General features: G+C 50.4%; 1 protein-coding gene across 1 annotated transcript; it reads left to right on the top strand.

Annotated features, from left to right (window-relative positions):
• Positions 1 to 11,805: 11,805 nt before the first annotated feature.
• STARD8 (StAR related lipid transfer domain containing 8) lies at positions 11,806 to 45,361 on the top strand. The gene is made up of 14 exons (XM_022561032.2): positions 11,806 to 12,119; positions 30,722 to 30,793; positions 33,257 to 33,338; positions 34,308 to 34,371; positions 35,603 to 36,993; positions 37,685 to 37,858; positions 38,850 to 39,009; positions 39,488 to 39,686; positions 40,087 to 40,297; positions 40,566 to 40,680; positions 40,964 to 41,188; positions 42,181 to 42,398; positions 42,500 to 42,676; positions 42,819 to 45,361. Exons 4-14 carry the CDS (start codon positions 34,315 to 34,317, stop codon positions 42,934 to 42,936), a joined length of 3,045 nt encoding a protein of 1,014 aa, XP_022416740.1. The 5' UTR covers positions 11,806 to 12,119; positions 30,722 to 30,793; positions 33,257 to 33,338; positions 34,308 to 34,314; the 3' UTR covers positions 42,937 to 45,361.
• The last annotated feature ends 25,615 nt before the right edge of the window (positions 45,362 to 70,976 follow it).

Raw genomic sequence — 70,976 nt, 5'->3', positions numbered from 1 at the left:
AAGGGCACGAAAGGGTGGAAGGGCCTTCTCTCTCTTCCCCTCTCACCAAATGTGGTTGCATTTCATGCTTGGTCACCGAGCCATCTTGACATTCCTCTACCCCAGTGATGTTGGGGAAAGAAGACCCCAAATCTTTCTGCCACCATTGAGTTTGGGCAAGGCTGCTTCTGGGTCATTCGTTCAGTCCTTGAACAAATATTCCCTAAGTGCCAACTCCGTGCCAAGCTCCTTCCTGATCAATGGATATGCCATAAATAATAAAACTCAGTCCCTGGTCTCAGAGGATCCAAACTCTTTTTTTTTTTTTTTCCAAACTCTTATTGGACAGGAAGACATACAGATAACTCAACTCAATGTAGAATTATTGCTGATGAAACTGAGCTGAAGGAGCAATTGGAAAGGGAACGGCTTATGCTATTCATAGGAGTGGCTACAAGGATCTGTGGGACCTTGCCAGGTGCAGGAGATAGGGCAAATACCTTAATCTCTTTGTACCTCAGTTTCCTCATCTGTAAAATGGGATAATAATAGTACCTACATGGTTTCTGTGATGAGTCCATGAGTTAAAATGTGCAAAAAGTTTAGAATAGTGCCAGGTACATTGAAAGCACCACGTAAGCGTTTGTGAAATGAGTCAAGGAAATAAGGATAAGCATTCTTTGTGTGTGTGTGAGAGAAGAGCACATGTAACACATTGGGAGGGTTAATGACGTTCAGTGTGTTCTGGGAAGGCCAGCTGCTTTGGCTGGGTGAGCTTGTGTGGAATTATGAATGTCAACCTTAGAAGTGTGAACTTGTCCCTGTAGATGACGGGCAGCCCTTTCTGAAGTTGGATCTTTGCTATGGAGGGTGGCAGAGGACTCCTGTGTGAAATGCTAGTGCTCTTTCACCAGCCCAACAGGTGCTGGGTCCAAGAGACTGCCACCAGCCAAGAAGCAGTCAGCTGCCACACGTGAACGGAGAGCCAGCCCTTTGCACAGCCCAGCTCCTGGCTTAGCATCCATCTAAGGAAGGCTGAGTTGGGGGGAGAGACCCTACATCTTTGCCCTCAAGGAGCTGCTCATCTCATTGGAATAAGGTCTGCTTCTGCTAAGAATCAACTGAATTTTCCTGGTTTGAAGTTGTGGAGATGTGTGGGTGAGAAGCTCTGTTGTGGCTGGAGAGGCAGTATGTATAGTGATTACTAGCCAAAGCTGACAGGCTTGTCTGGGTTTAAAGCCCAGTGGTCACTTCCCAACTGCGCTGCCTCGGGCAAATTACTTAATCTCTCTGTGCTGCAGTTTTCCCGCCAAAAATGAGGGCAACGATAATAACTTGACCTCCTCACAGAGTTGTCACGAGGATTAAAGCACAATCGTAAGTGGAAAGTGCTTAGAACTTTGACTCACATAACAAGTGCCTCATAAGTGTTGTTAGCTATTCTCAGTGACTGAGCACCTACCATGTGTCAGGTGTCTGGAACCCCTGGGGTCAAAGGCAGTGGCCTAGAGGCATATGGATGCACAGGGCCAATGGGGCTCATCTTCCTGGAGTGTCAACTTTCCTTAAAGGCTTAAAGGAGAAAAACACCCAGTTTTATATGAAAACAACATGGATGCACACTGGAGTTAACTGGAAAATTCAAGTAGATGTTTCAGAGCAGGGATTTTTAAAGACATTCCCTGCTTGGAGACAAAGCTTCAGGTTACATCTTCAGCCCCCAGGGTTTCTACACATTCTTCCCCCTCAGCCTTAAGGGTCCTTGGGTACAAAAGTTCCAGCCACACAAACACATGTGAGCTCACAGGACCTTTATGATGCATCATTCCCCGGGGTAAGGATGACCACTGCATCATATGGGTGAAAACTGAGGTTCAGGGTTCAGATTCTGCCATAGCCACTTACTAGCTATGTGAACTTAGCAAGTTACATTATCTTTGTCGTCCTCAGCTTCTTCATCTGTAAAATGGGTGTGATGATGATGAAGATTACCTGCTTTATCTGGTTGTAGTAAGAATTAAATAGATTAGTATGCAAAAAGCACTTAGAACAATGGCAGGCATATAGTTAGTGCTCAATACACGTTAGCTTTTATTAAATCCATTCTCACATTTCCTCCCACAACAACATTGCCAGGTGGGTGTCATCCTGTCCATGTGATGAGGCATGAAGTTGAAGCTGTAAGAGATTAAGTCAGATGCCCCCTCCTCTTTATTAACAGAGGGCATACTGCAGTGGGGAGGAGGTGGGAATAAATGACCTCTGGGGTCCTTCCCAGTTCCCAGGTCCTATGATTCAAGTTAAACTTTGGAGACTTTTCATATTACTGTTCTGGCTGGAACCCAAGAAGCGGAACTCAGGAAATAGGGGAGGGACTGGCCAGGGAGGAAGATGCCTTAGCAGGGTAGGAAATGGCTGCTGCCACCCTTCCTTCTAGGCTGCTGCTGCAAGGGGCTGTATCCTGCACTCCCGCCCCACCAGAGAGCAAAAGGGAAACTCCTGTGCTTGGAAGGAGCCGACCAGGGCCTCCATTTCCTCAGAAGGGAAATTGCCCCTGTGGCAGGCGCTGTGTAGTGGCTGCTGGAAACTCAAAAGTCAAAGGCTTGGAAGCACTAAGCTGGGCACCGAGAGGGGCCTCCTGATGGCTGTTTATCCTGGCTGAGCTAATCCAGGATGGGGACTCCTGATAGGCCAGAGGGTGCTAGGAGAGACGAATGGGCTCCCCACTGATTTGTGATCATATGAGAGAAAAACAAAAAGAATTCCATGAGACAGAATGGCCTAGTGGAAGGAGTAGACAGGAGATCTGTCTCGATTCTGAAATGAATTCACTGTGGGACCTTGGGCAAGTTCTCTTCCCCATCTGAAGAACACATTCATTCAATAAATATTTTGTAAACACCTACTGTGTGCCAGCACTGCCTTGGGAAAGGGCAAATGACATGGAGATCATCAACATGTTAATCTCGCATTCTCTTCCAGCTCTGCCACTGAGTCTATAAAAAGTGGGTGCGAATTTCAGACAAATAAGAACAAATCAATTCACAAACCTCTCTCCCTTCTCCCAGCCTGTCCCTCACGTATGGGTTTGCTAAGCCCTTGTCTTGTGGCACAAGGGAAGGAGACAGTAGAGGGAGGGGCTGTGAACTTCACCTGTGTATCCCCTTATCCTTATTCTCATGTGTCATGGGATTGTTATCCTCATGTTGCAGGTGAGGAAATTGAGGCTCAGAGAGGAAATGGGCCCAGGTTATGCTGCGGTTAGTGTAGAGCCACTGTTAGACTCTCCACGCCCTTACTAGCCACCACCACAAGTGGAGTGGAAATGGCCAAGTCTGAGAGCTGGCATCTTACTGCCTTCCCTCCATTGTCAGCAAAGCGGGATAGGACTCCCCACCATTCCCGAGTTAGGTAATGTAAGTTTGCTTACATAGATGGAGGTTAGGGGTAAGGGAATGGGTTATGCAATTTAGGGTCCTGGGTCCAGGCTTTTTTTGGTGGTGGATGCCCAGTGCTGATTTGAGAATAAAAGCAAACCTTTCTTTATGGAGACTGTACTCTGTGCCAGGTACCATGATCAGTCCCTTTACATCCTCATAACTGTCCTGCAACAGAGAGATAATTGTCCCCTGCTTAGATGATGGCCAAGTCATTTGTATTCTTGGGCCTCAGTTTTGGGTTTGTAACACAAGAAAGTCTTTAAGGAATGCTTCTGCTCATAAGGTCCAGGATATTCTTGGCACTGGAAGGGTTTCAAGGGGTCCTTGTTGGAACCCAGGGTCCGTTGCTCTTGTCAGACAGACAGAAAACGGGGTTGGGGGGTAATGAGAACTATGGGGGTGGAGGAGGCCCAGGAGTGAGTCAGTCGGCCAAGATGGCCAAGATGGCAAGAGCCATTGTTTCCTTCTGCATCTGGATGTCGCACAAGGTCTGCCGTTATTTCACGTGGTTGGTGAGATGTCCAGTAGACAGGAGGTGGAGGGGCTGACCTGGTGATAGAAAGACCCTCACTATCTCGAACTGGGGTGGGAGAAGTGGTATGGGTTGTGAGACACCTCTCAAATAGGGGGCCCGGGTGGAGAAGGCCGGAGGGACACTCCAACCCCAGAGAGGAGGCCCGATGGCGATGGGGAGGCTGAGTAGTGGAGCTAAATGACTTGAGGCTGGTGTAGGACAGAGAAGGGGGAGTTTCTGCTCAAGGTGGGGGCGGGGAACTTTCTAGTCGCCCCTGGGGGCGGGGCTAGCTCGGCCCCTCCCTCCCTTCCTCGGCGCTGCCCGGCCGCGGGCTCAGTCCTGGGGCCTCCACCCGAGGCGCCGGAGCCGCCGCGGACTCATGGCCCAGGCGCAGGGCTGGGGACAGGCCTTGCGGCTCCCAAAGCTCCGGACGTGGACGCCGCGGGGTGTGAAGGACACCCGCTGGGACCCGCCGAGCTGGAAACCAGGGGATCAGAGCCGGGCGGACCCTGCGGGAGGTCGGGGCTCGGCTGCACTGAGCCCAGAGTCCCCGTGCTGCCACCCGCCGGCTCTGCACTCCCGGCCCCCTCGCCGCCTCGTCTGTTGTTCCAGTCCCGTTTTCGTGGATTTCATCTGTCCGTTTGCCTAAACCCCGCCCCTGGCTGGCAGCCCCCTTTTTCAGACGTTCCACCCCCGCAGCCTGCTTGCTTCTAATTCTTAGCCAGCTCTCTCAGTCCCTGGGTGCACCATCCTTTGATCCCTATGGTCTGACTGGCTTCGTCCCTACCCACCTCTCTCCCTGTGTGGGCATCCTCCTCTCAGAAAGAACAAAAACAGGCTACTATGGTTATTAACACATAGTAGGCAGTTTTAATAAACAGTGTGTTCCTGGCCCCTTATTCCTCCAGCACTTTCTTTGTCGCTGCCTCTGGCGTGGCGCTTGCACCCTCCTCTATGTTTTCCTGTTCCACTATATGTCTGACCCTCGGTCTGTATTTTTACCTCTTCGTTCGAATATCTGTCCGTCCTTCTATCCCACGTTTTGTCTCCATGTCTTACTACCTAGCCGGTAGCTCCCTACACTCCCCATCACCCCAAGGGCCCCTCCCTGCCCCACTTTGTCCCCTAGCTGTGTGACACAGCCCAGCCACCCTGGCAGCACACTTTAGTCAGCTGGTAAAGCCTAAAAGCTCCATCCCAGGGCCTGTTAACACTCCAACAGGCCTCCAAGAGTCCCTGTCACTTTGTCTTTTTTTAAATGGAAAAAATAGGGTTTCCCTGGTGGCGCAGTGGTTGAGAGTCCGCCTGCCGATGCAGGGGACACGGGTTCGTGCCCCGGTCCGGGAAGATCCCACATGCCACCGAGCGGCTGGGCCCGTGAGCCATGGCCCTTGAGCCATGGCCCTGGAGCCTGCGCGTCCGGAGCCTGCGCTCCGCAACGGGAGAGGCCACAACAGTAAGAGGCCCGCGTGCTGCAAAAAAAAAAAAAAAAAAAAAAAAAATTAAAAAAAAATAAAATAAAATGGAAAAAAATATATGTTTCTTTGAGCATGGAAAAAAACCTTCCAGGCTCTGCCTGTTCCTTTTCCCTGGTAATTTTCCCCTTGCTCCCACTCAAAAGGCATATAGGGAATAGCAAACCAGGTTTAGATTTGTCATGGAACTTCAATGCATTGAAGGATGGGGGCTGTGGAGATCCTCAGATCATACCCTCTGATTGTATATATGTGGACACTGAAGCCCAGAGAGGGCAAGACTCTCAGTCCAGTCACACAGCGTCTCTGTGGTAGAGGCAGGGTAGAAGCCAGAGTTGCAGTGTCCTGTCCCCTGATCCAGGAGCCTTCATGAGAGTGGGACACAGAAGCTGCTTTCCTGGTGTTTCTTGGGGATCAGTTGATCAAGAGACATCAGATATGCAACCTGGGAGCCTTGCTGTCCTCTCCTGTCTCCTTGTCCTCTGGGACCTAACCTGGCTGCCCATCTGCCTGGGTTGGGCATTCTCCATCTGGGGCTGCTATTGCCTCCTACACTGGCATGGGAGTTCCAGGAAGGTAGGGACCCTTGTTGGGCCTATCTACCCTGTTCCCCACGCAAGCCCCTGTCAGTGCCTGGATGTCCATGTTGACTGACAGGTTGATGTGTATGCGTAGGGGAGCCCTGGTGCTGGCTCAGGGTCAGATCAGAACTTTTATTTGGGTGTGTGTGTGTGTGTGTGTGTGTGTGTGTGTGTGCGCGCGTGTGTGTGTGTAGGGATATTGAGGAGGGGGAGAGCTGTGCTTGCCGAAGGGCCCACTGAGATGAGACAGGGACTCCAAGGCCAAGGAGAACCCACACCCTTTGCTGAGTGGCCCTGGAGCCACATCACACATCCCATGCCCTCTCTGATGTCATCCTGGGGCCTCTAAGGGCTATCCTTCGGGGGAAGGAGGCAGGGTGGATGGGTGGCCAGGGGACAGGCACTGTCTGTCTGAATTGAGATTGCCAAGCCCCAGAGACCCACAATCACAGGGTTGGTCTGGGCCAGGCTGTGGGCAGGACCTGTAAAAGCTACTCTCCGCCCCCATCCTCCCCCTCACCCCAGCAGCCCTCCAACTTTGTGGGCTGCAGCATGAGGTCAGGCTGTGGTGGGCTGGTGGTGGAGCCTGTGGGTGGGAAGGAAGAGTCCCCTCTTTCCTCCTCCTTCATCTCCTCTTCACCCTCCCAGAGTTTGTCTTGGGAGCTGCTTCCTGGGAGGGACATGTGGAAGGGTCCCAGGCAAGGGGGCACGATCCTGAGCTCTGTTCAGGGTTTCTGGGTGTCTGCTGCAGGGTGAGCTGAGGACAGCACTGGAGGCAGAGGACGGGTCTCCAGCCATCTGGACCAGCTTGGCCTCAGCCCCCTCGCTTTCTCCTCAGCCCTACCCCTTCCTTTATTGCACTTTCTTCTGCTCTTTCTCACCTGGCTGCCTGCTAACCCCCACCCTCAGAGGACCCTCACACCCCACCACCCCTTCCTTTACAGAAGCCCCATGCATGTAGGGTTTCTGGAAGCCCCACCCCTTGGGGACACGCAGAGAAGCTCACAGGAGCAGAGAATTATCTGGAAAGAAGGGACCGTAGAAACCCGGACCCAGCCCTCTTTTTCCAGATGAGGAAACTGAGCCTAGACAGGAAGGAGCAAGTTGAGGGCTGAAACTAGATCAGGCAGAGGGAGCTGTTGGGGAGGTTAGAGGGACTTTCCTCTGACCTCAGCTGCTTGTATGTGTGCATGGGGAGGGTGCGAGGCAAGGTGAGGGGTTCGAGCTGGAAGTGGGCTTGCCTTTGCTCATTTCCCTTCAGCACACTGTGACCTTCCTCTGAAGGACAGGATGGCATGGGGTGTGGGGGCTGGGGGTGGACATCCTGCTCCGGGTGTCCGTGCCCAGTGTGACCCCACCTATTTCGTTTGGCCCAAGGCAGGCCGACTTCCCCAAGGGAATGGGGTGGGGGGTGGGGAGAGTACTGTGGGGTGGTGCACCATCTGCTTGCAGCAGAAAACCTCTAGCTCCTTTGAGATAGGCCAGTAAAGCCAGGCAGGGGTCCTATCCTGGGTGTGAAAGGGGCCCATCGCTGGGTCTGTTGTGTGGATGCTGCAGGATGCCATCAAGCTGACACTATATCTGGTGTTTGTTAGGAACAGGGAGACAGGCTCTTGGATGTCTGAGGAAGAGCCCCGGACAGGGACTGAGTAGGCCTGGGTTTTCTGCCTGCAGCTGCCTAGTCCAAATGTCTGGAGCCAGTCATGAGCTGCCCCAACACTCTCCTCTTGATGGCTGCAGAAGGCAGGTGGGAGGGAATGAGTGCCTCTGTGTCCTAGCTCAAGGAGGGAGAGCCCAGAGAGGGCAAAAGTGACGCTTGAAACTCCCCTGGCCTGTGCCTGGCTTGGCCAGTGCTCCAACTCCCCTCACAGCCAGCCCAGGGCTCCCAGCCCAACACAGAGCTCCCCGCTGCAGAATGCTCTGGGGTGTGGGGTGAGCACAGCCATGGCAGTCCCCTGGGTCGTGAGCTGACAGGGGGTCTTTGTGCTCCTCCCAGGACATAGCTCTCTGTCCCCCACCCCCACTTGGCAGTGCTCAGTGGGGTGTCTGTGTGCCCCTCACCTTTGCAAGCCCCTCCCACCACTACATTTTCCCCTCCCCACATCTGGCCCTACTCCAGCTGCCCCCTTAGAGCACACCCCCCTGACATGGCCACAGCTCCTCAGGAATTTTTTTTTTTACCACCTGTCACAATCCCACGTTGTGGCAGCCTGATCAATAGCCCCTTTTCATGAGGCTGGGTGGGGGCCCTAAACCACCAGGGAGCGGTCCTTTACCCTCCCAGGCCTGATGGGTGGGCTTTCCATGAGGCCTGCAGGAATATGTGTGCAAGTGTGAGTGCGTGTGTCAGGGCACCCATGGTCTTGTGCTGGGCAGGGCTGGTCTGAGTGCAATTGATTTTCCCCTCGCAGCTCCTACTCCTCTTTTTTTCTTCCCAGCTGAGTTCCCTGGAATTATTTGCTGCTGCACCTTTAGCTGCATGGAAAAGAGTAGTGGAAGAGTCTGTTGGGTTCCTACCTGATGTTACCCTGGGCCATTCTGGAGTGGGGCTATGGGTCTACCTGCAACAGCCTGAGGAACCCCCATCCTGGGCAGGGAGGGGTGTAGGGACTGTTTTAAGTCCTCAGATAGGTGCTTATTGGGACGCAAGTGTCTCAGAGTGAGGCTCAGGGCAAGGGCATATAGAGTTTCGCTCTGCCACTGCCTAGAAGGAAAGAGCTGATTGGCCCTGGCAAAAAGCTCAGCTCTGCAACACCTTCAGTGCCATCCTGTCACCTGTCACCCTTTACAGTACAGCCTCACATCCATTGTCTCAACTTTGCCCACTAGGGATTGTACTCTCCCCTCATTTTACAGAAGAAGAAACTGATGGTTGGAGCGGCACAATGACTTTCCCTGGGTGACACAGCCAGAAAGCTGTAGAACTGGGACTAGCACCCAACTCTCCTACTTCCTGATCCAGGGCTCACTCTACCATTGCTCAGTGCCTCTGTCACCATATCTAACACTTAGAAGCGCTGTCTAGGTGCCAGCCGCTGTTCTAAGTGTCACTCAGTCCAGTGGGTCTGCTTAGCAGCAGAATAAGGTCAGGACTATGATTATCGTCCACACATTACAGATGAGGAGGCTGAGGCACAGAAAGTTGGAAAGTAATTTGCCCAAGGTCACACAGCTAGTAAGTAGCAGAGTTGCACTTTGTACCCGGGTTGTCTGGCTCCAGAATCCATTGTACTGCCTTTTGTATGACACAGTCGGGCTGTGGTAGCGGTAGAATGAGGGAAGCGCTGTGCCTCAGGCATAGAAACACACGCATTCACACTGAGGCTTTTTCACCTGCCCTCAGCCTACCCCCATGAAGACTCTACATTTCTCTGCCTGATGGTTGAGCTGACATCCAGGGCAGCAGCAGCACTATAGGACACACAGGAAATAGGGGGGGGTTATGGGAAAAGGGATGGCAAAGACCTGGAGGCTCCAGTTATCTCTAGAGTCATTCAAGTTGCAGCCCAGAAAGGAACCTGTGAAAAGGTACCATGTTCTCATCTTCCAGGCACCATTACCGAATATCTGTTCTATGCAAGACTCTGGCTTAGGTTGGGGGTGGGGGGCTTGGGGAACAAGGGCTGCTGGTGGTTGAAGGAGATGAACTATCTTTGTTTTCCTGACGAGGCTGAGCTCTCCTTGCTTTTCTGAAGCTCATGGGATACGGGAAAGATCAAAAAACACCTAGAGAAATAGCCTAGACATTGCTTGGGCCATTTCAGAATGTCACAGTGTGCGTGGCAAATATTAGGATTGTAGCTTTCGCTGACTATTGTGTTCACTCATTACCAGATTTTTTTTTTTTTTTTTTTTTGTCGGTACGCGGGCCTCTCACTGTTGTGGCCTCTCCCACTGTGGAGCACAGTTTCCGGACGCGCAGGCTCAGCGGCCATGGCTCACGGGCCCAGCCGCTCGGCGGCATGTGGGATCTTCCCAGGCCGGGGCACGAACCCGTGTCCCCTGCATCGGCAGGCGGACTCTCAACCACTGCGCCACCAGGGAAGCCCCAGATGGTTTTATTGAGTGCCTAGTCTATGCCAGGCACTGTGAAGCTCTTGTTCTCATTATTTATAGCAATTGCTCCTTTTGTAGGTTTTGTACTCTTTGTACTTCCTGCAGTTTTCCCTTTTGCAGTTTTCAGGTTTGATTGCATTTTTTTTTTTTTTTTTAGAGAATTGGGTATCTCAGAACCCATCATATCTGATTCAGTTAAATGTATATACCAAAAGGTAAATTGGGTTTTTTGCTCATCATTCGTTTGATTGTATTTATTCGTGGTTGTCCCTTGAGTATCTTTTAACATACATTCACCCATTAGCAAACATTATTGAGAAGCTACTGTAGGCACTGTGCTTGGTGTCATGCGGTGGATGGAATCTGCTCTGACATGGTTTCCTGCCCTTAGGGAAGCTCTAGGATCATTGCAGGACCCACACTCTTATATTGTTCTAGCCTTTTCCAGAAGCAAGATAAGTTTGGCTCCAACTCAGAGCCTTAGGGATACTTACAAATATAGCAACCCAGTCTCAGGAAGGTCATCTTGAGTGACCCATCATAAAGGTTTCTTCCCACCCATCATAAAAGTTTTGGCCTCTGGGTAGGATTTTGTTTCCGGGAGTGAGTTCTGGCATACAGGCCTCATCCACATCCAAGACCCAAGGGGACATGGCTCATCTGGAGCAAAGAGCCAGCTGTGTGCGGTTATGCCATTGAGAGGAAAAGAGGCGTACACACTGGAGGTAGCCTTGCTTCACCATTTCTCCTCTGATTCTCATCAGGGCTGGCAGGGAAGGAAGGTGGAAGAATTCCAATTTGGCCTAGTGTACTGAAGGCCAGACAAGAGGGGTCACCTGGGGCTAGGTCTGGCTCTGCCATTGCCTCGGACGACCTTAAGAAAGTTGTAGTCCTAAGAAACATCAATTTTTGCTCTCCTCAGTGTTGGGTACTCTAGGCAACAAGTTGGATGCAGTCCCTGCTTTCTAGGAATCTCAGCTTCATTTCTCCCATCTGTTAGGTATGAAATCTCCCATCTGTTAGAACACCGGTGTGCAGGTATTGTTACTGACATGGATTTGCTGGGGAAACTTGAGTGAGTCATCTCTTCTTAGTTTCTGTATTTGTAAATGTGGAGGATGGTGATTGGATGGCATGGGGTCTTGGGTATTTCCATCCCTGGCTAATAGGAGTCCCCAAGTCAACAATGAAATCAAAGTGTGAACTTGTGTTGGACCCTTGTGAGGAAAGGCAAGAGAGAAATCAAATCTTAACACTCGGTTTCTTACTGAATTTAAACAGGCTTTCTGGTGGTACTTGCTGTCACAACTCTTGGGAGCCCTCTCCTACTATGATTAATGCAAATGCCCCAAGTTTTCCGTGCATTTCTCTGCAGAGGTAGAGTCTGGACACGGGGCAGAGAGTGGGGGAGTTGCAGAATGCTGAGGCCTGAACAAGGTGGGAATGGCAACTTCCTTCTCAAATATCTAATGTTCTCTTGGTTGCCCCAACTAATCGGAGATCTCACCAAAGTTGTGTCTTCTGAACTCCCTGTAAATTATCCTCAGCAAGCCACTGAACCTTCCCGTGCACATGGCGTAAGTATTTAAATCCCCCCCCCCCACCCGCCACGGTGCCAGTCACTTACAGAGCTCAATAGATATTAGTCTGCGTGCCCGGCCACCCGGTTCCTTCACCCTTAGTTGCTGGCCCTGGGCCTGTGCCTTGTCCCAGCCCCCCCCGCATTGGTGTGACCGGAGGAAGTGGCAGCAGCGCGGGGATTGGAAGAACTGGAAGGCAGAGCCCCGCCCACCACAATTTGGGACGCTTTCTGGGGAGTTCGGTGGGCCGGACTGCGCCCTCGTTGGTCGAAGGTCCCGTAGGTGGGCGGGGCGTCCCCGCCACCCGACTCGCCGCTGCTCCCTCCCCATCTGCGCAGAGAGTGGCAGCGGCTTGACAACAGCTAAGCAGCCGCGGCAGCTGCTCCTCTGGCTGGCACCGTTACCCCCGCCCAACCCCAGGCTCCGCGCGTGCCTCCCGCCCGCTGGCAGCTGCGTCGGGGTCTCGAACCCAAAGCGACGGACGCGGCCTCCAGGTAGGAGTTGGGGCGACGGCCAGGGGAGGTCGGGGCCGGCGGGGGACCGGGGCTCTCTCGCCTCGCCTCTCCTCGCCTCTCCTCGCCTCTCCTCGCCTCGCCTCACCTCACCTCTCCGGCGCGCTCCGGCCCCCGCTCTTAGCGGTTCGGCTGCGCGGCGTCCACGGGAGACGCGGAGGGAGCGAGCCGAGCCATTTGTGTCCCCAGGATTTGAGGCCGGTGTCGCCGAAATTGGGGGAACCCCGGAGCGCGCCAGCCGCGCTTCTCCCTAGGAAGCCTCGGGAGTGGGGTGGTGGAAGGCGGCTGTCCGCCCATTACCCCCGGGCCTGACTGGAGCCCGGAGCCGTAGCTCAGGGGCTTCGGAGACGGGCTGGAACTGGGCGAGGTGGCGGGGCTTGGGCTTTGCGGTCGGGTCACGCCGCTTTCCCTTTCCTCTCCTCCTTCCTCTGCTTTGAGCGCATTTCCAGGAAGCCCCTGGTTGGGCGGCATGGGCTTTCCCCTCGGCCACTGCCTTCCTTCTGAGAAACGCCCGGACTTTCCTGGTATTGAGGTGGCAGCGGGGATCAAGCGAAAACCTTTGGATAAAGTCGCTTCTTCCAGGGCTCAGTTTCCCCATGAAGTCCAAAATGGGTTTAGATTAGAGAACCTCTGAGCAAAGGCCTTTTAGTGGAAGTTTTTGGGATTTCCCAATTAGATAGTCTGAGGTTCTCTCCATTTCTCTTCTCCCAAACTCTTTAAAGTACTGAGTTACGACTCAGGGAACCAGGGCTCAGCCACTAATTCATGTGACCTTAGGCGAGTCATGCTACTTCTGTGGGCCACAGTGTTTTCAACTGCACCTTGGGTGGTGGGCTGGAATTCGGTATCTAAAGGGCCAGTCTCTTCCACCCTGACATCTGGTGACTTGTCCAGGCTCCTAAACTGGCAGGTAAAGGGTTGTTTCTGAGATGCTTGGGGCGACAGGAGCTTTGCAGATGGAGAGCCTTGTGATTATGCAGCTAAGCCAGCTGGAAAACTAGTGGTGTTGGGAAGGGCAAGCAGGACAGCAGCCAGACTGGTGGGGAGTTGTGGGGCCAATGCAGAGCCCTGGGCCCCAGAGGTTGGGCTGGAGGGCCCTGGCATGTCTCCATCTCACTCAGAGCACCCACGTCTGCCGACCCCGAAGGAGACGGTGATGAATCACACCCAGGGCTATTTTCAAACCCTGACTCCTACTGTGGACCTGTTCCCGCTCCCACTCTAGGGGTTGATGTCCCCACCCACCGTCTGTCTTACTGCTCTCTGAATTTTCCCTTCACTTTCATCCTCCTGGAGTAGAAGAGAGACAGTTCTTGTCGGGGGAATGAGAGGGCAGGCAGCCCAAGGGCGTAGAGAAGGTGGTGACTGCAGGTGGTTTCTGAGTGGTTGATGGAGTGAACCAAAAGAATGTGATGGGAATGATGGTTTTAGGGGTGGGGGATTCTTTCACCCTAAAGCTACAGCTACCATACCGCTGGACATTCTGGGCTGGTCCTCATTTCCAGGATTTGGCCTTTGTCCAACTATGTTCTGGATTTGGGATTTGAAATTTCTATTCCCTGGACCTCTGTAGTTAGAAAACACCACATGGATAGAGTCTGGTTTCCCCTATTTGCTTGCCTTTTCTCCACTCCGTAAGCAGTTCTTGGAGAAGTATGCTAAACCTCTCTGTGCATCTGCAGCTCCTCTCCCTGATCTGGAGAGGAGAGGGAGATGATATCTGGAGGTGTTTAGGGCAAGAAGAGGCTGAAGTTGCACTGAAGGGCTGTGTACCCTGTGTGAGTCCTGGGGGGGGGCGGGTGGCATGAGTCTTGCGGGGAAGACAGAAGACAACACTTCCTGAGTTTGTACAGAGGAGTGAAGGAAGTGACACAGAGAAGTCCAAACTTTGACACTCTCTGTCTTCTTGAGGTTTAAAAATTCCATTCTTTTTTTTTTTAACATCTTTATTGGGGTATAATTGCTTTACCATGGTGTGTTAGTTTCTGCTTTATAACAAAGTGACTCAGTTATACATATGCATATGTTCCCATATCTCTTCCCTCTTGTGTCTCCCTCCCTCCCACCCTCCCTATCCCACCCCCCCAGGTGGTCACAAAGCACCGGGCCGATGTCCCTGTGCCATGCGGCTGCTTCCCACTAGCTATCTACCTTACGTTTGTTAGTGTGTATATGTCCATGACTCTCTCTCGCCCTGTCACAGCTCACCCTTCCCCCTCCCCATATCCTCAAGTCTGTTCTCCAGTAGGTCTGTGTCTTTATTCCTGTCTTACCCCTAGGTTCTTCATGACATTTTTTTCTCTTCTTAAATTCCATATATATGTGTTAGCATACGGTATTTGTCTTTCTCTTTCTGACTTACTTCACTCTGTATGACAGACGCTGGGTCTATCCACCTCATTACAAATAGCTCAATTTCGTTTCTTTTTATGGTTCAGTAATATTCCATTGTATATATGTGCCACATCTTCTTTATCCATTCATCCGATGATGGGCGCTTAGCTTGTTTCCATCTCCGGGCTATTGTAAATAGAGCTGCAATGAACATTTTGGTACATGACTCTTTTTGAATTTTGGTTTTCTCAGGGTATATGCCCAGTAGTGGGATTGCTGTAGATTGGAGAGGGAACAGGGGACCCCTGGAGCCGGGTATAGGGATAACGGCAGCAACACAAAAGCAAGAAAGTCCCGAAGGCCTCCCTTAGAGGATCGAGCCTCTAATGGGGCTGCTGTGGCAGTGGTCAGTGCTTTTCTGCCCGGAGACTCCTGGAGCTCCCTGTTCCAGCCTTGGAAAGTTCAGGTTCAACAGATGACAGGTTTAACAAAGGCAGGCTGTGCCTCCACCTTCTTGGGGAAGGTGGGGCATGGGGTCTCTCACTGGAGGAAGGAGTTGCCTCTGGCTTGAATAGGATAAGGAGAACTTTTTTCTTGGACTCCCAGTTTGGGTAAGATGAACTGTCATGGCCCTGGGCCTTTGGAAGGCTGTTATCAGATAAAGTAAAGATAGGGGATCTGAAAGATGCAAGGGCTCTAGGATGGGATGTGTGAACTCCCCCACCCTGCAACCCTAAACAGAGGAGTTGAGCACAGGGCTGGAAACACAGTTATTGGTGTCAAGTGTTTATTACAGCTTTATTCATCTGTGACCCGGGGCCTTGGTTTATGTGTGTATATTAAGGGGGAGCGGGTCCTAGTAAATTTGAATCAGTGGACAGGAGGCACCAGTCTGGGCCCTTGTCACCAGTCTGAAGTGCTGTGTTTGTGTGTTGAGTCTCCTCTTGCCCAGCCTGCCACCTTGGGAACTTGCATGCCCACTGTTGCTGTCCCTATTTACCCGAGACCTCTCAGGGACTGCAGAACTGGAGGTTAAGTTCCTCAGGAGTCCAGCATGGTGTGGGGCCAAGAACTGAGGACTGGGAGCAGGACTCATGGAGGTTTAAATCCAGGCTCTGCTGCTCCACTCAATCTCTCAGACTCTTAGTTTTTCCCCGTTTTTTTCCACTTTACTGGATTAAACAAGAGGATCCATGGCTAAGTGCTTGGTGAACTACCAAGTGCTATATAAATTATGAGTCATTAAGTTCTTGGTACTAGGTCTTGTGGAGGACACAAAGTGTAACCCCCACCTTCAGGGAACCTACCATCTAGTAGATGGGGGTTAGTGGCATGAATGATACATGACACACTAAGTCTTTACCTCGGTGAGGGCTTTAAAAAATTATTATGGAGAATTTCGAACATACATAAAAGTAGAGATGATTAATGTAATAAGGTCCCATGTGCTCGTCACCCAACTTCAACAGTTAGCCGTTAGCCCATGGCCAATCCTTCCCTGTATATGCCTTCATCTACTTCATTCTCTTTCTTGTTATTTTGACATGAATCCCAGACACCTTTTGATTTATCTATAAATAGTCATATATATTATATATATATATATATATATATATATATATATATATATATATATGTGATAGGGACTTAAATGATAGACACTGCACCACTATCACACTTTAAAACAGTCCCTTAATATCAAATATCCTAACAGTGTTCATATTTCCAATTGTTAAGGAGGATATTTTGCCCTGGGAGGCCTGACCAGGGAGCAGTGGCTTTTGACTGAGGGGAAGGTGACTGACAGAGGCAGTGACATTTGAGCTGAACCTTGAAAGAGAGGCCCAGGAAAGGTCTGAGCTGGAGGGATTATGGAGCCCTATCCCCTTGTTTTACAGTGCCTGCTGCCATCTCTGAAGCCCTGGCTCTGGGGCTCGGGCTCCGAAGGCTGACTTGTGGAGGCTTCTTGTGGAAAGTACATGCGTGCTTTGGTTCTCAAGTAGTAAATGAGAGTTCTGACTCTCTTGCTGGCCTCCCCAGTTCCAGGGCCACCCAGGATCTTGAGGTCGGCAGGCCTGGGAGAATTCCTGGGAGGCTGCTTGCCTCCTGGCCCCTCCCCTGCCCCTGGCCCCTGAGGCCAGTTCCATTTCAGAGCAAAACAGGATGCATTCAGGATGAGCGTCTTTCCCAGCTTGTCATCTAATCACCATGACCCAGCTTGGAGCTTCCTCTCTCATTCATGATAAAAACCCTCACTGTCTCGCTTTTCCCTCCCACTCCAGTAAGGGTGTGCTGACTTCCTCCATATCCGGGCCAGCCTTCCTCCACCCCTGTGTGGAGCTGAGAGAGAGCTTCCCTCATCCAGGCCTCGCAGCCCCAGAGTCTCCTGCTCTTGGGCTGTCCTTGGGAAAGGAGTGGCTCCTTTCCAACAAGCCTGGGGTCCTGCCGCTGCTTGGTTAATGATTGAGCCACATAATAACCACTTTGGAAAGTCACCTCTAGGGATGGCCATTAACTAACTCTTTGTCCACCCCAGGCCTTAAAGGGACCCCATTTCTGAGCCCTTACCTTCCCCCAAGGGGACATTAATGAACATTCAGTCATGGGAACTTCTGGGGCCAATTAAACTTCTGCTCCTCTGTTTTCACTTGCGCAAACAGAAGTAGTCATTCACATTGCTTGAAGGACACATATGCAACTTGGGTGGTATTATAGAGAGGGGCAGGGAGTTGAGTTAATAGGGATTCAGATGGACAGTGGGGTAGGAGTTTTTTGGGGGTTTTTTAGGCATCAGAGTCATAAGGGGGTTGGGGTGTTTCCAGGAGCAGCTGACTCCCTGATCTCAATCTGAAAGTCTAAAAGAGCAAGAAGTGCCCACCCAAAGGGTTTGCCATTACTGGGTTTTGGGGTGGAGCTGTGTGTGTTTGTTTTCAGTCCACTGTAGGTCCCTTCACACCAGGTTGGGACATGAGGCCTGAGACCTCCATAGTGGAGGTGGAGACCTTCCTCAGAGAACCTGTATCTTGACAAGCAGTGGGAGTTGGGAAGGGTCAAGCTAGGACCCAGGTCCAATTTAGAAAGCTCTAGACCACAAGAAGCTTTCTGCAGTTTCAGTGAGACGAGAAGGAACCAACATTTAGTGAACCCTGTGGGCCTACGATAGGGTCAGGAAACCTGGCTTCTGGTTGTGTCTCTCTATAGCTACCTCTCCATGAGTGACTTCAGAGAAGACATTTGCTTTCTCTGGACCTAGATCTTTAAAATGCAGGGCCCATGGCATGGACGCAGTGGTCTCCCAGGCTTCCTTTTAGCCATGAGAGTATGCGTTTCCAGTCAAGAGCATTTTCTTATCCACAAGGCAAAGGTGAGCTGGCTTCAAATTCTGCCAGGGCCAATCACTAAATACTCTTAGCCGGCTGGTCAGTTAGGGCTGCCGGGGCCTTGAACTGCCAGTGCTTGGGTTTTCCTTGAGCATGGGCTTTTGTGCAGTTTGCTCTCTCGCCCCTCCTCATGTTTCCATCTGTCTCAGGTGGCCACCCTCTGACCCATTCAGCCACAAGTTAATGAGTGACCTGCTCCCCCTGGGTAGTACCAGCCCAAGGTGCTCCTGAGATCCCAGGTCTCTGTGGGAATCAGCCGAGGGCCTAGCCAGCTCCAGTCACCTTTACGCTTCTCCCACAATACCCCAGAGGTAGGAAGCAGACAGAGCTTGGGGAAGAAGAACCTTTAGAGGGCAGTGGGTCTGACTCTCTTTCTGAAGCTCGGGTCTTCCCCCTCCAAGTACTTGTGCAGCTCCTGTCACCCATCTTCAATAACTGGGAGTGCAATGTTCCAAGGCGGTTGCTTACATCCATGTAATCTCCAAAAGTTTTTTCTGATGTTGAGCTGATCTCTGTCTCCCTATGGCTTTTACCCCTGAGTCCCAGCTCTGCCCCCTGGGACCACTTAGATCCTATCTGTTCTCTCTGATCTGTAGGTGTCTGAGGACAGAGCCCAAGTTCCCCTGTGTTTTCCCCAGGCCAAACAGCCTCAGCTCCTCCAAGTGACCCTCAGGGGACCAGGGACCAGTCCCCTTCCCAGCCTCATTACTGTCCTTTGCACATGCTACCCTTTGTGGCTCTGGGGCACGAAACGGGGCTCTTGAAGTCCCTCACTCTCCTCTGTTTTTCTGTAGCCTGAACTTTTCCAGAAGACTTCTCCATTACCTTTTCCTGGTTGACTCCAGAATCTCAGGTAGATTCTGAACCCCAGGAGTCCTGGGTCCAAACACCTCATACGGTTCTCTCTAATTTGTTTGTCATTCCGGTCCAGCCAGCTCCCATGACTGTGGTGCCCTGGGAGAGTAGGGCCTTCTTCTCAGTGCTCCCACAGCAGAGGGCAAGCCTGAGGGGAGGAGGTGCTCACTGGGATGGGCCGACTGCTTTGTACTGTGTGTGGGGTGCCCGTATAGCCCGCTTTCCTGTGACTTGCTTTTGCCTCTTGAGCTGGTCGGGGGGTGGAGGAAGGGGATATTTTAAGGGGCATCGAAGCTGGAAATGAGTCTGAGCCATGCCCACAGTGGGGCCTAGAAGGGTGAATCAGACGGGGAGAAACACCAAGTCAGCCACGCCTCTAGCAGTTGATGACGGTGACATTGACACGTCCTCCCATTTCTTTAAAGTTTCCAAGGCACTTTCAGTTCCACGATCCCATTCTGTTCTCAGAGGAGCCCAGTCAGATAGACAGCGTGATCCCCCCAGTGCGATCCTGGCTGATCCCCACCTGAGGCCCAGAGAGAGGAAGGACACAGTCTCCAGGGAGGGAGGATTTGGAGCCCAGGTCTCTGACGCTCAGCCCTCCCTGTTTCCCCCAAACCACACTCGGCAGCCAGGGCGGCTGGGGCTGACTTGGCAGCTTCCCCACCACAGAGGAACCTCTGGCCAAGCTGCAACTCTGTTCCCATGGTAGAGGGAGTGACCTCCAGGGGAGGTGCCCGAGGATTTCCTGTCCTTTATCTGGACTGGCCAAAGGCAGGCCTGTCTGAGGTGTGAGATAGGCACTTGCAGCCAGCTTTTCTGCTCCAGGCTGAAGTCAAGTCAGGAGAGACAGGGGCAGCGAGCTTGGGAAGCACCTCGCCCCAAACATCTGGTCTGAGCCGCCCTCACCTGAGTAGGGCCTTCTAAATGGGAACAACAAAGAGGGGCATGTGGGAAAGTGGCCAGAGTGGAGCCGAAGCAAAACAGCCCCCGAAGTGTACACACGGAGCCTGGGTCAGGAGAGTGTCATGGTGAAGACTGGGGACTCTGGTATAATGCAGCGTTGGGTGACTTTGGGCAAATTACGTAATCTCTGTGAGCCTCCATTTTGTCAGCTATAAAATGGAGATATGTACTTACCTCATGGGTTGCTGAATATTAAATCCAATAATATAAGCAGTACTCTCACTGTTATTGTTGTTTAGTGGTACTTTCTGCCACCTTGTCACTTTGCTGTTTCTCACTGACCTGGGGACATGCTGTGCACAAACCTGCCACCTCCTGGGCATAGGTCTGGACTTTTCTGTCACTTCAGATTCCACCTCCTCCCGAAAAGCTCTTCCTGGCCATGCCCGCCTACAGGGTTCCCTTCCTCTGGCCTCCTTAGTGGCATTTGTGACACTGCAAGAGGCTGTAGTAATGATGATAACACCAAGAATAATAGTGAACTCTTCTCAATTTTTCACACATTTGAATTTACTTAGCTCCCATGACAATTCAGCAAAGTAGGTACTGCTGTCGGTCACCCCCATTTTATGTATGAAGAAACCGAGGCAAGGAGAGGTTAAAAGAAGAACTTCCTCAAGGTCACTCCAGCAGCTCGGGAATGGTGGAGTTGGGATCAGGACACAGGCAGTCTGAGTCCGCCACCCACACCCTTAGTGACTGTGTCGTGCTTCCCCCTTCCCTTTCCCACATGCCTGGCTGGGAGGCAAGACCTGAAGCTTGGGTCTCCCTTCTACCCCGACTGCTCCCCACACCCACCAGCAATCAGTCACTGCTGTTGCAGTGACAGTCCCCAGGTCCTTGCCTGCTCCCAGACCCCCGAGGTGGACAGATGGAGAGCAGAGAAAACACTGAGGGCTGGGTATCCATGCTCTAAAGCAGAGCTTCACCGGGGTGGGGGAGTGTGTGCAGGAGGGATTTGGGGGTTGTTCCGATGTCAGCAGCAGGCCTGCCTCGTTAGCACTTTCCAGCACTGAGAGCACAGAGCAGGCTGCTGGGTGGCATCAGGGGAGAAGAGACATTTTAATGAGCTATCTCCACAACCAGGTTGCATTATTTAGAAGGTTAGGGGCAGGCGGGAGGCTGTCTGGATTCACTTTTGTGAGCCCTCCAGCTGGTGTGGCCCATGCTAAAATTGGGTATGTGTGTGGCGGGCCTTTGTCTGGAAACTCTAGTCCTCCCCACAATGTTCCCACCTCAGGGCTCTTGGGTGCTGCAGGCGTCCTTCCCTCAGGCTGTACCAGTTGCCAGCTCCCTTGCTTTCGAGCTCATTCTCTGTTACTTGCCTCCAAACAAGCTCCAGTGGGTGCTTCAAAGGACATTCCATCTTAGCCTCTGCCTCCTTGAGAAGGATGGGTGTGGTAGCAGCTCTGGCCAAGTACTCCAGGAGAGTTCAACATTTGTTCAGTTTTCAGACCTTGGTGCCTACCATAGGGCCTGGTGTGGAGTAGGTGCTCAGGTAATAGTGGTTGAATAAGTACAAAACCAAGGGGGAGTGGATTTGGAGGGGAGAGCCTGGGGAGGCTGACATGGGAACAGATCAACAGGAGGGCGGTGGGTATTTAGGCAGGCTCCTGGCTCCATCTGTAGTCCAGTAGAAGCCACTTGGCCTTTCCATAGCCTCAGTTTCCCCATTTGTGCGGCAGGCCTGCTTTGGACAGGGCTGTTGTGGAGACCAAAGAGATATGGGATGATTAGGTGCTTTCTCCACTACTCTGAACTTACTTCAGGTTAAGGGTTCATACTGCAAAAGCCCTGGTATATGTTTTTTGTGTCTATAGCCTAGGCGATTTCTCCTATTTAATGAGGAGGATTCTAACTTAGTGGCTCTGACTCTGGAGCCAGACTGCCTAGATGTACATCTTGGCCCACCACTTCTTCACTGCTGATCTGGGGCAAATTACCTGATAGCTGTGGGCCTCAGTTTTCTCATTGGTCAAATAGAGATATTGTCAGAGCATTTACCTCACAGGGTTGTTGTGAAGATTCAGTAACATAAATCATCTAAAAAGTACCTAAAGTAATGCCTGGGACATAATGATGACTTGTACCCTTTGGCTGTTTTTATTATTATCTCATTTTATACTTGCAAATACCTCATGTTGTCGGTACTATGATCGTAACGCTATTTGACAGATGAGGAGACCGAGGCATAGAGAAGTTGTCTTATACAGCATGATCTGTGTAAGGTCCTTAGCCCAAGGTCTGGCACACAGTAAGTACTCAGTAAATACTAGTGTCTATTATGAATTATTCTTAATAATTACATTTAGTATCATAAATATTGTTGTCACTAATGATCACAGCCACAGCTGAGAAGTAGCAGAGCCAGGGCTAAAAGCCAAGTCTTCAGATCGTTAGCCTGTTACTCTTCCCACTCACTGTACCCCGGAACCTCTATGCTCTGAGGTCTTAACACAGCCATTAGACCACTGTTTTGGGTTCTCCTTCCCTTCACCCCATCGTGGCCTGAGCATGCCTGTCGTCACCCCTGCCCCGACCCTCTCCTTTGTGCTCCTCGTTCTGGCCCTCCCTTTGGCTGCTGTGGGGCTCCGCGGCGGGCTTGTGTCTGCTGGCTTCCACAGGGAGAGCAGGCCCCACCTGAGGAGGCTACTTCCCTCAAGCCCATTTCCTTTCTGCCAGAGACAATTTTCTCTGGATCTCAGGGTGGGGCCAGGCTCCTCCAAGGCATTTCCTGCACGGGAGTTTATATTTGGCCTCAGCAAAAGGAAAGGGAAGTAGGACTAGGAAGTGGGGGTGGGATGTAGATGTGGTGGCCCAGGGTCAAAACAGGCGAGCGCCAAGACTTTGCAGGCCAGGAGAAGGAAGCAGGAGATGGCACATAGCCCTTCTCTCAAGTGAGCTTGGATGCCCTCACGGGAGCTTGGCATGGGAGAACTAAGTGCTCCTTGAGGCCAGAATGCCTCCACCCTCAGGCAGAGTTCATTTTCCCTTCTCACATCTCTGGGTCTTGGTTCCTGGCCATGTGGTTTCTGCCCTGGGGCAAGGTGGGCTGCCAGTCAGCCAGTCTGCCGGGTCGCAGGTGTGTGCTCAGTTCTGTGTCCTCACTACGGGGATACCAGAGGAGGGGGTGCAGTCAGAGGTCTTCACCCTGTTGAGTTGGGAAGCAGGACTTCTTATCTAGGTGTTGCAAGAATATTCAGTAGCCCATACCACACAGCAGTGGGGATACTGAGACCTAAAGGACCCCAGTGCGGTGTAGCTCCAGTTGAATGGGGGAGACAGAGTTTTGTGCTGCCAAGAAGGTATGGGAAATGCTCTGGGGGCCACTTAATTTAACTAAGCCATTGGGTGGTAGGGGGTTGGTGAGAACTGCCAATTACACATACTTCTGTTCCGGGTCTAGATTTTGGTGAGTGGCCATAAGAAGATGGGGAAACTGCAACTTAGACAGAGGTACTGGCTTGCCCAAGGTCACCCGACAAGTTCCTAGTGGAGCTAAGGCCAGAATGTGGTTCTCCTGACCTTCAATCCAATATTCTTTCCACCCATACCACAGTGGAGAGCGGTTCCATCTGCCCCAGACCGGTTAGGCTGGCATCTCTTGCCTCCAGGCTCCAGACTGGAAGTGATGGAGTAGCACGTGGATTATTAAAACACCTGTCTTTCCTTGTCACCGTGACCTTGTCAGAGCACCTGGGACAGGATCCCCTGAGGGCAAGAAAGCTAATGGAGCCGCTGCGGCAGAGCACGTGACAGCTTTGACCTTCGCTTTCACAAGGAAGCCCTGGGCCAAGCAGGAATGTCAGCTGCCTGCTTTGGCTCTGCTACATCAAGTGCTTGCCTAGGAGACCACAGGCTGGGCCAGCCTTGGACCCAAATTGTCAAGCAGCCCCAGCAAGCCAGAGGTCTGGGTTAGCCACAGGGCCCTCATGACCCTCCTCTATTTACAGCTGCATACTAGAGCTCAGGCCACAGTTTGTGTTTGTGTGTGGGAACACAGTGGAGGGTTCCTTGTGTCACTTCCGTATTTATTTATAAAAACTCCAAAAACGAGAACTGTCACCTCCCCTTGGCTGACCCTGCAAGGGGTCCACAGTGTCCAAAGACAAGGGACCTCCAGTGAACACTGTATCCATTCTTCACCTCACTCCTCAGGACATCCCCAAGGTGGGCTGGGGATGCCTGGAGGTACTTGAGGCCCCCAGGTAAGGTGGAAGGAAAGTGCCCCTCCTGGTCTCGCACTTCAGGTCTGGAGTCAGCCTTTCTTTTATTTGCACTGTAGGATGGTTAGCAGCATCCCTGGCTTCTACTTGGCAGATGCTAGCAGCATCCTCCCCCAGTTGTGATGACCAAAAACGTCTCCTGACATTGCCAAAGGTCTCCTGGGGCCGGGGGGGAGGGTAAAATTGTCTCTGGTTGAGAATCCCTGTGGCCCTGTGGCCATGACATGGATATGGAGTGTTAAGGAGGGAGGGCCGCATGTGTGAACCTGCTACTGGCTAGCAAGAAGATTTGATGTCTTCATTTTGTTGCCACCCAGTCCCACAGTAGTGTATTCTCCTGGGCCATTTGCCTCGGTGGTGCCCCACTTGTGATGGGGAGGCTCCAAAAGTGCTGCTCACATGGGCCCAGGGCCTTGGCATCCTGCCGTAGCTCCAGATGAGAGACCAAGGATTGCATCCGAACAGGTGCAGCAGGGGCCCCGAGTTCTGACCTAACAAGCCAGAGGCTGGTCAGTGTCCAGCACTGTCAAGCTCAGCCGCTTGACATCGGCAGCCCTTGCTGCGGCTCCCCTCCTGCGAGGGTTGGAATGTGGGATGAGAGCTATTTTGGTCTCAGTCTCCCTTCCTCCCTCTCCCTCCCTCCCCTGGAACAATCTAGTTAAAGTTGTGATTCCAGCTAAGAGCAGCAGGAGCAGGAGAGATGATGGGTGCACCTGACCTCCCAGAGGACAGTGCATGGTAGACCCCCCTGAATGTCCGCTTCAAGGTCAGGAGGGGAAGGCTTGGCAGTCGTGGCATCCATGACAGCTCTTAGTACCGGCCCCTGTGAAGACCCCTCTCCTTCAGTCCCCCAGAGAGAGAGGTGGCATAGCCAGGTGGTCACCTGTTGCAGCACCTATGCCAGGGTCACTACCAAACTCGAGGACCCCTTTGTGCAAATTCAAATGAGACACCACCTTGGGGCTGGGTGGGCACTCTTCTCGTGGCCAAGGCCCCTTAGTGTAACCTTATGGGAGGGTGAAAGGAGCTGGTCATGAGCACTTGGGGCCAACTGAGATATGAGCCCTCTGCCGGAAGGCCAACATCTCCTCCTCAAGCGGGGTCCCTCTCTAAGAGTGGGGGTGGGCAGAGGAACTGAGACTTGCATCAACCAAGAGAAATGATCTGAGAAGCTGTTTGCCAGAACCTGGCATTTCCCAGGTGCAGCCGCAGGACCTGGAGTGGTAGGCGGCCCCTCTGCCTACTTTGGCTACCAGCTTGGCCTCAGAGCCCACCTTCGGAACTTGGGTTGTCACATAGACAGCTGCCTCCCACGTCTTTCTTTACCCCTCTGAACACTGGCGCTACCTTCTGGGTTCACTGAAGGTGAGAGAGATCACGCTGGAGACACCCATCCTGCAGTGAGGGCCACGGGGGAGACACCTTTCCAAATAGGCAACTAAGTAAGGGAAAGGAAACCAACATGTTTGTTGAAAGCTGCCTCATGGAGTAAGTCAGCTTTGAATAAATTGCCTTCACAAACACCCACAGATGTGCCCTCTCCTGTCGTACCACATGCATTCAGATCACTGTTCATTGGGCCCAGAGAAAACACAGGCCAGTGATGAGGACGGGCCTGAGTATAGCCTCCAGCTAGAATCTTCCTAAAGACCTATGCTGTGGCTTCTTAGCTGGTCGTGTCTGTTTAGGGCAGCGGTTCTTGATCCTGGCTGTGCTTTCGAATCACCTGGAGAGCTCTCAAAAACATAAAAACTAACTCTATCCCTAGAGAGTCTAATTTAATTGGTCATGATTTAATTGGGGCCCAGGCACTGGCATTTTAAAGCTCCCCAGATTATAACGTATAGCCTGAGTCGAGAGGTGACTGCTCCAGCAGTAACAAGGACACTTTGATCTGGGCCCTGGATCTTGCCTGGTCCCTAGGCCTGGGCTGGACTTTGAGTTGGGAGGGAGCAGGCTGAACCGGGCCCTGGGCAGCAGCTGTCTCACAGCCCACTGAGTGACCAAAAGGTGTAAAGGGCTTGAGTTCCCCAATAGTGGTGTGAAGAGAAGTGGGGGGGGATTGGTGAGGGAAGAGAGTGGCTGGCTGAGGCCTAAGCTCTGGCAGCTTTGCTGCCGATTGCCTTTTATTCTCCTTCTAGCTCACTTACTTTCTCACTTTACACCTAGGACGCAATCTGAACTGAACTTTAAAGACTGTGAATACAAATTTCAAGTTGTCTTAACAAAACAGCCCTCTCTGATGATAACTTTCATAGAGCTGCTTTCAAAACCAGACAGAAGCCAACCAGATGCACACAGTAACCTCAGAGGTAGGCAGGAAAGTTGTTAGTCCCCATTTTATAGATTTGGAAACCAAAGCTTAGAGAGTAAAGCAACTTGCCTAAGATGACTTAGGCAGCAAGTGGGGGAGTCAGCATGATTGGAAAAAGCTTTTGCTCCAACTCAGTTATCATCTTTGGGCATTATTGTATTTCCTCAGTGGGAAAACATTGCTGCCCTTTTCCTGGGTGCATAGACTCTTCCCTCATTCATATAGCATTTCTCAAAAACAGAAGCCCTGCATTTCTCCTCATTCTGTCCATCTTTGCATAGAAAAATGTGCCATGCTGAGAGGATCCCTGGACGTGGCCTGTGGAAGTGTAGGTGTAGATATTGTCATTGACCCCCGAGACAATCCGCTGCTGCTCGGCTATTCCTTCTTTGTCACTCCCTCTGGGAGACCTGTGGGTGTGGCCCTGAGGCCTGATTTGACTCTGGAGCTTTCTAGTATGTTGTCTCCCCCAACCCCTAAGGGGATCAGTTGGGCTCCTCCCCAGGGAGAGAGTCTGGAGTTAAATCTCAGTGGAATCCAGCGTGTGCCAGCTGAGTGCTGTCCCTGACCTGTCCTGGCATATCACCCTAGCCTTGGCCAGCACATGGCCTGCAGAACATAGTGGTTGAAACTGCTGGAATCTGCACATCTGGACACAGAGGCAGGACCAGGGGCCAAAGACATTCCTCCATCACTCGCCTCAGCCTGCCCAGTGTCACTCTTCCCACCAGGCACATAAGGCAATCCTCGGTCTGGGCTGCCTGGGCCCCAGCCCCAGGTGGATTGACTCTCCTGGGCGTAGGTGGTCACTCCTGGCCCCGGCCTGGGCAGGCTGGGATGGGCGGGAGGGACAAAGCAAAGCACCTTAGCTCAGCCCTTAATCACCGAGACCTACGTCCTTGACTGCTCCATCTGGGAGGGAGCCTCAGGGCCTCTCAGCCTTCCACGAGGTGGTGTATTGTCAGGAGCCAATGTCCCTGACATCCTGTTGGGTAATAACCCATTACATTCTCCAGATTCCTGCCAGGGAGGGCTGCTGGGGATTCATTCGGAGCCGTGCTTCTAACTCCTTGGCTCCTTTGTCTTTTGGAGCTATTGTGGCCTCTTTGAAACTTCTGCCTCTTAATCTCACTTCCTTGAGCCATCTGGCTCCAATTCTGACAGAGATATAGATGCAGCCACTTTCCAGACCCAGAAGAGAACACTAGCTGAGTCTCTTTCTCCCATTTTCTCTTTTTCCTTGGGACCCTTCAGTCAGTGTGGGGAAGGAACTCTGTTGAATGCTTGGTACAATGTGTGGTATTTTATTTAATGTTCTCAGTAGCTGTTAGAAGTGGATTCTATTATTCTCATTTTACAGAGGAGAGAGGTTAAATAACTTGCCCAAAGTCAGAGAGCTAGTGACGGGCTAGTCAGAGAGCTAGTGACTAACCAGGATTGGAACTCAGACTTGTAACTCCACTAGACCAGAAGGGGCAGAAAAAAGTCTGGGGGCCTGGAGTTGGTTCCTTTGAGTCTAAGCCCTTTGTTTATCTGGCATCTGAAGGAAGGTGCCATAATGCAGTGGAAAGAGCGCTGGACGTGGAATTAAAAGATCAGGGTCGTAGTCTCAGTTGTGACACTTAACTCTGTGACTTGGTAAAGTCCCTTGGGCCCTTTCCAGTCCATACTGTAGCTTTTAAAAAAATACTGATTTGGAGAGTCTCACCACAGATCAATTAAACGGGCCTCCGGAGACGGGGCCCCAGGGGATTGGTATTTTTACAAAGCTTCCTAGCTGACTCTAACGTGCATCCAAGGGTGAAAAGCCCTGAGGTAGGTGATTTATGCCAGCGCTTCTCAAACTTTAATGTGCATGCAGATCATCCGAGGACCTAGTTAAATGTAGATTCTGATTAAGTAGGTCTGGGATTCTGCCTTTCTAACAAGCTCCCAGGTGATGCCAGTGCTGCTGGTCCAGGGATCATGCTTTGAATAGCAGGGGCTAGAGGCCCCTACATAGGAATGAAAAAACTTGGCGCCCACCTGAGTGAGCTGGTCCCCTTTGCGCCCAACCCTGGCCAGGGCCGCTGCCGAGCATTAGGGGAGTGGGCAGCCTGCCCCTCTCCCACGGGACTTGTGACTCAGGCAGGAGGCACAGATGTGTAAGATCAGGACTTCATCACTGCACTCTTCCACCACCTCCAGGCTCAGGAAGGGCAGTCAGATTCCTCTCTCCCCCACCTCCTCCTCGTTCTGCCTCTAGCCACGAGTGACCAAGGGCTGCAGTGGTCTTCAAGGGTGTGTTCTTGACATGCAGACCTGTTCCTGGGGACTGGCTCCTCTGCCTTGGGTGGCCATTCTAGACCTGTGGCCCTTTAGAGGTCACTGTCTCCTTCTGTGTCTGCCTTTCTGGAAGCTCGGACCTGGTCCTTCCTTTGGCACCTCCCCTTTGTCCTAATGACAGGAAAGCAGAGCTGGTTGCCTGGAGGGGCTCTGAGGACAGGGATGGGCCTTTTCACGGGGGCGTGGTAGGAGCAGGAGACAGGGAAGTGGCTGTGGCAGCCGGCTCAACTGTCCTAGCAGCAAAACCACGTCCCTCAAATGCTGCCTGGGCTGGTGTGAAGTCCCTTTGGGCTACTTTTACCACATCCCGAGATCATCACTGGCCTAGAGACCTGGATCATTTCCTGGGCTTGCATTGCCCCCTGCCAGAGGGGCTGAGGTATTGCTAGCTGGGCTGTGCGGGAACAAACACTTTCCAGTACCTCTCAGAGGTCCTGGTGATTCCTAGATTTCTATCGTAGGTTGGAAGGTTGTAGTAACATAAAACACACACATGTGCGCACAGATGCAGGTGCAGGTGCGTGCACAGACCGAGGGGCCTGTGGGGGAGTGTGCACAGGTTCATGGTCCCATGCTGATCTATGTGGATCACGGACATGAGCAAAGTTGGCTACAGTTACATGCAGAGACAGATGCTGGGACAGCAGCGACCAACGCACAGGCTTTCAGAAACGCACAAGTGTTCATCCCCGCCCCACCCGTTTGGCCCCAAAGCCCTCAGGGGCTCCAGAAGCTTCAGAGCCTTCTCTTCTCCCCATCGAATCCTCATTAGTGTGCGACCCTTGAGGAGCCTGTTATTTCTTCTGACCGACTTCCACCTTCCCGCGGTGTTCCCTCCCTTGTCTACCCACCTAGCATCTCTGAAATACCTTTTTGTCCTTTAACTTGTGATTCCTGGCTACCAGAATCTCATCTTGGATTTCCTTGCGGGAGAACACTGGGGAGAGAGCTCTTCCTGTCTTGGAGAACGCCGCCCCCCCCCCCAGTCTCCTTGGAGTCTCCTGGTCACAGGCACTAAGGAAGTAGAAGAAATGTTGGGGGCAGGACTCTGTGGGCAGAGAAGCTCTGCTGAGCCAGCAGCCTCTCTGTGCCCCCAACCACAGTGCCAGGTCCCATGTTCCCAGCCCCACTGCTTCCTGGTACCACCTGCGTAGGGAACTGGGCAGTCCCAGGGTTCTGCTGCAGGTACTCAGCCTACCATGGCCAGGAGGACCTCCTTTGTGGCTTCAGTCCAGCTGCAAGTCTCCACTGAGGCTGGCAGGGGTGCCCCACCCTGTGCCAGGCACTCTCAGAGCAGAGGTAGGAGGCTAACCCAGCCATTGCCCTTCAAGACTCCCATAGGCCAGCACTGTCAGCTTGGCAAGCAGCATTGACTTGTGCTACAAAGAGGCCAAGCCACGGGAGAGTGCCGGAACAGTCCTGGGAGGCCCCGTGGGGAGGGAGGGCTGGGACTTGGTGAATGGCGGGGGAGGGAGTGCACTGGGGAAGCTGCCATGTTAGAAGGGGTCGGAACCCCGAGCAGGAGTCAGACTGAGCTTGGACTCCGGCCCCTGCACTCTACTTTGTCAAGTGCGAGACTTGTAGACGAGCCCTTCCTTTCTGAGCCTGTCTGGAGATATGTAAAATGGGCGTATTAAAATCTGCGCAGCTTATGGCGTGTGTTAAATGAGATTTGCTTATCAGAGTGCTGGGGAATGTTAGGTATGATGATAGGAAAGAGAATGATAGCTGTTGAACATTGCGTATCCCTAGCTATACTAGGACGGTCTACCTGGGTCATGGAAGGGGGTAGCTCCCCGGGGGTGGTGGGAGGTGAAGACGCAGCGGTGGTTTCTTCCCCTGGCAGTATTCCTTGACCCCAGATGTTCCTGGGAGTTGCTGCTGCTGGTGGTCCTGTTCTTGGGCAGGGGTGGGAGAGTGGGAGGGGGATTGGGACAGGCAGGTAAGGAAGCATAAGAGAGGTGTCCCAGCACATCCTGGGAGTAGGGCTTGGGGAGCAGAGGGGAAATCCTAGCTGTGACATGGAGTGAATGTGCCAGCCCATTGGTGCTTTTGTTGTCGTTTCTAGGTCACCAGAGCTGTAGGTACCTCCCTACTGGAGGTGCAGGGGCGCACACCAGGGTGGCTTGGCGCCAGCACCCCCTAATCTCCTTTCTCTGTCTCTCTCCCCCTCATCTGTTTTAGAAGCTGAGGCCAAAAACGCATGCAGGTGGCTCCGAGCGACAGGATTCCCTCAGTATGCTCAGCTTTTTGAAGGTAAGGCCACTCAGTGGCTCCCCCCCACCCCCAAACTTGCCTTATCCCTCCATTTTTCAGCTGGAAAATGGGGTCCCTCAGATCTTTTCTTCAACCACACAAAAAGCTGCATACCCTGGCCCTGCTCCCGTAGTCACAACCTCTCTCCTACACCATCCTGTCCTATCTCCTGCATGCCCATCAGCTCTCACAAGCTCTGCAGTCACCCGTGTGTTAAAGTATCTTGTCTCAAGCCGGGCCGCTGCTTTGTACCACCACATCTGCTTTGTACTGTTTCTGAGAACCCTATTTACATAGATGCAACATGGAGGGTGCACCCTGGCAGCCCCGCTTTCACCTTCCCTCCCCATGGCCTTATTTCTTTGCTTTCCTTCATTTTTCTGTTTTTCTCTAGAGTTGTTCATACTTGCTGTTTTCAGTTCCCCTCTTCTTCCCACACCCCCACTGTACCCTGGCTTCATCCCTACCTTGCCAACAAAACAGCCCTTGTCAAGCTCACCAGAGATCTCCATGTGGTCAAATTCAGCGGTCACTTCTCAGTCCTGACTTAGTCTCTCAATAGCATTCAGCACAGTTGGCCACTCACTTCAGCTCCTAGAATGTCCTCTTCTCCCGGCTGTCTCTCTGGCTGCCGCTCTCAGTCTCCTTAGCTGACTTGGCTTCCTCTAACTGCTCCTAGTTGTTAGGGTGTCCCAGGGCTCCATCCTGGCCCGTCTTCTCGCTCGACATCTCTCTCCCAGGAGATCCTTGTCCAAGTACCATATATATTCTGATGACTCCCCAATGCCTGTCTGTCCAGACCTCAGTCCCAAGCTCCAGATTCATCTCTTCAACTCCGAATTCAGTATCTCTGCTTAGCTGTCTGACAGACGTCTCAAATGTCACCACCTGATGGCACCACCACCACTTAAGCCCCATATCCAGGCATCATCCTCCGTTCCTCTTTTCCTTTGTCCGCATATCTAACCCTCCAGCAAGTCCCTTCTCCCTCCGGAATATATATATATATATATATATATATATATATATATATATATATTATTTTTTTTTTTTTTTTTTTTTTTTTTTTTTTTTGCTGTACGCGGGCCTCTGACTGCTGTGGCCTCTCCCGTTGCGGAGCACAGGCTCCGGACGCGCAGGCTTAGCGGCCATGGCTCACGGGCCCAGCCGCTCTGCGGCATGTGGGATCTTCCAGGACCGGGGCACGAACCCGTGTCCCCTGCATCGGCAGGTGGACTCTCAACCACTGCGCCACCGGGGAAGCCCCAGAATATATCTTGAATCCATCCACTTCCTACCGCCTTCACTGCCACATAGGTGTGACCCGCTCGCCTGGCCTAGTGCTGCAGCCTCCTTTCTGTGCTCCGTCCTCTACTCTGAATGCACAGCAGCTGGAGGGACCCTGGAAGTGCAGTCCTGACCACATTACTCGGTTGCTCTGCTCTGTGTTACTCCTCCGCTGGCTTCATAGCACACCCGGAATGAAGTGAGTGTCAGCACTTTGTTCCCGCCAACGAGACTGCATCACCCAGCTTCCACATACTTCTCTCTGCTTTGCTCACTACTCTGTGGGCTGCTTTCTACCACTTGCTCACACCAGGCTCTAGCCCTCCTTGGAGCCTTAGTTTTGGTCCTGCCTGGGACTTTTTCCCAGGCTCTTTGCACGGCTGACCCCTTCTCGCTCTTCAGGGCTCAGCTCAGAAGTCACCACCTTAGCAAGGCCTCTCTTTACCCCGTCACCCTGGCTCATGTCTTTGCTAGCATTTATAACTGCATAGTTTGTTTCTCTCACACATTGTTCACTGTCTGTTGCGCCTGTGACAATATAAACTCCATGTAGGCTTGGATCAGTTTAGTCTCATTCACTGTTGTGTCCCCAGTGCCTGGCACAAAGTCGATGCTCAATTAATAATAGTAAATGAGTCCATGGGCTTGTTTTACCAGTAAGGCAGAGAGGTGTGGGATTTGGGGATGCTATTTCCTCTTCCCCCACTCCTTCCTCTTTCCCAGACCCAAGGGAGTGGGTGCCCTTGCTCTGAGCAGTAGTGGAAGCGAGGTGTTGTTTGGCTGCACACGCACACTGTCCTTGCTCTCTCCCTGGTCTCCCCGGTTCACCTTGGGTCAGGGAAGAGGTTCCCTGTCTGAGCAGCCCAAGATGCAGAGGGGACTGGAGGAGCCCACGTGGGCTCTTGGCAGCCACTCAGGGCCTCGAGCCTGCCGTCCCCCATGGACCTGCCAAAACTGACGCATGGGTCCTCTTGTCCAGCTTGACCCTCCTGTCCTTTCCTTGACCTTCCCCCAACGGCCAACCATGAGCTCCCTGGGCCCCTCCTTCGCTGCAGCCTTTCTCCTGCCTGCCTGCCTCCCCACTTCCTGGGCCCCCTTCTTCTCGCTCAAGGGTCGCTGGCACTGAGTTTCTAACCTGCCACCCTCGACTCATCTTGGCTTTTCTCTGGCATACAGAAGGTTCGTTTCCTGTGGATATTGGCTCTGTGAAGAAGGACCACGGTTTTCTGGACGAGGACTCTTTGGGGGCCTTGTGCAGGTAGGGGTGCTAAGGGCCAGGCCTGGGAGGTCAGGGGCCTGGCTTGGGGCTTCCTCATGGGAAAAAGCAATCCTTGTCCCCTCTGACAGAGGAGGAGCCTGCCTATTAACAAAGCTCATCTGGTGCAGTCACGCTGTTCACTCTGTCTACTGTGTCTGTGACATCCTCACCCACCCAGGCACTAGAAAGCCAAGGTCTAGCCTTGATTCTCTTTTCCCTTCAGTTAGAGCCTCCAAACATTCCTCTGATTTGTCCCCTCTCTACTTGTTTGAGGCCAAACCACGACTTCTTGGATTCATCCTCCTAACTGGCCTTCCTGCCTTCCGGCTCTGCATTCCCCTCCTTGCTGTGATCCGACTTCCCTATAGCCACCAGAGTCAGCTTCCCAGTGTGTACTCGTATGCTTCAAATGTCTCGCTGTCTGCAGGGAGAAGTCCAGAGCTTTTTCAGCATGACACCTGAGGCCTTTTGCAACCTGGCTTTGACTGACCTTATCAGCCTCAGTCCTCCCCTCACACACACACTGGTCTGTTTACTGACCGTTCCCCTCTCTACATTGTCACAGGCTCTTATCGAAGCCTGGTATATGAGTCCCTGTTTCTCTCTCCCTCTGAATCCTATTTCTGTTCTCCAGCAAGTCTTCCCTGACTGCATTCCCCTGCCTTCATGGAAGTTCCTTGTCCCACCCGCTGTGTGCCTGCTGTGCCTTCTGTCTACTCTGTTTTTGAACATGTCCCATCTCTGTAGTGGGTTTTCCCGCATCTATATGTTCCCAGAGGGCAGAGCCCATAATCTCCACAGCATCATGTCTGGCACTGAAACCTTCATGAACACGGGGACTTGGGAGAAGTTTTGATGTCTTGGGCACGCAAAGCAGTGGGTAGCATCTTGGGAGTGTCTTGGCAGGCTGTGCCCTGCAGGCTCGGGGGCTTGGGACCCTTGAGTGAACCCTGCTTTGTTTCCTTGCAGGAGGCTGATGACCTTGAACAGTTGTGCCTCGATGAAACTGGAGGTTCATTTTCAATGCAAGCAGGTGAGTTAGGACAAGAGTAGGCTCTGTGGTCTTGTGGGGAACCCAGGTCAAACAAAAACCACTTATGAAACTAGCTCCAGTGTCCTGTGAGTCTGGGCCGTCTGGAGCAGTGCCTTGCTCCAGCCTGGGAGTGGGGTGTAGGGGGCTGTATGAGGCTGTTGGGTTTTGGTGAGCCTGGTCTCAAAGTTGGGGTGTGAGAATAAGTACCTTGGCCCGCAGCCTTACCCACGCCCCTCAGCCCACCCCTACCTCCTGGACTTACTAATAACCTGACCTAGTGATGGCCGTCCCTCAGGGAAATCCATCTGCCTACACTGCTCTGTGATGGCAAAAATTCCTTGACTAGGGGCCAGAGACAGAATAATGTGATGGAAAATCATGGCCTATATGGTCTTAGAAGTCAGAATCCCCAACCTCACCCCACAGGGTCTTACCCCACTGAGCCTCATTTTCTCCATCTCTGCAGTGAATTGGGGGTGGCATTAATAGTCTCCAAAGGCCTTTCTGACTCCGCCCATCTGAGATTGCAGAAACGGAGAGGGCTCTTGGTCTGCATGTAGCCCTGGAATGTGGGCCGGATGAACCCATCCTTCCCTGGGGTCAGGCTTTGTGGCTTTTCTCTGGAGCTTTTCCTGCCAGAGTCCTGCCGTCTCCAAGTTGCCAGAGCACTGGCCCGGGAAGCAGGAGACACCTGGCGGCTGGTCCCAGCTTTGCACTGACTTTTCAGTGACCTTGGACAAGCCTCTTCCCGTCTCTGGTCCTCAGTTTCCCCACTTTGCAAATTAGAAAACTAGAAAATCTAAAATCTCCTTTCTAGCTCTGCCATTCTGGGATTCTGATCTAAGAGTATAGGCTAGAGACTCACTGGGAGGCTGCTGAGAGCAGGAGGTTAAGATGCTTGGATTCTAGCCCTGGCCCTGTCACCGACTTACTGCAGACATTGTATGACCTTGGGCAAGTGGCTTCTCATTTGTTTGGGTTTCCCTATCTATAAAATGGGGAAGAATTTGATCGATCAGATGACCACTACCCTCCATCTGGGCTTCCTCCATGACTCCTAGCTTCTTCTGGCAATCCCAGATCCAGCTCCCCCCTCCTAGGACGTGTTCTCAGCCAGAGGGCAGGGCCCTTTGCCCCAAAGTCCCCCAAGAGCTTGGAGGCAGAGAGTGGAGCCCAAGCAAGGGCTCGTGGGCTGGACACCTCTGACCCCACCCTGTGGCGCCCTTCCCAGAATGAAGACTCAGAGGAGGAAGAGCATTGTACCATCAGCAACCACTGGGCCTTCCAGAGAGAAAGTAAGCGCTGGTCTCATGTGGGCTCCTCTGACCTGCTGGCCCCACCGAGCCCTGGCCTGCCAGTGACCTCCAGCTGTGAGAGCGTCCTCACTGAGCTTAGTGCCACCTCCCTGCCAGCCATCACTGTGAGCCTACCACCCGAGCCAGTGGACCTGCCCTTGCTAGGCTGTGCTCCCAGCCCAAGTGGCCGGCCCTTGCTCAGCCCCACTCAGGACCAGGAGACTCCACAAGACAAAGCCAAGAAGCACCGTTCCCGGAGCTTCCTCAAGCACCTTGAGTCTCTGAGGCGGAAGGAAAAGGGTGGCAGCCGGCAAGCAGAGCCAGAGCGTAGTTCAGCCACCTCGGAGAAGGCCACCAAAGCCGCCTCTTTCCGAAGTCGCCGTGGCTTCCTCTACAGGGCCAAGAGCCGGGCGGCCACCTCAGCCAGTGGCAGTGGCACTGAGACCCAGAGGGCCTGGGAGGCCTGGCCTGTGGCCACATTCCAGCGTCCTCAGCGGGCACACTGGGGTGACTGCCTGGTGCACGTGCCCAGGGACCACAAACCAGGCACATTCCCTCGCTCCCTGTCCATTGAGAGCCTGTGCCCTGAGGATGGACACCACCTGGCAGATCGGCAGCCAGGTAGCTGCTGGGGCTATGAAGGGCGCCGGGGCTCCTGTGGCTCCACGGGCAGCCACGCCAGCACCTATGACAACATGCCTGAGCTGTACCCAGCTGAGCCTGTCCTGGCTGGTGCCGAGGCTGAAGAGGAGGAGGAGGGTGGGGACAGCCACACTCACCTGGATGACATCCTCCAGCACGTGTGGGGGCTGCAGCAGCGGGTGGAGCTCTGGTCTCAGGCCATGTACCCAGACCTGGGGCCTGGAGATAAGGAAGAGGAAGAAGAGGAGGAAGCCACTTCATCAGTAGAAATAGCCACCAGTGGAGTGGAAGGCCAGACCGATGAGGCTCGGGCCCAGGGAGAGGCTCCAGCCCTCAGGGAGTCCTCAGCCCTGGGCCAGGCGGATGTCCAGCCAGGAGTCCCGGCTCAGGCTCGGGCCCCAGCTGAGGCTGAACTTCTGGCACTGGCAGAGGCCGGGGCCCCCGGCTTGGCTCAGGATCATGAGCAGGAGGCAAATTCAGGCGGGGAACCCACCTCTGCCTCCAGTCTGTCTGTGGAAGAAGGACACTCCATTTCTGACACTGTGGCCTCCTCCAGTGAGCTGGACAGTAGCGGGAACTCCACAAACGAGACTGAGGCCACAGGGTCCCTGGCTGGACTCCAGGCATCAGCACCCCGTGAACGACGAGATTCAGGTGTTGGGGCCTCACTTACCAGACCCTACAGGTGGGAGTTCAGGGTAGGGTTGGGGCAGGGCTTCTGTTGTCCCTCTCTCTCTCTTTCCCCCATCTCCCTGTCCCTCTCCCTCCCTTCATCTCTTCCCCTACCCCGTTTCTCTCTTCCCTTTCTCTTTCCCTCCTCACTCCCCCAAGCCAGTTTCTTCATCACAAGGCGCAGGGGCAAGTTCTTAGGGGCTGAGTGATTGCCAGCTGGAATCCAGTCCCAGAAGAGAAACAGAAAGAGTAATGGGATCAGGAATCTGGAATGTGAGGTTCAGGACCTGCCTCTGCCATGGCCTTGCGCAAACTGTGGCTCCTTTTGGGTCTCAGTTGCCCCATGTGTAAATCAAGGGCATCACAGGAGATGGTCTCTGATCCCCAGCTTCACTATTCTGGGTTTCTCAGAGCAGCCCCTCCACTGCAGTCTTGAAAGGAAGGGGGACTGATACTGTTTGCTGGCACTAGATGGGCCTGAGCTCTGTGCCACCCTTTCTGACAGCATCGGGCCGCTGTGCAGCCCTGGAAACCAAGACTAAGCTTTCTCCACCCTGGGGCCCAGCATCATTGCTGACAGTGGTCCCTTCTCCTTGTATATTTTTTCTTTTGGGGAAAAATAAAAAGACCAGAAGAACACAATTTTACTAAGGTTTACTGAAACCTGCTCCTCTGGCCTTCTCTACCCCCTCACCCCTCACCAGGAAGCTCCGTTGGCACAGCTTCCAGAACTCCCACCGGCCCAGCCTCAACTCAGAGTCGCTGGAGATCAACCGGCAGTTTGCCAGCCAGATCCACCTCTTGCACAAGGGCTCACTGCTGCGGCTCACCGCCTTCATGGAGAAGTACACTGTCCCCCACAAACAGGGCTGGGTCTGGTGAGTCCTGGGCCATGGTGGGCACCGAGCTGCTCATCCAAGTCCTGGGTCCCTCTCTGCCCCCACTCCAGGGCCCTGGGAGGGTCACCCTCAGAAGGTGGGTGCAGGCAGGTGGAGCCCCTAGGCCAATGGAGTGGTGGGATGCGCCAGGAGGCTGGAGAGGTCATTGTGGCTCTGGGTGGCAAATGTATGTCTGTGGGGGATGCACATGGGATTCACATGAGTATGTGCCATGAATGAGGAGGGGTGGGGTGGGGGTTGGGATCCCAGGCCCCCCAGCTATACCTCCTCCATCCCAATTTCCATGCTGCCACCAGGGAGATTGTCCTAATATGCATCTTTGGTGGTCACTCTCCTGACAGATACCCTCCTGTGGCTCCCCATTGCCAAAGAATACGGTCCAGTTTCCTTCCCATCATGATCCTTTCACGTTCCAACCCCGCCTCATCTGTCAGGCTCTTTAGTCCGCCATACCCAAGCAACACCACCATACAGGCCAGCAGACTAGTCACCCTTCTCTGAATGCACCATGCTCTTGTTCCTGCCTCTTTGCCTTTGCCCATGCTGTTCTCTCTGCCTGGAATGTCTTTTTCCCATTTATCCCGTGGGACAAGGCCTACAAGGCCTCCCTTAAGAGCCAGCTGAATTTCCACCTTCTCTCTGAAGCCTTCCCTGACCCCCTAGGTACATACAATTCCCCTCCCTCGTGGGTCTTCCCCTAAGTTCTTGGCATACTCCTGGCCACATGCATTGTCACTGCCTGTCAATGCGGTCATCTCCTTGACCAGACTGAGAGCTCCCTGTGTTCCTCTGGGACTCCCTAGGACTGGGCCCAGAGCAGGTGCTCAGTGAATGTTGCCTCTGGGGAGATGGCATGTTTCTTACCCTGCTCACCCACACCTGAGTCCCCCGAGACTGCAGACAGAGTCTCCAAGCTGTGTCTGGGCCTACCCCATCCTTGTTCCTGATCTTTTGTCCCTCCCCCAAACAGGTCAGTGCCCAAGTTCATGAAGAGGAATAAGACACCGGACTACCGGGGTCAGCATGTGTTTGGGGTGCCGCCCCTCATCCATGTGCAGCGCACAGGCCAGCCACTACCCCAGAGCATTCAGCAAGCCATGCGCTACCTGCGTAGCCAGTGCCTGGACCAGGTGAGGCCTTCTGGGGAGCACGAAGAGAGGTGGTGATGGGAAGGAAGTCCAAGGCTGAGGGATTAGGGAGGGGAGCTGCTCTGGCCTTCCCCCTGGGTTGGGCTGGCCCACCAGAAGCTTTTCCTATCCTCAGGAAGGCCCAACAAGGATGGACCCAAAGCTCCCTTCTGCCCGGCTCTGTGCCAGCTTTTTTCTGGCCCAGGCGCATTAGCCCCCACCTTCCAGGAGCCCGCCTTAGCCTAGGTCCTCGTTTTCCTACTCATCTCCACTAAAGCCATCTTTCTCCTTGGCCCCAAGGCTATAAACACCCTTCTCTTTGGTTTTGCCATTTCTCTCCTACCCTGCCCAGCAGGAAGCTTGCCAGGCTTGGATGTCTCTGGGGTGGCCTACACTCCTAACACACACGGTCTAGGGCTGGCCTCACAGTCTCCCTCCCACCCCTGCATGTCTCCCTCTCTCCCTCCCCTGCATGGGCCAGGTGGGCATCTTCCGCAAATCCGGGGTGAAGTCCAGGATCCAGAACCTGCGTCAAATGAATGAGACCTCCCCCGACAACGTCTGCTACGAGGGCCAGTCTGCCTATGATGTGGCTGACCTGCTGAAGCAGTATTTCCGGGACCTGCCTGAGCCAATCTTCACCAGCAAGCTCACTACCACTTTCCTACAGATCTACCAGCGTGAGTCGCCTGCACCTATCCTCAGTAACCTGCCAGGTTCTCGGCCTCCCTGAATCCTAGGGCTTGTGGAGGATAAACCTTGTGCAGGCAAGTGTAGCTGCGCCCATGAGCTCAGTGGAAGATTTACTATGCCGAGTTGGAAAGGTCCTCAGAGACCACATTCTATTCCCCAAACCCATTATATGGACTGAGGCCCTGAGGAATGGCAGGGACTTCCCCAAGCTCATGCTTCGCATTACAGCCGGGCTTGGTCTAGCACCCAGAGACCTCCCAGAGTCCACCTTCCCCCTCACCAACTTCCCCTTGGGACCACTGTGCCTTCTGCATTCCTGGAAGCAGGAAGCTTGCTGCCAGCGGCTCTTGGGGAATAAGGAAGCCCTTCTGTCTGCCTTCCTCACAGTCCTCCCCAAGGATCAATGGTTGGCAGCCGCGCAAGCCGCCACCTTGCTGCTCCCCGATGAGAACCGTGAGGTGCTACAGACCCTGCTCTATTTCCTAAGCGACATTGCCTCTGCTGAGGAAAACCAGATGACAGCTGGTAACCTGGCTGTGTGCCTGGCACCTTCCATCTTCCACCTCAACGTCTCCAAGAAGGATAACCCCTCCCCCAGGTGAAACCGGGCAAGGCATGGCAGGGCCAAGCAGGAAGGGTTTTGGGCCCCCTTGGCTTTTTGGCCCTGGATGCTTGGCACTGCAGTTCCCAGGCATCACCACAAGGGGCCAGCCTGACTCCTCAGGGGCCCTGGGCTGGTTGGATGGTGTGAAGCAGGGTCTTCAAAAGGGCAGCAGGTTGTTTTGTGTTCAGGACTGGCAAACAGGCTTCTGGGGAGCTTGGCTTGTGCCCTCGTGCCATCCTCTCTTCCTGGCCCTTCCCTCCAGGATCAAGAGCAAACGTAGCCTGGTTGGCCGGCCAGGCCCTAAGGACTTGAGTGAGAACATGGCTGCCACCCAGGGCCTGTCACACATGATCAGTGACTGCAAGAAACTTTTCCAGGTGAGTCACTCTAGGCCATGGTGCCTACTTCCCAGACCCGGCAGAACCAACATGCCTGACCTTTGCACCCTTAGTCAGGGATAGGGCGCATCTTGACACATAATGCTTCAATGTCCTACTTTCAGCTCTTCCCCTACAAAGTTTTTCATCTACCACACCGCAGTAGCCAGGTCTCTCCGCTCCCTTAAAACGAACCTGGCAGACCCCGTGGGCTCTGGGACTGGGCGTCCCTGACTCTGCTGCTTCCCATGGCCCCCAGCCTGGTGTGTGTGTGCTCTCCCAGGTGCCCCAGGACATGGTGCTACAACTGTGTGGCTCCTACAGTGCAGCTGAGCTCAGCCCTCCGGGCCCAGCCCTGGCTGAGCTGCGGCAGGCCCAAGCTTCTGGCATGAGCCTGAGCCTCTACATGGAAGAGAGCATCCAGGAGCTGCTGCGCGATGCCGCTGAGCGCTTCAAGGGCTGGATGAGTGTGCCAGGGCCCCAGAACACGGAGCTGGCTTGCAAGAAGGTGAGGACCACACTGCCCAGCGTGACCATGGGGCCGGGAGAGGGCGGAGTGCAGGCTGTGTGCAGGGATCCTCAAGGAAGGAGCTGCCCCCGCCTGTCTCGCTGTGCTTCCGCCTGATACTTGGAGAATGTCAGCCAGCAGAGCGAGGACCTTAAGGAAGTGAGAAGCAAATGAGACCAGGGCTCTCTCTCTCGGGGAGCACCTGCCGGAATTATCTTCCCAAAAGCCCACTCCAGACATGTCACTACTTTTAGAGCCTCACCTGCCATCCCTACCTGCACTGCAGTCACGCTGAGCTCCTCACGTTTCCACCTTTGTGCTTCCACCCCTGCTGTCCTCCTGCCTGGACCTGCCCCAAGCATTATATTTCCGCAGCCATTTTCAGCCCCAGCTTGATATGCCCCTCCTCCATTCAGAGCCTCCAGTCATACCCCAGGCTGGAGGTGACTTCTCTCTGTCCTTCTCTTGGCACTAGCCATGTTCTTTCTCGGATTCTGATTATAAGTAACACTGCAAGCCCAAGGTTTGCCATGGATGAACCGGTCATAGTAAAAGCTTCTTTACAGGGTCAGGGTGAGAAGCTTGCACAGGGCCTGGCACATGCAAAAGGCTCAGGAAGTGGCGGCTTTTGTTGCCATGCACGTGTTCCGCTTCCCACACTAGACGGGGAGTTCCTTGAGGATGACCACCACATTCAGTTCCAGAAATTCCAAGCACTGTGCCCATTGCTTGGTAGAGCCTAGTAGGCCTCAGAGAATGTGTGTCCTGTCATCTCTTTGTGCTCTTGAGCAGGCGGAGGAGCAGAAATTTGGAAAGGAGAAAGAGGACAGGGAGCGCAGGGCTGGCCTGTCTGGATCTGGCTGGGGTTAGCGGAGTAGTCCTGCCGCCTTCCCTTGTTGGGGGCTGGAGTGAGGGCAGGCCAGGGCCCAGGGGTGGATTGGGAGTTCTCCAGCCCTGACAGCTTCCCCCGTCCCCACTCCTGTGGCTCGCAGGCACCAGACGGGCACCCGCTGTGTGTGTGGAAGGCATCCACAGAAGTGGCTGCCCCTCCGGCCGTGGTGCTACACCGTGTCCTGCGGGAGAGGGCCCTCTGGGATGAGGACCTTCTGCGGGCCCAGGTGTTGGAAGCCCTGATGCCGGGTGTGGAGCTGTACCACTACGTCACCGACAGCATGGCGCCCCATCCCTGCCGCGACTTTGTGGTGCTCCGGTGAGGGGCTTGAGCTGTCACCCTGCTGTACTTGGGGGGACTGAGGAGGTGGGGTGGGAACCGGCGCCAGGAAGCTGAATGTGTGCGTCCCTTCCCCACAGGATGTGGCGCTCTGACCTGCCCCGTGGGGGTTGCCTCCTCGTCTCTCAGTCCCTGGATCCTGAGCAACCCGTGCCGGAGTCGGGGGTGCGGGCCCTGGTGCTCACTTCCCAGTACCTCATGGAACCTTGCGGCCTGGGCCGCTCCCGGCTCACTCACACCTGCCGCGCTGACCTCAGGTACCAGGCCGCCTCAGCCCTGCGCCCCCCCACCTCTACCCCCTGCCCCTGATCCTGGGGAGCAAGTCCTGTCTTCCTTGTCCCTGGCAAGGGCTCCAGGGAAGTACCCACGGCTCATGGCTTCCTGCTTCTACTTCCCCAGGGGCCGTTCTCCTGACTGGTACAACAAAGTCTTCGGGCACCTGTGTGCCATGGAGGTGGCAAAGATCCGGGATTCCTTCCCGACCCTGCAGGCAGCTGGCCCTGAGACAAAGTTGTGAGCCTTGGCCTGGTCCCAGATTGGCACCACTCAGGCCCCCTGGCACCAACTCAGTGAGGGGGAATGAGAGCAGAGCAGCCCTCGGATGGATGCTGCTTCCAAGGGTAGAGGCGAGGCCATGCGGTCGCCCTTACTTCCTGAAGCTCCTCCATATGTACAGGGAAGGAAAAGAGAATTTCAGTGTCCTGTCTCCACTCCACCTCCACCCCCAAACCTGTGTTCTGCCCTCCCGAGAGAGAGGAGTCATTTTTGGAGCAGGAAGACGGCTACTGCCCTTCAAGTCCAAGGAGCCACCGGTCAGTCTGAAGCCTTCCCAGCTCCTCCGCCTGCGGGGTGAGGAGGCAGAGGGTGGTGTATGCTCCTAGCACTCTGCCATTCTGAGAGGCCAAGCCATCCTGTTTGGTGCTAGGGTCCCTTTGAGTTTGGACAGGAGGTTCTGGTAGTGCCTTTGGGCCCAACATTGGTCCTAAACTGGTTTCCGCAGAGAATTTGGACTGGAGTGGATAGGCACAGGGGCAGAGCACAGGGCAGCCCCAGCCACCATGAGCTGTTGGATTTGTGTAAATACGATGCTGAGTTTTATGAGGCTGATTCAAAGAGGAGGCACTGATGGGTCCCAGTAGGTGACATGACGATTTGGGATAGCTTGGGATGTGAGAGTGGGGGGAACCTTCCTTTCTCAGATCTCAAGAGACCAATGAACCAATCTCCCCTGACTCGGGCCCCATACTTTACCTGCCACCCCCTGGGGTCCTGTGTAGCCATTGGCCACGCACTGCCACGTCTAGAGGGTAAACAGCCTCGCTCCCACCACACGGGCTGAGCGAAAGCAGATGGTGGTGAGGAGACACTATCGATGTCCGCGTCGCTTTTCCTGCTCTTCCTGCCTGCGTTAGCAGGCTGATATGACAGTCCCTTCCTCCAGCAGAGACCTGGCCCCTGGTTCAAGCAGCCAGCCAGTCAGATGGAAGGGCATAATGTCATCTCAGCCTGCTGGGGCTTGATCCAAACCTGACCTATCCCACCCACCAACCATCTTGGTTCACGTGCAAAGTCAAATGCCAAACGCCAGCTGGTGCTTTATTATCGTTTTTGGCTGAATGAACTGGAGTGGGATGGGTTCCAGCCAGTCAGTTGTAATGTTTAAACCTATCTATCTATTTTATTTGTATCTGTAAATACTGTACAGTCAGAATATAAAAAATGTATTTGTGTATATATATAGATACATATATACACACACACATCTATATATACACACACGCACACACGCGCGCGCGCGCACACACACACACACACACACACACACACGTATTCTATCATTAGTGTACCATAATCTGTTGGGTGGGGGCAGGGGTCTGGAAAGCCTCGGCGGGAAGGGCACTTAAGATGAGACAGGGGAGGTGGAGAGCATGGTCCATGTGACCACCCCCAGTGGAACAATAAAGCATTCCTACAGATGCACTCTGTCTGTGTGGTTGTCTTTGCTGAGACGATGGGCCAGGGACAAGAGGCAAATTACGATGCGGTTTCGGTGTTAGGGTCAGAGGTTGTGCGTGTTACCAACGTAGGACTTGAGGGAGGCCGCAGGAGAAATGGGGGAAGGGCCTTGGCCTTTCTCTTCGGGAGATGATTGGGGCTGGGAGAGGCAGGATTCTGAGAAGCCAGGGCTTGGGCAGAAGCCGCAAACCCTATTCCCTGACCTGACCAGGTCCTCTATCTGAGCAGCCCCCAACATGACCTCATGCATCCTGACGATAGCCCTATGGAGGGATGCCTTTGCTATGCTGTCCTTTCTTCCCCTGCTGCACATGGCTCAAGCTGAACAATAGAGACCCAGGCTCAAGAGGCTTGGGGACCCTGTTCTACCCGTAAGCCAGCCTGATACAGGTCTCAGTGCCTCAAGGCAGCCCCTGGCCTGGCTCCAGTGGCCGGCAAAGAGAGGCCCCTCATATAGACTTCCTGCTTTCTTTGCCACATTGCTGTAGCCATAAAATCCCCAAGCTCCGAGGGGCAGCTAGAGAGAGAGTACAGGCTTTGCAGTCAATCTGTTTGCATCCTTTGAGTGCTGTTGAGTAGCCTGGGGTAAACAAGTCCTGTTCTTTCTCTTTCTCTGAACCTCAGCTTCCTCTTGGGCCAAACAGCCCAGTGATCACCTCATCACAGGTCTGGCTCAGTAAGTGTTCAGCACTTACACTCGGTGTCTGTCAAGTCCCATTTCTCTGTCACTTTCTTCCAATCTCTTCTTCTGGGTTCAGCTGTACCTACATGCCTTTGGCCTTTCCTCACTGCTGCTGCCTGGGGGTCTTGGCTAAACCTGGAGGGGAGTGAGGTGGAGCAGAGGACCTGTCAGCCCCTTGACTTTGGGAAAACAATGAAGGCACCCCGTGTGTGATGTAGGATGGGAGATCACTCAAGCAGCTCTAGTGTTAGGGGACACCGGCGTGAAGCTTGAGCCAGTACTTTTCAAGGCAGGCAGCCAGGGGAACTTCTGGCACAGGTACTGCCCCACCTGGTCATGGAAGAAGGCCGTGGTGATGGTACAGAGGATACGGTTGAGCGTGCTGTTCATGGGTGGCATGAAAATGCCAGGAGACAGAAAAGAGTTATGGAGGAGGTTCTTGGAAGGGCCAGAGAATTTCCCGTGTTTCAGCTCTGGACTCTGAGGCCCTGGACCAGTTGCCCAGTGTGGCTCCTCTATGTTTGGCACTTTAGGAGAGGTAGTACCAAGCAGGGGAGCTGCTCTGGGCCTTTATGCAGTGTTACCCGCCTGCATAAAGCAGAAGCTTCCATTCCTCCATCCTGGCATCTCTGCCTGGCCCACCATGCAGTCTGTGAATGGACTGCCATGGCTTATAGACATCGGAGTGGGTATCATGATGATGAGGCCGCCCAGGCCACTCACTCCCACACATGGCAGGCACCACCCATGGCCATTTCTAACCCTCAGTCTTGTACCTTGATCCACCTTGAGTTGGCCCTTTCCCTGGTGCCAGAAAATTCTCACCCTCAAATTCCCAACCCCATTGCCTGTACGTTCTACTCTTATGCTTTCCCCGACCCAGTGAAACCAGGCTGTGGGTGAATCCCACATGGGAACCGAACAATCCGTCCACGAGCATCAATCTGTTATTTTCTAGTCTCCGGAGCCCTGTTGCCAGAGTGGCTGAGGGTAGATGGTAGACAGACGCAGGCTCAGAACTAGCTGTATCATCACCTGGCTCTGTGACCTTAGGTGGCACACGTAACATTTCGGATTTGGTTTTCCTCAAGGGTGTCATCAGGGTTAAATGAGCCAGCGATTGTGAATATGGCTACACAGTGCCTAGGACATGGCGGACATGAATAAATGGTAGTCTCCCCTGCCCTGCCGCCTCCCTGCCAGACTCCGTGGAAGGCTTGGACTTAGGTGGGTGGGAGTGGGGTGCATATGCATACCATTTCCTGATTTGCATCAAGGCCCTACCTACCCTTTTGGCTCCCAGACCACCACAACTTCGGCTTTCACCATTTTGGACACACCTACCTCTTCACCAGGCTCTAAATACCCTAGTGACCTCTTTACATCCTAACTACTGATTGGTTTTCACTCTACCTCCTCCTTGAGAATTTGGCCCCGTGGCCTTATCTTTAGTCTTGAAGCCTTCCTTCCTTATCCTGTCCCCTCTGCCTCACCTTGCTCATTAGGGACCTCGCTGACATCCATTGTTTCACTTTACACCTCTGTGCAGATGCCGTCCCCCGCCCCATCACTACCAAGATGCAAGATGCCCATCACTTCCTTTGGCTCTGGCCAGTATTTATCACTGCGTGAATGGACCTTTGCACCTGAAGGCCCCACCTGCATATCAAACTTAACAGGCCCAAGCCAAACTCACCATCTTCCCACACACAGTCTTCTCCCTGCTGCCTGCTCTGTCTCAGTCATGGTACATGTTATCTTCCTGGCTGCACAGCTCAGATCCCCAAATCAGCCACGATCCCTCCTTCCTTCTCAACCAATGCATCCATCCATTCAAATTCTCACCCATTCTGCTATTCAACAAGTAGTTGTGGAACGTCTGAAATGCCAGACTCTGCTGAGGCACAGAGAATACATCAGTGAACAAGACTCATAAGATTCTCACCTGCCTTTAGTGCACATTCTAGTAGATGGGTGAGTGGAGGGAGGTGGATGAAAAACACACAAGCTAACTTCAGCTATTATAAGGGTGATGAAGTCAATGAAGCAGGCTGAGGTAGTAGTGACTGAGCACTTACTCCAATAGAGTGGTCACAGATGGCCTTTCTAAGCAGGTTACATGGAAGCCAAGACCTGGGGGAAATGAATGGGCTATGCAAAGGTCTAAGGTAAAGAGTTCTGGGCAGAAGAAATACTGAGCAAGTATAATGACCTTAAGGTGGAGACAAAGTTGGCATTCCCAGGTCAGAGTGGCTAGGGTGCAGGGAGCAGGGGAGAGTGGGAGAAGATGGGGTCAGAGAGGTAGGGCCAGATCACGTGGGCCTAATGGGGAAGTAGCCACGTCTTGCTGAGTCTCCTTGCACAGTGTCCCCACTTCCAGCCCCTGACCCAACGTCTGCTGGAGCCCAGTTCACATTGCATTCCTTTCCACCTGGATATTCGGGAGAGGCCCTCATCTCTTGTCTCTCCTCTCCCACCCTTTTCCACCTATACCCAGTACCAGGTCAATCTCTCTGAAGTCGAGTGTCACCCTGTCTTTCTGACTCAAAAACTGTCAATGCCTCCACTTCCCCTCCCCCCACAATGCAGCCTTGACCTGTCCACCAAGTTTCTTCCCCCTTACCCTCTGTTCTCCAGCTGTGTTCCAGGCACGCTCCCTTAGTTCCCTTTGCCAGGAGTGGAAGTAGGACTGTCTTGGACTCAGAGGACCCAGGTTCAAGTCTCAGCTCTGGCAGTGGTTAGCTGTGGGGCTGTGGGCAAGTTATTTAAACTTTCAGGGCCCCAGTTTCCCCATACATAACTAAAATGAGGTTCAGAGAGGTGTGTGAATTACTTAGCAAGGTAAGTTTGATTATTGCAAAGTGCTATCACCGTCCAACCTCACCAGTCTGGCAATAATACTCAATTCCAATATGTCTCCACCATGAAGTCATTCCCAAAACTTCCAGCAAGGTTTGTTCTATCCCTCCTCTGACTTGTCATTGCCCTTTGCATCTAAGACCTCCATCTTGCTGATACCTCCTCTTAGGGTATTTTGGGCACCAGTCACATTGCCAGTATCCCCAGTAGTCTGGGAGCACCTGGGATCAGGATCCTGGTGGGGTTCACCACTGAGTCCTTCACAGTGCCCAGCTCGAGGAGGCAGGGAGGCCCAGGGAAGGCATCTGGAGACACAGAAGTGGGTTCAAGTCCTGGTTCTGCCACGTCTTGGCAGTGTGAACTTGACTTTCTGAGCCTCAGTTTTCTCATCTGTAAAATGGGTACAGGAATGCCTACCTCGCTAGGGTGTTGCGAGGAACCCACATGCCCAGCACAGTGCCCAGTACAGTCCTAGGCAGAAAGGGAGCACGTCATCACTGTTTACTGTGTAGCCTCCTTTACTCCAAGCCCTTGCGCTACAAGCCCCCCCACCAACTAGGTTTGCCCCCTTCCAGGCTCAGCCAGCCTCTCCCAACCAACCTGCCCCTGAGCTCATGAAGTACTTTTTGAGTGGAATTTCGTCACATAAAACTAACATCAAATGTACAAGCTCATCTCCTCATCTAGGTTACGACATCCAGGACAGGGACCAGGTGAGAGGCATCTCTGTAGCCCCAGTGGCCAGCACCGGATCTGGTCTAGAAGAGCCGGTGTCAGGGAGCTCAGGGAGTGTGTGCTGAATGCAGTTAAATATTTGTGTGTAGGAGCAGGGAGACACGAGGGAACATGAGATGGGGGCAGTGAGGACGGAAAGGGGCCCTGGAGCTTAAAGGAACCCTGGGGAAGAGTGAGTGAGGATGGCATCAAACTTCTGCCACCCGGGAGTGAGCACGTGGACGCTGAGCGCTGACTCTACACCAGGCCCTGTGCCGTGCATTTCCCACGCAGGATATCCTTTAACCTCAAAAGTCCCCTGTGCGGTGTTAGCATCCCCTTTCCCTGGATGGAGATCGGAGTGTCTGAGAGGCAAGGAAACTTGCCCTGGGGTCCACAGCAAGCGAGCAGTTGAGCTAGAACTTCCGCCCAGACTCCCAAGCTTGTCTTCTTCCCACTGCCATCCAGAGTGAAGGGAGAGGATGCTCCCACCTCTTGCTGGTAGCGTCAGCGTGTCTGCCAGAACAGTGGGGAGGGAACCGGGAGTGGAAGGTGTGAGAGCTGTTCAACAAGGGAGGAAAAGCATTTGAGGAAAGCTGAGACCAGGACGCAGGGCAGAGGGGCAGGACTGCAGGGATGCACACTGGTCCTCGAGGCTGCCTTTCTCTGCCCCAGGCCACCCCCGCAGCCTGCTGGGGGTTGGTCTGCCCTGTCCCTAGGATTCCTGCCCTGCCCAGGAAGGGCCCTAGGGTGGCCTTGGGCTGCCGTGGCCTCTAGACAGGCAGATGGTGTCTCAAGCCAACGGGGAAGGTCTGTGATGGAGCAGAGACCAGGGCCGCATATGAGCTTTCATGGCCCTGCCTACTCTTGCCTTCGTGGACCCTTCCTTCCTAAACAATATTTTAATATATATTTTACAACTACATTGGTATAAACGCAAATATTCTCTGGGATGAACTGATCATTATATATTCACTGTTATTATATTCATTTTTTTCTTCCGATGTTAAAATAAATTAAAATTAAAACATTTTCTTGGGCCCTAGATGCTGGACCTACACAACTAACAATAAGCTGGCCCTGGCAGAGGGCAGCACAGAAGCTATAAATGAGTAAAAACAACTCTGCTCAGAGGGAGAGAGGTCCTGAGGCCTGGGCAGCAGGGTGTCCGCCTCTACAATTCACTTTGGGCGCATTGAACACGAGTGACTGCGGACACCGCTTCTCATTTCCCAGCTCCACCCCAGCTATGCTTCCTAGTCCAGAGAGGCAAGCACGTTCCTGTCAGGGCCTCTAACTGGCTCCTATGGCCTTGGACCAACTTCTTGCTGGCAAATGAGAGCGATTTATCGCCCCAGGCTCCTGACTGGGCGGCAGAGCCCCTGGTTCCCAGCTTCCTCTCCTCTGAGGGGCCAGGGAAGAGCTGGGCCCAACCTGAGGCTGGCCTCCTTCCAACCAGCCCCCCGGCGGGGGGGTCAGCTGAACCAGTGGCTCCAGCTTGTCCCTGGAGTGGGACATGTTGTAGAGGTCACAGAAGAACGCCAGCATGAACAAGCACTGCTTATGTAGGCAGAAGAAATGGCCATGTCTTGGCCTGTGACAGCTTTATGAGGAGGGGAAGCATAGATGAGGGGAGTGAAAGATGGGGGGTGGGGGGCAAGGTGCTGAGAAGGGAGGCAGGGCCCAGGGCGAGGAGGGGGACCTACAGAAATGAAACCCAGCCCCTCCCTCTTCGGTGTGGTTGACACAGCTCGCCTACCTGTTTTCTCGTTACATGTTCACAAAACCCTGAAGGTAGGTACACTTTTATCCCCACTTTTGAGGTGCAGAAACTGAGGCTTAGAGAGGTGAAGGAGGGCACTTGCCCAACATTATACCCAACTAGGGATTCTCTGTTAGTGGTGGAGTTAGATTTGAACAAATTGGGTCTGTGTGATTCAGTGTTGGGTGGGTGAGGAGAGCTCAGTCAGTTAGGTGGTGGCAGAGAGGTGGGGGTGAGTGAGGCAGGAGAGCCTTTTATCTGCACTGTTTCCCACAAAGTACACTTGATTTGTTTCCAAAATACTCTGGGGCGGGTATCAGCATACTAGTAGCTGATGTTTACTATATGCCAAGCACCGCTTACATACTTTACATGTCTCTCCTCCTCTAGTGCTTAGTGTGTTTTGATTATGACAGGCACTGGGTTGAGTACTTTAAGTGTATTTGCTTGTTCACTCTTCACAACACTCCTGTGATGAATAGCCCCATTTTACAGATGAGGACAACTGAAACCCAGAGAGGTGAAGGGACCTCCCTGACGTCACAGAGCTAGCCAATGAGGGACCCTGGATTTGAACCTTGGTTTGTCAGACTCTAAAGACCAAAGAGGAACTGGGGTTGGGCAGGGCAGTGGGCGTTGACGCAGTGGGATATACTCGGCATAGCGAGAGGGCTGAAGACGGAGCCCAGTCAAAGAAGGAACCTCAAATGCCGGAGACTGTTCTCCACCCAGAGCGGTGGTTAGAAGTTTCCATGTCCAGAAGGAAAGAGAGGAAGTAGGTCTAGGGAGTGGCTGGAGAGATTGGGGTTGGATGTTGGGAAGCACTTCCTCATTCTGTGGATCACTAAAGCACCACTTACCTGGCAGCATCTTGCCTGGAAGCAGGGGCTGTCTAAAATGATTCCCCTGAGGCTTGGAGATTGAATCAGACTTTGGGGAGGACATGCAAGGACTTAAATTGTCTCAAACAGCAGGGCCGAGTTCCTCCTTCGGAGACCAGCTCCCAGTTACAGGTGGAAGGAGAAGAAATGGGCCTGAGCCCCAAGCACCAGATTCCTCTCACTGTCTTCCCCATCCCAGGCCAGGTCTGTCCCCCAACTGTGTATTTCGCTGTTTACACCTGAATGGCAAACTTACATCCTACTCTGTCCAGGTCTGAGAGGCCCAGCCCCTTGGAAATATTTGCATGCTCTTGTCCCCCCACGAGGTGGGGGCTGTGGTACAGTGTACAGCGCTGCAGCATCACTGAGTTACGCACCTCATCAGCTGAGGCCTTGGGCCGCTGGGGACTGTGAGATGAGGAAGGATGATGGAGACCGCGGTCAAACACTTTCATGCTACACAGGCTGCTTTGGTCTGAATCTCACAGCAGTCCCATGTGCTGAGAGCTTAGAGACCCATCATACAGGCCAGGGAAACAGACTCAGACAGGACTAGAACATGAAAGGAAACACAGGAGATGTGCCAAGTGGCAGTGTTTAGAGGAGGGCAAGGTTTCATCCTAATGGGGTAGTGCAGAGGGGGCCTCATTCCAAGGTAGCATTTGGAAGAGGCTAGAAGAGTGGGTACAACTGCAAAGGTGGGGACAATATCAGGAGGATGGGAGGAGGTACCATGGAGGAGGGAAGAGTGTGAGCTAGGGTTGGAGTCAGGAAAGCACGGGAGGTGAACTTGAGGAACTGGGTTGAACCTGAGGAACTTGAGGAACTGGGTTCGCAGGAGAACGCGGTGGGGGCAGGGAGAGAGGAGGGGATGGGTCTGGAGCAGAGGCTTGCCCCTACATGCCCAGAGGGAGATTTGCTTTGAACTCCCTAGGAGCCACTGAAGGTTTTTGAGTAGGAGAGGAGTCTGACGAAAGCTGTGCCCAAGGAAGATAAACCTGGCAGCGTGGTGGTGGGGAGGGGAGAAAGGGGAGGGTCTGGAGACAGAAAACCCAAGGAGAAAGCTGTTCCTAAGACTCCTGGAAAGAGAAGGTTAAAGTCATGGCCAGGGAGCCAAGAGACATCAGTTCTCGACAAAAGCACAGCCAGTGAGTCACTGTCCCTCCCCTTCTCTCGGCCTCAGTGTTTCAATCTGCACAGTAAGGGATTTGGGCTTCGGTTCTCCAAGGGCCCTTCGGCCAAAACATCCCAGAGCTCTGACTTGCCAAGGTCCCTCCAAGATTCCCTGGAAGAACAAACTCAAAACCTTGGCTACTCCTGCCCCGCGAGCACAGGACTGGAAAGGGGAAGGTGCCCAAGGGGTAGCAAAGCAGGGTGGGCAGTAAGGGCAGGGAGGCCGAGAATGGAGTTGCTCGGGCCACTGATGTTGTCACATTCCAGGTCCCTGACAGCAGAGGAGTTGGAGGGTGGAGCCCAGGGACACACTCAGAGGCACTGGTCTTGCCCACAGTGATGGCAGAAAGCCTCGAGAGGAGAAAGCCAGGAGCTGTCGGGCTCGGCAGTGGTGTGAGCACCTAGCAGGATAGGCAAAGTCTTAAAAAGACCCAGCTGGGGTACAAAAAGTAAGTGGTGCATTGGCCTAGGGCTTGGCATTACAAACACATACAATTTCGCTACTGATATACTGGCGAGCCCCAGTGTCCTCCGCCAGCCTCTGCCCCCTTCCCTCCCTACCAGCTCTTACCCCAGGCCACCTCTGAGTCCTCAGGACTTGTATGGATGGGAGTGCCCAGGCCTAGCCACCAAATGTTGGCCCTGGAGTTATGGGATTTAGTGCCAACCAGGCAAGGAACATGGCAGGGAAGGGGCTTCAAAGAGGTACTGGGAGCTTTGCAGCTGGACTAGCTCACCACCCACATGGCGGCCTTCCCAGGAAAGGGAGGCAGAACCACAGTAGCTGCCTTCAGTCTAACCCAGTGCTTCTCAACAGAAGGCAATCTTGCCTCTCAGGGGACATTTGACAATATCTGGAAGTGTTTTTGCTTGTCACCACTAGGGGGCAGAGGGGAGGCGTGTGCTAGTGGCACACAGAATGGCACAGAGAGGCCATGGATGCTGCTGCTTAGGACACGGGACAGGCTCCACAGCAAAGAATTTCACCACCCGAAGCATCAGGGTGAAAACCCCTGGTCTAACCCAAAGCCTTCCAGCCGTGATTGGGGTTAACTGGCCAAGGCCAGTGTGACCAAAGTCTGTAAAGCTGGGAGATCAAGAGTGAGAAGGTGAAGGGAGAAGAAAAGAAGGGCTATAAGGAACCGACTGTGTACCATGCAGCCCTGCTCTCAGAGCTCTGAAAGAGCCGCCCTCCCAGACAGTGAAGCTTGGACAGCTGGGTGAAGAGAGAAGGGGCAGTATGTAGGGAGAGACTTGTCGAGCAGGTGCCTAGAAGGGGCAAGCAAGTAGACAGGACTGAGTGCCCTCCTGGGGCTCAACACTCTGCCAGGCACCCAGGGAGACACAATGCCTCAGAGTCACCTCTCACAGCCACATGGCCCTTTACATCCAACCAAGTCTCACTCTGTCCACTGGCTCCTGTGGGCTTCATCAGTGCTCCAGGGAGAGGCAGGATGAAGATGCTTCTCTCTGCTCTGGGGTAGTAGGAAAAAACACTGCTCCATGAAGCAGGAGCCATAGGGGGGTCTTAGCTCTGTTGCTCTGAGCAAGACCCCCACACCCGGCTCTTCCTCCAAGCCCACAGGGTCTAGGAAGCTGAACCAGGGTACGTGTTCCACACCCTCCACCAGTCCCAGGGGCTAGACTTGGGGGCTTCTGGGATCCTGTTCCCTGGGAAGAAGCCCCTGGCCCTCTCCTGGGTGCAGGTAGGCCTGTGCATACACACGCATGTCCAAGGACATGTGCGTTGCACACACATACTCATGTGGGCACACACAAAGTCACACACACACACACACACACACACACACACACACACACTCCAGATTCTTTGTTCCCTGGCTGGAGCAACTGTGGGGAGAAGGGCGGATAGGATCAAGAACTTACAGAACGTACAAGGATCTCAGCCCCAAGACAGTGTCCAGGAGCAGCTGCGTGAGCTTACTGCCAACCAGCCTCCTGCGAGGAGGTAAGCCTCAGCAAGGTGGTGCAGCAGGCCGGCGCTGCCCAGGCAGGAGGCCTAGCTCTCAGGTGGGGTGCAGTCGGAGGCATTGTCTCCTGCCAGCCTTCCCCCAGACTGCAGCCCTCATCCTAGACAGCCTCCAGGAAAGTGTCACAGATTTGCCCTGTCAACGTAGCCAAGAATTTTGTGGACATCTGAGGTGACATCTCCTTCTGAGTGGGGGCTTCCCAGGCCTTCAGCCTTGCATTGTCCTGGTTCGTCCACATACAAAGGGCGAAAACCACCAACTAATGTGTGAAGGGGTCTCACTGTGTCATTGTTCGCAGGGTGCTCAGGCTGAGTGGCCAAGGTTAAAAGGCAAATAAGTGCCACTGGGGGAAGAGACCAGCGTGTGATTCCAGGTTGCTGAAAACAGAGGACAGGCACACCAGGTTTTACTTACAGCAACAGAGGAGAAAGACACTGCACAAGATCCAGGCACTTGCAGAGTGTGGGTCCCCCAGGGCCGGAAGTTCTGTTCTGCAGCCAACTCGTGCAGTGTGACTACAGGCGCCCCACTTCGTGCTGTAGCAGAAGGACAACATCCTTCCCCTCTCCCTCTCCAGGGTCTGAAATACAGAAAGCTGGGGGCGTGCCTGAGGACCACTGCCGTGGGAGCTTAAGCAGAACAAAGGAATCTACATCAAGCCCAGAACAGAGAGAGAGAGTCCCTCACAAGGCCGTAAGCCCAGCACAGTATTCCAGGTCCAAGGCCCAGCAGGGGTGGGAGGTGGACAGCTGCAGGAGACTGCCTTTCCCAACACTCGCTGAGCCTTTTCTTATCTCCCCTCCATCTTGCTCCCGCACCCAGAAGGAAAGAAACCACTCACAGCCACTCCAGGGAAAGGTCCTGAAAGGACCACAGAGGGAGAGCCAAAGAGGCCCCAAAGGCCAGAGAAGACTCAGGGACAAGGGCAGGGCTGAGCTTGAGGCTTACCTGGGCAGTGGGTGTGCTGAAGGGCCCGTGAGGGCTGGTTTGAGTGGAAAGGTTGTGTGTGGGCTGCAGCCTCATTGGATGCCAATAAGCCAAGAGCAATCAGCCATTTCTAGTAAAGCTGCATAGAGCATCTTATATAATGTACTGTTCTGTTTCAAGTCAATTAGCTTGGCACATAGAACCTGGGGCATTCTGAGTGCTTCCTGACAAAAGCTTTCATATACTTGCTTTTGCTCTCTCATTCCCTCTTTCTACTCTTCTTAAACTCTCTTTCTCCTTCTTTCTCTGTTGCTCTTTCTGTTCCATCTCTCCATCCAGCATTCACTGAGAACTGGCAGGCATTGTGCTGGGCTCTGGGCCCAGAGTTGAATAAAGCCCAGACTCTGCCTACAAGGAGCTCAAAATCCCATGAAGGAGGCAAATATGGAAATTGTTTCAATACGTGGCAGTAATTCACAGGCCAGAGATAAGCACAGCCCGGAGAGTGAGGATGCGGAGTGGGTGGGGAAAGCCAAGGTAGGCTTCCTGGAGGAGGCACACTCTAAAAGTCTTCAAAGGTGAGTATGAATTAGGCAGGCAATGGGAGGGCCAAGGAAGGCATTCTAGTTTAGGGGACAGCATGAGTGAAGACAAGGGGGCTGGAGGTACATGCAAGCACCAGGTCGTATGTGGCATGTAGAGCCAGTGTTTCTCAAACTGCGTTCTGTTGAACACTATGTCCTATGAGAAAGATGTGGTAGATGACATACACATTAGCATAGTACAGATGCTGATCTGTTCTACAATAAAGACACCTGTTTTACTTTGTTGAAGGAAGCATTCTCCTAAGTTATTTGCCCTCGGAACCCCTTTTGTCACCAGATCCCAATGATCATCCCAGGCCACAAAATTTGGGAACTGCTGCCATAGACTCAAGGGAACCAGCAGAGGGTTTCAGGCTGGGAGTGACAAGATTGGGCCAGTGTTTTGGAAGGCTCACTCTGGATGCTTGTGTGGGCTGTGGACTGGAGAGGGCAAGAAGAGCTTCAGGGAGATCAGGGGAGATACTGCAATCATCTAGGCAGGAGAATTAAGGGTCCCACCCATAGCAAGGATACAACAGGGATGGTGAGTGGCATTGGAACCTGTCTCATCTTTGAATTGGCCCAGTCCATGCACCCTGAAGACTGCCCACAGCCCAGGACTGAGCTCTCATTGTCAGCCCAGTCCTACCTTAGGTCTGCCTGCACTCTCCCTAACCAGCCCTATTCTACCTTTCCAGCTCCAGCTCCTCCAGACTGCCCAGGATGCCAGTGCTGACACTCGAGGAGATTGGGTTCCTGGCTTCTCTCCATCTTAAAATCTTAAAAGACTGGGGTCCCGCAAGGCCCACAGTCCTCAATTCCATTTCTCCCTAATAGGATTTGCAGTCTGAGAACAACTGGCCCCAGGCTTCCTTCTCTTTTATGAAGCATTTTATGACCCCCCACTGGACGGATTTTGTTGGGAAGGCTAGCTGGACAGTGAGGAGGGTGCTTCTTCTCATGGATTAGCCTCACTTCCACACTCTGGTCAAGTGTGGAAGCACTCTGACAGGCTATTGCTGTAGGCGATGGCAATGGGCACCTTTCTCCACATGGACACACTCTGCGTACACTGAGCAAGGTCCCCAGGCCTACAGGTACCTGGACTGGCCCAAATGCTCATAAAAGAGAGCATGTAGCCAGTGACACTCATATACTCACTCGGAGGCTCAGACACACACACACACACACACACACACACACACACACACACACACACATATACATAACATCTTGACCTGGCTACTTAGATGAATGCATTTGGACACCAGGAATATTTTGTTCTGACTGCTTTAATGGGTGTATTTGACACAAAGATATTTTTATAAGGTCTAAAGTCAAACCATTACATTTTCAGCTTGAAAAAAGAGTATTATTATCAAGTTCTATTTGAATAGGACATCCAAAGTTAGATCCTATAATTGGTAATGGTGGTGCATAATTCTCTTCCAACTCCAGTTTAAAAGTTAAAAAATGAATGTAGTAAGTATAACCATAGCTAGTTGTTATCCATGAGTTATTATCAGCTTAAAATAGGGTATTACAAGTTTAAGATGTTTTATATAAGCCTCATGGTAACCACAAGGGAAAAACCTCTACAGGTTTTTACACAAAAAGAACATTTTACAAAAGAACATGATAAAGAAATCAAAGCGTACTAATACCAAAATACATCAAAACATGATAAAAAGATATCAGGACAAGAAATAAAAGACAAGAGATCTAAAAAAAAAAAAAGACAAGAGTTCTTGAAAACAACCAGAAAACAATGAACAAAACAACAATAGTAAGTCCTTACCTATCAATAATTACTTTAAATGTAAATGGATTAAATTCTCCAATCAAAAGACATAGAATGGCTGAATGGATTTTAAAAAAACAAAAATAAGATCCAATGATATGCTGCCTACAAGAGACTTGCTTTAGCCTTAAAGATGCAAATAGACAGAGTGAAGGAATGGAAAAAGCCATTTCAAGAAAATGGTAATAAAGAAAATCAGGGTAGCTCTAATTATATCAGACAAAATAGACTTTAAATAGTAAAAAGAGACAAAGTCATTACAAAATGATAAGGGGGTCAAATCCATCAAGAAGATGTAACAATTGTAAATATTTACATGCCCAACATCAAAGCACCTAAATATATAAAGCAAAAACTAACAGAGCTAAAAGGAGAAATAAACAGCAATACAACAATAATTGGGGACTTTAACACCCCACTCTCAACAAAGGATAGATCATCCAGATAGGGAATCAATAAGGAAACAGCAGACTTTAATAACACTATAGACCAAATGTATCTAACATACATATATAGAACATTCTATCCAACAACATCAGAATACACGCTCTTCTCAAGTGCACATAGAACGTTTTCTAGGATAAAACATATATTAGTCCACAAAACCACTCAGCAAATTCAAGAAGATTGAAATCATACCAAGTATCTTCTCTGACCACAATAGCATGAAACTAGAAGTTAATAAGAAGAAAACTGGAAAATTCATGAATACATGGAAGTTAAACACTCTCCTGAAAAACAAAGGGATGAAAGAAGAAATTAAAGGGGAAATGAAAAACTTTCTTGAGATGAATGAAAATGGTAACACAATAGACCTGAATTTATTGGATGCAGCAAAAGCAATTCTAAGAGGGAAGTACATAGCATTAAACACCTACATTAAGAAGCAACAAAGATTCGAAATAAACAACCAAACACTACACCTTAAGGAACTAGATAAAGGAAAACAAACTGAGCCCAAAGTTAGCAGAGGAAAGGAACTGATATATATGAGAGCAGAAATAAATAAAATAGAGAACAGAAAAACAACAGAAAAGATCAACAAAACTAAGAGTTGATTCTTTGAAGAGATAAAATTGACAAGCTGTTAGCTAAACTAACCAAGGAAAAAGGGGATAGGACCCAAATCAACAAAATTATAACTAACAAAGGAGACATTATAACTAATACTACAGAAATACAAAGGATCATAGGAGGCTGCTATGAACAATGATATGCCAACACACTGGCCATCCTAAAAGAAATAGAAAAATTCTTAGAAACATACAACTTACCAAGATTGAATTAGGAAGAAATAGAAAATTTCAATAGACTAATTACTAGTAAGGCAATTAAATCAGTAATCAAAAATCTCCCAATGAAGAAAAGCCCAGGACCAAATGTCTGCCTTGGTGAATTTTACCAAACAATTAAAGAAAAATTAACACCAATCTTTTTCAAATTCTTCCAAAAAACCAAAAAGGAGGAAGTACCCCCAAACTCCTTTTACAAGGCCAGCATTAACCTGATACCAAAACCAGAAAAGGACACTGCTAGAAAAGAAAACTATAGGCCAATATCCCTAATGAATATAGATTAAAAAATTCTAAATAAAATACTAGCAAATCAAATTCAGCAACACATCAAAGGATCATGCATCATGATCACATGGGATTTATCCCTGGGATACAAGAATGGCTCAACATACACAAATCAGTCAATGTGATATATCACATTAATAGAATGAAAGAATCATATGATCATCTCGATAGATGCAGAAAAAGCATTTGACAAAATAAAACATCCATTCATGATAAAAAATCTTTAACAAATTAGGCATAAAGGGGGTATATCTCAGCATACTGAAGGCCATATATGAAAAGCCCACAGCTAACATTCTACTCAATGGTGAAATGTGGAAAGCTTTTCCTCTAAGATCAGGAACCAGATAAGTGTGTCCACTCTCACCACTCCTGTTCAACATACTACGAGAAGTCCTAGCTAGAGTTATTAGGCAAAAAAGAAATAAAAGTTATCAGAATTAGAAAGGGAGAAGTAAAATTGCCTCTATTTGCAGATGACATAATTTTATATATAGAAAATCCTAAAGACTCATGCATAAAACTGTTAGACCTAATCAATGAATTCAATAATTTTGGCAGGATACAAAATTAACATACAAAAATCAGTAACATTTCTATACACTAACAACATATTTTCTGAAAAAGAAAGAAATTGACTCCATTTACAATAACATCAATAATATTAAAATACTTAGGAATAAATTTAACCAAGGAGGTGAAAGAGCTCTACTCTGAAAACTATAAGACATTAATGAAAGAAACTGAAGACACAAATAAGTGGGAAGGTATCCTGAGTTCATGGATTGGAAGAATTAATATTGTTAAAATGTCAATACTACCAAAAGTCATCTATAGATTCAATGCATACCTGTCAGGATTCCAATAACACTGTTTACAGAAGTAGGAAAAACACTGCTAAAATTTATATGGAACCACAAAAGACCCCGAATAGCCAAAGAAATCCTGAGAGAGAAGAACAGAGCTGGAGGCATCACACTTCCTGATTTCAAGTTGTAATATAAAGCTATAATCATCGAAAAAGTATGGTACTGGTATAAAAACAGAAAAAAATGGAAAAGAATCAAGATGCCAGAAATAAACACAAGCATATATGGTAAACTAATATATGATAAGGGAGCCAAGAATACCCTACAGAGAAAAGATAGTCTCTTCAGGAAATAGTGCCAGGATAATTGGATATTCACATGTAAAAGAATGAAACAGGACCCCTAACTTACACCACTCACAAAAATTAACTCAAAATGGATTAAAGACTTAAATGTAATACCTGAAAATGTGAAACTCCTAAAAGAAAATATGGGAATAAATCTTCCTGACATTGGTCTTGGTGACAATTTTTTGGATATGACACCTAATGCACAAGCAACAAAATAAAAATAAACAAGTTTGACTTGTTTACTTTGACTACATTAAACTAAAAAGCTTCTATATATAAAAAGAAACAATCAACAAAGTGAAAAGACAACCTACAGAATGGGAAAAAAATATTTGCAAACCATATATCAGATAAGGGGTAAATATTCAAAATATATAAAGAACACATACAACTCAACAGCAAAGAAACAAATAACCCAATTAAAAAATGTGTAAAGGACCTGAATAGTCAGTTTCCAAAGTATATATATGAAAGGCCAACAGGTACATGAAAAGACACTCAACATCACTAGTCATTAAGGAAATGCAAATTAAAACCACAATATGGGGGAGAGCTTCAAGATGGCAGAAGAGTAAGACGTGGAGATCACCTTCCTCCCCACAAATACTTCAGAAATACATCTACATGTAGAATAACTCCTACAGAACACCTACTGAACACTGGCAGAAGACCTCAGACTTCCCAAAAGGCAAGAAACTCCTCATGTACCTGGGTAGGGTAAAAGAACAAAGAAAAAACAGAGGCAAAAGAATAGGGACGGGACCTGCACCACTGGGAGGGAGCTGTGAAGGAGGAAAAGTTTCCACACACTAGGAAGCCCCTTCACTGGCAGAGACGGTGGGGGGAGTGGTGGGGGGGAAGCTTCAGAGCCATGGAGGAGAGCGCAGCAACAGGGGTGCAGAGGGCAAAGAGGAGAGATTCCCACACAGAGGATTGGTGCCGACCAGCACTCACCAGTCTGAGAGATTTCTCTGCTCACCTGCCGGGGCTGGTGAGGGCTGGGAGCTGAGGCTTGGGCTTCAGAGGTCACATCCCAGGGAGAGGACTGGGGTTGGCTGCATGAACACAGCCTGAAGGGGGCTAGTGCACCACAGCTAGCTGTGAGGGAGTCCAGGAAAGAGTCTGGACCTGCCTAAGAGGCAAGAGACCATTGTTTAGGGGTGCATGAGGAGAGGGGATCCAGAGCACCACCTAAACTAGCTCCAGAGATGGGCGCGAGCCACGGCTATCAGCGCAGACACCAGAGACAGGCATGAAACGCTAAGGCTGCTGCTGCAGCCACCAAGAAGCCTGTGTGCAAACACATGTCACTATCCACAGCTGGCCTTCTGGGAGCCTGTGCAGCCCGCTACTGCCAGGGTCCCATGATCCAGGGACAATTTCCCCAGGAGAAAACACGATGTGCCTCAGGCTGGTGCAACATCACGCTGTTATGACGGCCTCTGCCACCGCAGTCTCACCCGCATTCCGTACCCATCCTTCCACCACCTCACCTGGCCTGAGTGAGCCAGAGCCCCCGAATCAGCTGCTACTTTAACCCTGTCCTGTCTGAGTGAAGAACAGACGCCCTCAGACAACCTACGTGCAGAGGCAGGGCCAAATCCAAAGCTGAACCCCAGGAGCTGTGCAAACAAAGAAGAAAAAGGGAAATCTCTCCCAGCAGCCTCAGGAGCAGCGAATTAAACCTCCACAATCAACATGATGTACACTGCATCTCTGGAATACCTGAATAGACAATGAATCATCCCAAAATTGAGGCAGTCGATTATGGGAGCAACGATATATATATATATATATATTTCCCTTTTTCTCCTATTGTGAGTGTGTATGTGTATTTGTGTAATTTTCTCTGTATAGCTTTGCTTTTACCATTTGTCCTAGGGTTCTGTCTGTCAGTTTATTTATTTATTTTTTTAGTATACTTTTTAGTGCTTGTTATCACTGTTGGATTTGTTTTTTGGTTTGGTTGCTCTCTTCTTTCTTTCTTTTCTTTTTTTAAATTACATTTTAATTTTTAAATTTTTAATAATTATTTTTTATTTTAATAACTTTTCTTTTCTTTTCTTTTCTTTCTTTCTTTCTTTCTTTCTTTCTTTCTTCTCCTTTCTCTCTTTCTTTCTTTCTCTTTCTTTCTCTTTTTCCTCCCGTTTACTCTGAGCTGTGTGGCTGACAGGGTGGTGGTGCTCCAGCCAGGTGTCAGGTCTGTGCCTCTGACATGGGAGGGCTGAGTTCAGGACATTTGTCCACCAGAGAACTCCTGGGTTCACATAATATCAAATGGCAAAAGCTCTCCCAGAGATCTCCATCTGAACGCTAAGACCCACCTACACTCAATGACCAGCAAGCTACAGTGCTGGACACCCTATGCCAAACAGCTAGAAACACAGGAACACAACCCCACCCATTAGCAGATAGGTTGCCTAAAATCATAATAAGGCCACAGACACCCCAAAACACACCACCAGACGTGGATCTGCCCACCAGAAAGAAAAAGTCCAGCCTCATCTACCAGAACAGGGGCGCCAGTCCCCTCCACCAGTAAGCCTACACAACCCACTGAACAAACCTTAGCCACTGGGGGCAGACACCAGAAACAATGGGAACTATGAAACTGAGCATGCGAAAAGGAGACCCCAAACACAGTAAGTTAAGCAAAATGAGAAGACAGAAAAACACACAGCAGATGAAGGAGCAAGGTAAAAACCCACCAGACCAAACAAAGGAAGAGGAAATAGGCAGTCTACCTGAAAAATAATTCTGAGTAATGATAGTAAAGATGATCCAAAATCTTGGAAACAGAAGGGAGAAAATACAAGAAACTTCTAAAAAAGACCTAGAAGAACTAAAGAGCAAACAAACAATGATGAACAACACAATAAATGAAATTAAAAATTCTCTAGAAGGAATCAATAGCAGAATAACTGAGGCAGAAGAATGCAAAAGTGACCTGGAAGATAAAATAGTGGAAATAACTACTGCAGAGCAGAATAAAGAAAGAAAAGAATTGAGGACAGTCTCAGAGACCTCTGGGACAACATTAAACACACCAATATACGAATTATAGGGGTCCCAGAAGAAGAAGAGAAAAAGAAAGGGACTGAGAAAATATTTAAAGATATTATAGTTGAAAACTTCCCTAATACGGGAAAGGAAACAGTCAACCAAGTCCAGGAAGCACAGAGAGTCGCATTCCTACAGGAAAAAATCAGGGAGAAACACACTAAGACACATATTAATCAAACTATCAAAAATTAAATACAAAGAAAACATATTAAAAGCAGCAAGGGAAAAACAACAAATTACATAAAAGGGACTCCCCATAAGGCTAACAGCTGATCTTTCAGTAGCAACACTGCAAGCCAGAAAGGAGTGGCAGGACATATTTAAAGTGATGAAAGGGAAAAACCTCCAACCAAGATTACTCTACCCAGCAAGGATACCATTCAAATTCGACAGAGAAGTTAAAACGTTTACAGACAAGCAAAAGCTAAGGGAATTCAGCACCACCAAACCAGCTTTACAACAAATGCTAAAGGAACTACTCTAGGCAGGAAACACAAGAGAAGGAAAAGATCTACAATAACAAACTCAAAATAATTCAGAAAATGGTAATAAGAGCATACATATTGATAATTACCTAAAATGTAAATGGATTAAATGCTCCCACCAAAAGACATAGACTGGCTGAATGGATACAAAAACAAGACCCGTATATATGCTGTCCATAAGAGACCCACTTCAGATCTAGGAACACATACAAACTGAAAGTGAGGGAATGAAAAAAGATATTCCACGCAAATGGAAACCAAAATAAAGCTGGAGTAGCAATTCTCATATCAGACAAAATAGACTTTAAAATAAAGACCATTACAAGACACAAAGGAGGGCACTACATAATGACCAAGGGATCAATCCAAAAGAAGATATAACAATTGTAAATATTTATGCACCCAACATAGGAGCACCTCAATACATAAGGCAAATGATAACTGCCATAAAAGGGGAAATCAACACTAACACAATCGTAGTAGGGGACTTTAACACCCCACTTTCACCAATGCACAGATCATCCAAAATGAAAACAAATAAGGAAACACAAGCTTTAAATGATACATTTAACAAGATGGACATAATTGATATTTATAGGACATTCCATCCAAAAACAACAGAATACACTTTCTTCTCAAGTGCTCATGGAACATTCTCCAGGAGAGATCATATCTTGGGTCACAAATCAAGCCTTGGTAAATTTAAGAAAATTGCAATCGTATGAAGTATCTTTTCCGAACACAATGCTATGAGACTACATATCAATTACAGGAAAAAAAAACCTAAAAATACAAACACATGGAGGCTAAACAGTACACTACTTAATAACCAAGAGACCACAGAAGAAATAAAAAAGGAAATTTAAAAATACCTAGAAAGAAATGACAATGAAAACACAACAACCCAAAACCTATGGGATGAAGCAACAACAGTTCTAAGAGGAAAGTTTATAGCAATACAATCCTACCTCAAGAAACAAGAAATATCTAAAATAAACAACCTAACATTACACCTAAAGCAATTAAAGAATGAAGAACAAAAAAACCGCAAAGTTAGCAGAAGGAAAGAAATCATAAAGATCAGATCAGAAATAAATTAAAAATAAATGAAGGAAACAATAGCAAAGATCAATAAAACTAAAAGCTGGTTCTTTGAGAAGATGAACAAAATTGATAAACCATTAGCCAGACTCATCAAGAAAAAAAGGGAGAAGACTCAGATCAATAGAATTAGAAATGAAAAAGGAGAAGTAACAGGGCTTCCCTGGTGGGGTAGTGGTTGGGGGTCCGCCTGCCGATGCAGGGGACGCAGGTTCATGCCCCGGTCAGGGAGGATCCCACATGTTGCAGAGGGGCTGGGCCCATGAGCCATGGCCACTGGGTCTGTGCGTCCAGAGCCAGTGCTCTGTAACGGGAGAGGCCACAGTAGTGAGAGGCCCGCGTACAGCAAAAAAAAAAAAAAAAAAAAAAAGGAGAAGTAACAACTGACAATGTGGAAATAAAAAGGATCATGAGAGATTACTACAAGCAACTTTTTGCCAATAAAATGGACAAACTGGAAGAAATGGACAAATTCTTACAAAAGCACAACCTTCCGAGACTGAACCAGGAAGAAGTAGAAAATACAAACAGACCAATCATAAGCACTGAAATTGAAACTGTGATTAAAAATCTTCCGACAAATAAAAGCCCAGGATCAGATGGCTTCACAGGCAAATTCTATCAAACCTTTACAGAAGAGCTAACACCCATCCTTCTCAAACTCTTCCAAAAAATTGCAGAGGAAGGAACACTCCCAAACACATACTATGAGGCCACCATCACCCTGATACCAAAACCAGAAAAAGATGTCACAAAGAAAGAAAACTAAAAGCCAATATCACTGATGAACATAGATGCAAAAGTCCTCAACAAAATACTCGCAAACAGAGTCCAACAACACATTAAACGGATCACAAACCATGATCAAATGGGATTTATCCCAGGGATGCCAGGATCCTTCAATATATGCAAATCAATCATTGTGATACACCATATTAACAAATTGAAGAAGAAAAACCATATGATCATCTCAATAGATGCAGAAAAAGCTTTTGACAAAATTCAACACCCATTTATGATAAAAACTCTCCAGAAAGTGGGCATAGAGGGAAACTACCTCGACATAATAAAGACCATATACAACAAACCCACAGCAAACATCATTCTCAATGGTAGAAAACTGAAAGCATTTCCTTTAAGATGAGGAACAACACAAGAATGTCCACTCTCACTACTGTTATTCAACATATCGGAAGTCCTAGTCACAGCAATCAGAGAAGAAAAAGAAATAAAAGGAATACAAATTGGAAAAGAAGAAGTAAAACTGTCACTGTTTGCAAATGACATGATACTATACATAGAGAATCCTAAAGATGCCACCAGAAAACTACTAGAGCTAATCAATGAATTTGGTAAAGTTGCAGGATACAAAATTAATGCACAGAAATCTCTTGCATTCCTATACACTAATGATGAAAAATCTGAGAGAGGAATTAAGGGAACACTCCCATTTACGATTGCAACAAAAAGAATAAAATACCTAGGAATAAACTTACCTAGGGAGACAAAAGACCTGTATGCAGAAAACTATAAGACACTGATGAAAGAAATTAAAGATGATACCAACAGATGGAGAGATATGCCATGTACTTGGATTGGAGGAATCAATATTGTGAAAATGACTATAATATCCAAAGCAATCTACAGATTCAATGCAATCCCTATCAACTTACCAATGGCATTTTTTACGGAACTAAAACAAAAATTTTTTAAATTTGTATGGAGACACAAAAGACCCCGAATAGCCAAGGCAGTCTTGCGGGATAAAAACGGAGCTGCAGGAATCAGACTCCCTGACTTCAGACTATACTACAAAGCTACAGTAATAAGAAGATATACAGATTGCCAACAAACACATGAAAGAACGCTCAACATCACTAATCATTAGAGAAATGCAAATCAAAAGTACAATGAAGTATCACCTCACAACCGTCAGACTGGCCATCATCAAAAAATCTACAAACAATAAATACTGGAGAGGGTGTGGAGAAAAGGGAACCCTCTTGCACTGTTGGTGGGAATGTAAACTGATACAGCCACTATGGAGAACAGTGTGGAGGTTCCATAGAGAACTAAAATAGAACTACACTATGACCCAGCAATCCCAACTACTGGGCATATACCCTGAGAAAACCATAATTCAAAAAGAGTTATGCACCGAAACATAGTTCAGGGGTCTGAACCAAGAGGGCAGAGTAGAAGGACGTGCTCTCACTCTCTCTTGGGAGAACACCAGAATCACAGATAGCTGCTGGACAATCATTGATAGGAAGACACTGAAACTCACCAAAAAAGATACCCCACATCCAAAGACAAAGGAGAAGCCACAATGAGACGATAGGAGGGGTGCAATCACAGTAAAATCAAATTCCATATCTGCTGGGTGGGTGACTCACAGACTGCAGGACACTTATACCACAGAAGTCCTCCCACTGGAGTGAAGGTTCTGAACCCCACGTCAGGCTTTCCAACCCGGGGGTCCGGCAACGGGAGGAGGAATTCCTAGAGAATCACACATTGAAGGCTAGTGGGATTTGATTGCAGGACTTTGATAGGACTGAGGTAAACAGAGACTTCACTCTTGGAGGGCACACACAAAGTAGTGTGCACATGGGGACCCAGGGGAAGTAGCAGTGGCCCCAGGGGAGACTAAACCAGACCTACATGCTAGTATTGGAGGGTCTCCTGCAGAGGCGAGGGGTGGCTGTGGCTCACTGTGGGTACAAGGACACTGGCAGCAGAAGATCTGGAAAGTACTCCTTGGTGTGAGCCCTCCCAGAGTCTGCCATTAGCCACACCAAAGAGCCCAGGTAGGCTCCAGTGTTGGGTTGCCTCAGACCAAACAACCAACAGGGAGGCAATCCAGCCCCACCCATCAGCAGTCAAGTGGATTAAAGTTTTACTGAGCTCTGCCCACCAGAGCCACAGTCAGCTCTACCAACCACCAGTCCCTCCCATCAGGAAACATGCAAAAGCCTTCTGGAAAGCCTCATCCACCAGAGGGCAGACAGCAGAAGCAAGAGGAACTACAATCCTGCAACCTGTGGAACAAAACCCACATTCACAGAAAGATAGACAAGATGAAAAGGCAGAGGGCTATGTACCAGATGAAGGAACAAGATAAAACCCTAGAAAAACAACGAAATGAAGTGGAGATAGGCAACCTTCCGGAAAAAGAATTCAGAATAATGATACTGAAGATGATCCAGGACGCTGGAAAAAGAATGGAGGCAAAGATTGAGAAGATGCAAGAACCGTTTAACAAAGACCTAGAAGAATTAAAGGACAAAGAAACAGAGATGAACAATAAAATAACTGAAATGAAAACTACACTAGAAGGAATCAATAGCAGAATAACTGAGGCAGAAGAATGGATAAGTGACCTGGAAGACAGAATGGTGGAATACACTGCTGTGGAATAGAATAAAGAAAAAACAATGCAAAGAAATGAAGACAGCCTAAGAGACCTCTGGGACAACATTAAATGCAACAACATTCACGTTATAGAAGTCCCAGAAGGAGAAGAGATAGAGAAAGGACCAGAGAAAATATTTGAAGAGACTATAGTGGAAAACTTCCCTAACATGGGAAAGGAAATAGCCACCCAAGTCCAGGAAGTGCAGAGAGTCTCATACAGGTTAAACCCAAGGAGAAACACGCTGAGACACATATTAATCAAATTGGCAAAAAGTAAAGACAAAGAGAAATTACTGCAAGTAGCAAGGGAAAAATGACAAATAACATACAAGGGAACTCACATAAGGTTAACAGCTAATTTCTCAGCAGAAACTACAAGCCAGAAGGGAGTGGCATGACATATTTAAAGTGATGAAAGGGAGGAACCTACAACCAAGATTACTCTACCCGGAAAGGATCTCATTCAGATTCGATGGAGAAATCAAAAGCTTTACAGACAAGCAAAAGCTAAGAGAACTCAGCACCATCAAACCAGCTCTACAACAAATGCTACAAGAACTTCTCTAAGTGGGAAACACAAGAGAAGTAAATGACCTATAAAAAGAAACTCAAAAGAATCAAGAAAATGGTCATAGGAACATACATATCGATAATTACCTTAAATGTGAATGGATTAAATGCTCCAACCAAAAGACACAGCCTTGCTGAATGGATACAAAAACAAGACCCATATATATGCTGCCTACAAGAGACCCACTTCAGACCTAAGGACACATATAGACTGAAAGTGAGGGGATTGAAAAAGATATTCCATGCAAATAGAAATCAAAAGAAATCTGGAGTAGCAATACTCATATCAGATAAAATAGACTTTAAATTAAAGAATGTTACAAGAGACAAGCAAGGACACTACATAATGATCAAGGGATCAGTCCAAGAAGAAGATATAACAATTATAAATATATATGCACCCAACAGAGGAGCACCTCAATACATAAGGCATCTGCTAACAGCTATAAAACAGGAAATCGACAGTAACACAATAATAGCAGGAGACTTTAACGCCTCACTTACACCAATGGACAGTTCATCCAAAATGAAAATAAATAAGGAAACAGAAGCTTTAAATGACACAATAGACCAAATAGATTTAATTGATATTTATAGGACATTCCATTCAAAAACAGCAGATTACACTTTCTTCTCAAGTGCACACGGAACATTCTCCAGGATAGATCACAGCTTGGGTCACAAATGAAGCCTCATTAAATTTAAGAGTATCGAAATCATATCAGGCATCTTTTCTGACCACAACGCTATGAGATTAGAAATGAATTACAGGGAAAAAACCGTAAAAAACACAAACACATGGAGGCTAAACAATACGTTACTAAATAACCAAGAGATCACTGAAGAAATCAAAGAGGAAATCAAAAAATACCTAGAGACAGATGAATGAAAACACGATGATCCAAAACCTATGGGATGCAACAAAAGCAGTTCTAAGAGGGAAGTTTATAGCTATACAAGCCTACCTCAAGAAACAAGAAAAATCTCAAATAAACAATCTAACCTTACACCTATAGTAACTAGAGAAAGAAGAACAAACAAAATCCAAAGTTAGCAGAACGAAAGGTATAATAAAGATCAGAGCAGAAATAAATGAAATAGAAAAAAGAAAACAATAGCAAAGAAAAATAAAACTAAAAGCTGGTTCTTTGAGAAGATGAACAAAATTGGTAAACAGGTAGCCAGACTCATTAAGAAAAAGAGGGAAAGGACTCAAATTAATACAATTAGAAATGAAGTCCTCTATGCAGAAAATTATAAGACACTGATGAAAGAAATTAAAGATGATACAAATAGATGGAGAGATATACCATGTTCTTGGATTGGAAGAATCAAAATTGTGAGAATGACTCTACTACCCAAAGCAATCTACAGATTCAATGCAATCCCTATCAAACTACCACTGGCATTTTTTACAGAACTAGAACAAAAAATTTCACAATTTGTATGGAAACACAAAAGACCCCAAATAGCCAAAGCAATCTTGAGAACGAAAAATGGAGCTGGAGGAATCAGGCTCCCTGACTTCAGATTATACTACAAAGCTACAGTAATCAAGACAGTATGGTACTGGCATAAAAAACAGAAAGATAGATCAATGGAACAGGATAGAAAGCTCAGAGATAATCCCACGCACATGTGGTCACCTTATCTTTCATAAAGGAGGCAAGAATATACAGTGGAGAAAAGACAGCCTCTTCAGTAAGTGGTGCTGGGAAAACTGGACAGGTACATGTAAAAGTATGAAATTAGAACACTCCCTAACACCATACACAAAAATAAATTCAAAATG

The sequence above is a fragment of the Delphinapterus leucas genome, chromosome X (assembly GCF_059928025.1).
Source record: "Delphinapterus leucas isolate spDelLeu-1000000601 "Yukka" chromosome X, BTC_Dleu_Yukka2, whole genome shotgun sequence".
NCBI classification, from domain to species: domain Eukaryota; kingdom Metazoa; phylum Chordata; class Mammalia; order Artiodactyla; family Monodontidae; genus Delphinapterus; species Delphinapterus leucas.
Note: the sequence above shows the minus strand (reverse complement) of the source record. Positions and strands in the feature narration are given on the sequence as shown.

Coding starts and splice junctions, on each gene's coding strand:
- STARD8 (XM_022561032.2), top strand. CDS start 34,315: ATGACCTTGAACAGTTGTGCCTCGATGAAACTGGAGGTTCATTTTCAA. Junction 37,859..38,849: donor CACAAACAGGGCTGGGTCTG/GTGAGTCCTGGG, acceptor TCCCCCAAACAG/GTCAGTGCCCAAGTTCATGA. Junction 40,298..40,565: donor AAGGATAACCCCTCCCCCAG/GTGAAACCGGGC, acceptor CCTTCCCTCCAG/GATCAAGAGCAAACGTAGCC.